At 44.2% G+C, this 71,942-nt stretch overlaps 3 protein-coding genes across 3 annotated transcripts; all 3 read right to left on the reverse strand.

Moving 5' to 3' along the window:
* Positions 1-3,316: 3,316 nt before the first annotated feature.
* LOC119371925 (uncharacterized) lies at positions 3,317-10,178 on the reverse strand. Its single transcript, XM_037642380.2, has 4 exons — positions 9,582-10,178; positions 9,310-9,489; positions 8,899-9,016; positions 3,317-5,852 (listed from the first exon to the last, which is right to left on the reverse strand). Exons 1-4 carry the CDS (start codon positions 9,773-9,775, stop codon positions 5,655-5,657), a joined length of 690 nt encoding a protein of 229 aa, XP_037498308.1. The 5' UTR covers positions 9,776-10,178; the 3' UTR covers positions 3,317-5,654.
* A 1,789-nt stretch (positions 10,179-11,967) lies between these two features.
* Positions 11,968-16,659, reverse strand: LOC119371922 (uncharacterized). Its single transcript, XM_037642378.2, has 4 exons — positions 15,952-16,659; positions 15,671-15,850; positions 14,202-14,328; positions 11,968-12,251 (listed from the first exon to the last, which is right to left on the reverse strand). The coding sequence occupies exons 1-4, from the start codon at positions 16,143-16,145 to the stop codon at positions 12,051-12,053; spliced, it is 702 nt and encodes a 233-aa protein (XP_037498306.1). The 5' UTR covers positions 16,146-16,659; the 3' UTR covers positions 11,968-12,050.
* A 2,752-nt stretch (positions 16,660-19,411) lies between these two features.
* On the reverse strand, positions 19,412-30,044 carry LOC119406401 (zinc finger protein ZFP2-like). Its single transcript, XM_049420079.1, has 2 exons — positions 26,634-30,044; positions 19,412-24,836 (listed from the first exon to the last, which is right to left on the reverse strand). The coding sequence occupies exons 1-2, from the start codon at positions 26,970-26,972 to the stop codon at positions 24,300-24,302; spliced, it is 876 nt and encodes a 291-aa protein (XP_049276036.1). The 5' UTR covers positions 26,973-30,044; the 3' UTR covers positions 19,412-24,299.
* Between the last annotated feature and the right edge of the window lie 41,898 nt (positions 30,045-71,942).

Below are 71,942 nucleotides of genomic sequence, written 5' to 3' on the forward strand. Positions count from 1 at the left end.
TAGGAGGAACTGCAAAGCAGCTGGAAGAGTCAGCAAACTTGTTTAGCATGCAAGCAAGATACGAAAGTTATTTCTGTTGGACTTGCTTCTTTTATGAATCTTCTTCTGCTGGACTCTGAAATAGTTGTGGCATCTGCAAAAGGCAAAAGCATGAAGCACGCAGATTTTAGGAGAATAGAGAATAGTAGTATTGACACAGAATTTTGTGTGGACACGTGCACATCATCGACAAAATATCAACAACAAATATAGCCTGGAAGATATTTAAAATCAATTTATGCCGTGCCAAAATTAGAGCACCTCGTGACAGTGTCATAAGCTTGGATTTAAGGTGAACAACTGCCTGTGTCACACACTGCGCTGGCTGCAATGCTCCTTGCATGTTCTCTCTGCCACACTTGTCAACGTGGCGTGCGAGTCATGGTTTTATGCGGTCATTTGGCCACCTGTGTTTACAATAAAACCTCCCAACCTGCCTTTCTCTGTACTCCCAGAAACTGAAACTGCAACAGGATGCTATAAGAACACTTCTAAATAATTTACCATCACGCGCTCGAGCAAACAAGATTTCTAGTCAAGATAAGTGCGTAATTACCGTATTTACTCGAATCTAAGCCGTTGTTTTTTTAGAAGAAACGACGTCCGAAAGTGAGGGGGTCAGGCTTAGATGCGAGTACAATGAATAGGTTTTTTTATTTTCTGGCCTTGCGAATTTCGGGGGTCAGCTCAGAATCGGGGCCAGCCTAGATTCGAGTAAATACGGTAGCTACTTGTTGCTACAGAAGAAAAAATGATACAAAATTTTTGTGTCAGTACCCCTTTAAAATTCGGTGGCCTATGTGACGTTGGGTATTATAATGCATTTTTTGTTAGCCTCTTAAATTTCCATATCACAAACAGTAGCTATTCTGCTTTGGAAGCACTATTATCAGACTATTTGGTTAGGATTCAGGAACATTTCATAACACAAGAGCTGCAAGAAATCTTGCCTGTAGTTGTTAACCTTTTGTGCTATTCAAAGTTATACCTATTCAGATGCTGAACACAATGCAGTGGTTTGGTACCTGGTGCTGTGTTTTGAGGCAATCACTTTTGGCAGTCACCAGACTTAACCTGCTGCATGAGCTAATGACAGCTTAGGACACATGCGAACAAAGGTCAAACAAAGCAAGAAAGGAGCTCTTGCTGCTCTTTACGGGTTGAGTCTTTGGGAAAGTGATCATATCACCCAAAAGCGATCACCTCTGAATGTGGCCCCAGATGCCGCAACCACATTCTAGAAGAGGCACATGCAAACTGGTCCCATTCCTTTTTCACATAAAAATGCGAGGTAAGCAAGACACTGACCCTTCTGTAAAAGCACCCACGATAGCCATAACGTTACTTTGAAAACAACATCATCAGTTGGTCACGCCTAACTTCCTAATGCTTTCCAAAGGAAACGCCCAAAAATTTCCAAATACACTTCAGACATCATAAAATCTTCATGGAGAATATAAATGGGCCTTGAAAACTGGTTCAAAAGAAAAAACGAAAAAATGAGGCTTTCATAGACAATGCAATTTTTGCATATGACGGTAAAATTAATATGCATGTGGCGTTGAGGTAGAGGGTGCTAATTCAAATGCAAATGCCAATATTAGCTTCCATTTGGCAAAAGAAGAAAAAGGCAATAAAACCTGCAGCCTGAACAAGCAGCACAGACACCTTGTAATACTGGCACTCGCAACACAATAAAGGTTAAGGGGGGATGCAGGGCCAAAGAGCTGACTTTCAATAAAAATATATATGCATTTTCTAATTTTCTTGTTCCAACTCGCCCAGCAGTCCATCCTTCTAATTTGAGTTGTTTTGGTTTGATGGTTCATTAAAGAACATGCTCACCAAGTTTGGTTGTTATCTGTGCAGCAGAAAAGAATAAAACGAATTCTTTGAACAAGGCGGTGATGCGCATTTGCTGTTGAAAGTGACTTTGAAACACCCTTTTCGAGACGCGGCTGCAAAGATGGCAAGACGCCGAATGTAAAGTGAATGCACATGTTAGAATGTTTGTTTTTCACGCCTTTTAGTCGTAGAAGACTTTCTGTCGAGAGCGCACCAGAGGACAAAATAATGAATTAAAAAGGCACATTTTAAGCCACGGTGACAGCAGAGCTGCTAGCAAACCGAAATAGAAGCTTGGATTGGCGGAAACGCATCGCGTCACCATCCACCGCTTGCTTCGCGCTGATTCTGAGTTACTCCTGCTGTGTTTGTGCGCTACTCATCTTGTGTTTTTATCTGTTCTTTGTCCTGCGAGTTCATTGCGATCAGCGGGCGGTCCATGTTATGACCAACATACACAGCTCGAAAGCTGTGAAAATGAGAATACGAATCGATCAAGTGTCATGGAACAGCGTCATGTTTGAGAGGAAGGCCCTGCCTATGCAGCAGGCCACTGTGATTAATTTTTGCACCATGCAAATAAATAGCGTGTTGCGAAATCTTTGAACTCATTTTTCTCAGTCTGCACTTTTGGAAAGAACGAGCCTGTTGAAAAAACGATCACCTCCTAACTGCTTCGCCAATAGCTGCTTACAAGGTGGTTTCTAGACTGAAATTTTGTCAGGAACAAGATAAGGTACTTTTCTGATCTCTAAGTACTTTCTAACACAAAAAATTATCAGATGCCTGACATGCAGTGACAAGCAAAAAAATGAACTTTGTTTTTAGAGTGATGATATTTTTACAGAAACAACATAAAAAAAGGACTGGCCTTATCCTGCACTACAAACCATGTAAAAGGCGTATAACTATAAAGAATCAGTATATTTTCGGAATAATAGTTATCTTAAGTTGGCAAACCTTACTAATCATTACAACAGCTAAGTTGGCAAACCTGACTTATCATCACAACAGCTCTAAGTTCTTTTTGTATTCGTGCTAGGGTGCTGAAATTTATAGTGTTCTAATATCAACGCGATAAGCCATCCCTTAAATTTTCATCAAAATTGTTGGAGCAGTTCAAAAGCTGATTCTTCAGCCTAGCATCCCCCCTTAAGACTTCCGAAATCCAATGGTTAAGCTTTCTGCAAAGCTAACAGCAAGATTCATGAGTGCTCAAGAAGTTTGCCTGGTGGCATACCTATTCTCGGGGACAGCTCATCTTGGCAGTGGAGCGAAGGCTGCAGAGGCAGGGCTTTCACGCATTTGTGTTACTTCACTAGTGGTGCGGCAGCTTGCAGATGATTTTAATTTCAGTTTCGCTTTTGCTTGCTCACAGCATTAATGCATTCAGAAAAACATATACACATAAAATGTGAATGGGAGAGAGACATTTCGACTGCTCAGTGTACATTTCATTGTCACGTTACAAGTACATTTTTCATGGAGAACTAACCGGCGAGTTTGCTGCCGCACATGGACCAACACACGTCAAGGACGATATGTTTACTTTGGAAAAAAGGCGTGCAGAAAACGTGGTGTTGTTCAAGAAATGGAAAGAAAAGGAAGACATTTTTGTAAAGTGAACAATAACTTTATTTTACCTACGACTTCTCGTTACTGCTTCAGTTTCATAATAAAGCAGTATCTATTTGAGCAAGGCAAATGAAAAATTTCTAGGGGTGTGTGAACAGTGAAATTTCATCTCGAACCGAATTCGAATCGAATAGTGCCGAATAGTGGCCAACATATCAAATATTGAATCGAATATTGAATACACACTACTTTATTCAAAATGGAAAGAAAAAACAAAGAAATGAAATCTGCTCATGTCCTCCAGCAGATAACGCGGTGAGTGTCTGCTACCGATAGACTACAAATTGTCATGCAGAAACACAAGCTCTTGCACATGACCTGGCTTCAAGCTCTCTCGCCGTGATGTTGCGGTGTTTCCTGCAGCTCAAAACATGCACTCACTGGGCACCTCAGTAGCAGGGGTGAGAAGTTATCGCAAAGCAATTTTGGCGATACCTGGATAAAGTGCAGCTCCATGCTCTTTCCAGTATTTCAAAGGATCATCCTTTCTGATGATCGTGGGCTCATGGAAGCATTTTTGAAGCGCGAACAAATTTTCACATGTGCAGCGAGGGTTTCGCGGGCCAATGTCAGGAAGTCTTAGAGCGCTTGCGGCATACGCGACCGAACTACGCAAGAAGCCAGTGTCTTCGTTTCGGAAGTGAAGTTGTGAAAGGCTTGACAGTCTTTCCATGTGTTTTTTTTTACGCGCGGAAGTGACGTAATATCCGTTAAAATAAACATGGGCTCGCTTTTGAATCAGGATATATCGGTGAAAGTTTTAACCAATTGCCCACTGTAGCGACGTTAGCGTTAGTTCCAGCCATGCAAAGCTAACCAAGTTGCACCACTGGCCTTTGTAGCGTTTTAGATATTCATCCTGTCGAATTATTCGAAACTTTGAATACTAGCTATTCAAAAGTCAAAAATCTAATTATTCAATGAAGTATTATTCGATTCGAATTGGAAACTCGAATATTCGTGCACCCCTAAAAATTTCTCAATAAAATTAGGTGCTACTTCTTGGCGGGCTAGCGGGCATGCATCTAGGTCCTGTAGCTTCCACAGCGCTGCCAAGAAAAGTTGTCCCCGAGTATAGCATGCCACATCGGGCTGGCATGACGACGAATGAAACTATACAAAATATGTGAGACATACAGAACGTATACACAATGCACCACAACACTTCACAAAATGAAGTACTTTGCAGGTGTCCCTAAGAAAGTTCGGAAGTGCTTTCACAGCCTGAGATTCAGAGTTTGTCCACAGACCAATATCAGTGAATGTCCCGTTGACATTAAGGACGTGGTTGCTAAATTACATAGCCTGCAAGTGCGAAATAGGTAAGATACATCTTCATCTGTGTATTTCACTCACGTCCAGTAAAGAATGCCTGTGCTTTCAACAACATTCACATAATATTGCTTATGTGAGGAATCAGGTCAACAGGAACTCTATTATTCAAGATATTAAAGAATCTTCACATGTTGGATTACTCTAAGTGCATGTGCACTTAAGATATAGCATGTCTCTTGCAATTTGCCATGTGCAAACTGAGCATTACTTCTTTAAAACGGCAGTAATACAACAATCTCTTTCTGGCTTTCTGTGGGTGCTTTGCTAGCACAATAGCACCCGGCTCTATCCTGCTGAGAAATCCAGACTCTAATGTAATGATGTGTAGGCGCTACAGGCATCTGATACAAATATCACAACTCCATTTGGCATAATTCCTAGCAAGAACTTCAATGTATAGCCAACCTTGCAGTGTAAAAACAGCGCCCTTTCTTGTTGCACAGTAGGTGGCTCTTCTGTCCAAATTTTTGTTCACTCCACAAGAAAGTAGGCAGCAAGAATGGTGCAATTCAACATTGGTTGGCATTCACAGCTGAACAACAGAGACGGCTCAGGTATTCACTCTTTCATCACAATCAGCATGTTGTTCAATACAAATGAAAACAGCGACTTACTGCTGAGTGGTGCAAACCAAAAAGCACTCAGGCAATTGAGAATGATATTCCAAGCTTTAGTTCTACCAAGGAAATCGCCAGCTTCTGCGAAATTGGTACATCGACCCACCGAACATTGATGGATGAAACCACAAACATCAGCAATCAGTACAAACACCGCAAAGTTGCCTGAGGGCGTTCCTGCACTCAATGAGAGAGCTGTACCTGAGGGACACACAACTGCACTCTTCTGATCTGGTGCTTGCCGTCATAGTTGGTTGGCACTGCCTGTACAGCTGCATCTATGTTGTTTGAATGGCACACTTGTGTACTTGCTGAGCCTCCCGATGACACAGAAAGGAACACGCTGCAACAACCACTGCCTTGGTCTTCTGTTTGAGTCATCTGAAAATATTAAACAAGTGTTTATTACATTACTAACAAAGGACTGTGGCATGGGCGTAGGCAGGGGGGTGCAAAAGGGGCACTTGCCCCCCTCAAGCCACACTGGCACATCCCCCCACCCAAGCTATGCCAGCTCTCTCTCTCTCTCTCCCCCCCCCCCTCCCCCAGCCGCGATGTAACACGGGTTTGCACCCCCCAAGGCAAAATCCTGCCGACGCCCGTGGACTGTGGTATGAAGTTTTGAGAATAAACATAAGGAGAGAAAACAAGCCAGTTAAGACACCTGTGCAGACACAAAGCTGAAATCATTCTCCTACTGTAAACAGTCACAGTCACCACGTAAGTACAAATGCAGACACTATAATGGCTGCATGAATGTCATTTCATGCCCTGAAAGTATTTAGTGACTTCAAGTGTGCTCCAACTGCGATGAACTGCAAATGTGTGTGATTGTGCTCCAACTGTGTGAAGCTGTAAGCGCTGAACCAGTCTGTACAATGGTTTGAGCAATACAGAGAAGAACCTGAACGCAAGGCAACAAGTTGTTCTGATACCTACAAATTCGTGCCAAGTGGAAGCTTTCAAAGGGAAGGGCCCTGGAACACTTTTTCAGCAGCGTCAGAAAATGCTGCTGATCAGTAGTCGAGGCTCCTGAGAGCACGTGAATGCAAATATTATAGCGAAGCAAGCGGTCTGTAATTTACGATTACTTCTCAAAGTCGGCTAGAAATCGCTCGCCCTTCTCTCGACAAATGATGCCATAAACCCAAATGACCACACGATAAACGGCCGTGGCCACTGGTTCATTTGAGCATCGTGGGCTGCATAGTTACCCGCGGCCACCACAGGATGCCACGACATCCCCATGCTGCGTGCTCGCGATCACGCTGAAAGTAAGGCACGCATTCAAAGAAAAAAAGAAAAAGTGCTCAAGGTCATGACGTGCGCTGACGACCGGACGTAGCTTCCTGCCCCCTTGTCATACCCCTTCCTGCGTAGCTTTCAGCATGCTCGCTAGTACAAAAGGAGACAGAATGCGCTTAAAGCGTGCGACAAATCCCTGTAACTCTGCTCATATTTGAATTATTCTAAAAATTTTTGCGGCAGTCGATTCATGAGGCAATAAGCTCCTTTAATGAATCCATTCGATGATTACTTGGAAAAGTGTTGCAGGGCCCATTTAAAAAAGAAAATTTGTTGTACAGTATGACATTTACCTGAATCTGCTTTTTATGCAGTGAGCATAAACATTCTACATGTAGCAGCCTGTCTAGGAATACAGAACCTCATTCATGTTATTGAAAAAATAAATGCAAGAACATACTATCTTGGAAAGAAGTACAAACCACAGTGACTAAAGCGCCGGACAGCTTCTGTCTTCCCGGCTGTGAACGTTTACACTGGGAAATCATACAAAATAGGGGCGTATCAAAAAGGCTACAATGTATTGAAAAGTGAACTTTTTCAACAGAAACATATGCCTTAAGTTTTCATCATGCATAGACATCCCTGTTTAGTGCATCTTTCAAGAGAACTTGAAGCAATTAAGTTTTTGAGGCTGTTTTCATGCCGACTGTTTTCATGTCACTCATTAGTATCATTGCGTTCTGTAGCTTCTCGTGGATTGGACTTTCTATGTGAAATTGTAAACACAGGCACACTTGTTATTTCTTACTAAATATTGAGCTTAAACCTCACTCTTCTGGTACAGTCAGGTATATTACTTCTGGGTACTGGTCTAGCAAACCTTGTACTTCCTTAACATTCGCACACTTGCTGCATGTGAAGTAATCGTACTAGCCTGGTCAACATGACACAATGGTATAGGGACATGAACTCAACGGCCCAAGACAGTTTTACCCACACTAATTTCTCACATGGGCAGCAGCATTCAATCGGAAATGTGACAGTTTTTCACTCATGTCGTTAAACGGGCACTGACACAAAATTTTGCAGCTGAAATAGTCTGCACGATCAATTCTTGTGAACATGAATATATCTACAAGATCTCAACAGGAAAAAAATTAAGGCAGCTTTGCACTCAGGGTGCCAAGCGTGAAGGAAGTGTGGAGCTGAGTGGCCTTCTTCGTTTCTCTTTATTTTTGTCTTTCTTTCTTCCTCTGTTTCATTATTTTTCTCTCATCTCTCTGTTTTTTTTTTAGTCTTTTTGTCTGTGTTTATTTCTATTTCTTTCTCTCTACGTATATTTTTGTCTTTCTATCTTTTTCTATTTTGTGCTTCATCTTTCTATCCCTTTCTCTCTCTTACTTTCTGCATTTTTTCCTATGGTATGCTTCCTTCTCTGATTCTCCCTCTTTCTGTCTTTCTCTTTTTGCCTTTCTTCTCTTCCTTCCTCTCTATTTCTCTCTTTCATATTCTATGCTACTCTTTACTCCCTCCCCTCCTCCTCACCCTCACTTCCCTTCCCCGCCACCTTGCTATACTATACTATACAAGGCTGTGCTATACTCTGCTAGCGTGCCTGGATAGCCGAATGGTTAGGAAGATCGCCTTCGGGTTGTGGGTAAGCGGGTTCGAATCCCGCCTTGCCAAGAAATTTTTTCGCCATGAATTTCTCTTTCTTTGTTCCTTTCTCTTTCTCCCTCTCTGTAGTCGTTCTCTCACCCATCAGAGTTATTCCACCCTGTGCCAGAGAAATCGGTGCACATGTTTTGGGAGCAAAGCAGAAGATGAATAAGAGGCCAGAGAGGAAGAAGGGTACAAAGAGAGCATGTGCCAATTCATGATGATGATAGTTTTTGTTCGCACTACCTGGCGATTCCTGCCAGTGCCCCTTTAACATAATTCTTGCTACTTGACTCGACAGGTCACTATATTTCATAAGTGTGATTGTTGAAGGTCTAACAGGAACCTGTGACGTGTTATGACATATATTTTGCATACGAATTCATTTATCATGGTTGAAACTCTCACAAGCAAGGCCTTGTGTAGCAGTTCTATAGTTTTACATGCTGCATAAATAATTCGTAAAATAACTGCAATTAAGGTACCCCTGATGTCCATATAAAAAAACCAGGGAACTTACCACAGATGCAAAGGCAATGTGGTTCTTAATGGTACCAAGACGCAACTCCCCATGGGGCAAAGCTTCACCGGATGCTGCAATGCTTATGGGTGGCCCTCCCGCAGATGATGACTCAACTCTAGCATGGTCAAAAATGTTATGAAATGAGTTACTTCAGCGTAAGCGTCCCTGGCACATTCAATTATGCACACAAAGTGAGCTTCCCCACACAGCCCATGCAAGGGTATGTCCAAATGTGGCTGTCGCACATTTTTTCCCCCTTGGTCATTCCTCCCATTTTCATAGAACTAGTGCCACTGTGTGGACGCTTAGCATGATAACGGTGACAATTCGTAATTAAGCAAGCTGGAGAGAAATCTAAGCTAATCATAAATAGAATTATAAATGAAGCCTCAGAACATTCTTACCCACTGCTGAAACCTTTCAGGCTTCCTTGATGGTGTCACACCATCGTTTTTCCCATAGCAAGCAGGAAAAATTGTTGGTATGTAGGCAGGGTGTTTAGCTATCGTGCTCCTCTCGTTTCCGATGAAGTGAGCACTGCATATACGGGTTTGATCTTTCACAGGCAGCCAATGGCGTCCGTGGGGGCTAAAAGAAAGCAAAGTTCATGACAGCGATTAGACAAATTCCATGTTTGCAAAAAAAGAAAAAAAAAAACATGAGCGTGTTGTTTTGTTTACTTCGCCCGTCGCACTGCCAGGATCCAGCGCTCCCGTCGCTCCTTCTCGTAAGGCCTCCCTGGAAATCTATAAAATGTTATCTTTGGGATCTTTCCGGCGGTGTTTCTGTGACTGTTGTTGCAGCCGTACACGCAACAGTACATGGTTCCACTCCTTTTTGACCGCGATTCTGCATCGTTCTTTCGAGGTGCCATGCTTTCGCACGCTCGCGCACATAAGCGACCGGCTTTTTTACGCTCCGCGTCGCAGGTGGCGCCACTTGTTCAGTTCGCGGCTGGTCGACACCACCTCTAGGATCTACGCCGAAGCTGCTTCACATGGACGAGGCGCTGCGCCGTGCTCCCACATGGACGAATATTAGCTTTCACGGAGGAGGATTATGTGCAGGTTCTCGCCGTTTACCTGGTTCATCTAAAGCACATCACCGTCGACGGGCAGCACAAGATTCACATAATCACGTGAAGATATGGGACACGAATAACGATGGACGATGTTCCTCGTAGTGATGCTGTTCTAATGACAGAGAAAACACGTCTTCAAGCGTTCTACATATGTAAAACGAAAACGACTGTCAAAATTCTCGTCCCTGTTACTGTCAATCGCGATGGAGCTTCTCTACGAGTCAGAAAACAAGCATGCGAATAATCTGTACGCCCAAGTTCCTCAAGGCGTTTTCCTGGCGCGCATATGAGAACAGAAATAAATCAAAAATTACGGTAAGAACGTTGAACCTAGCGTATGGCATAATCAAGATCTAAGTCGCCGAACCTATGACGAATAGCGCGGGTGTTTCGAAAACAAACAACCCAGCCATTTCCAAGCCGTGAAAACCATCGGACCCTATCGTCAAGCATTACATTTTCCTTTTTTCCGAGTGTTAGGCAAAGTGTTCACTAAGTGTTTTATATACTCCTTAGCTGGCTTGTGACAGGCGTCTCTCATCGTAAGCTCGTGTTGGCGCCGGCGAAACGACCGGCAGCTTCGTCGCTATCGGTCGGCGTCTCAGGCGCACCACTGCCATGGCCGCTCAACGAACATGACAACGTTGGGACGAGAGTGGCGCCCGCAGACGTGCGCACGGGGTGGGGGTGGGAGGCGCAAAGTTTGCCCCATACTTTGACTTAATAGGGGGCGGGGGGGCCGCTGCGATGAGCCTTCGCCCCCCCCCCCCTCCTGAAGGGAACTGCGCACGCCTATGGCGAGAGGGGAGGGGCGAGTGGCCCCATTTTGCCATTCCCCTGTCGCATTCATATGCTTCCCCTGGAGCTTCCTCATGCTGTGCAAGTGTGGGCATGTAGCCCAATGGTTATGAAACTTATCTTTGGAGCGAGAGGGCCCTGGTTCAAACACCACCTTGCTAAGAAAACTTATTTATAAATCACTGTTTATTCCCCCCCCCCCCTTTCAGTCGCACTGCTTCTCCGCTGTCGATCACGTGGGTTTTAGTGAACACCACAAGGGTCTGCAAAGACTGCTTTGCTCTAATATAATACCCCGAAGTTAACATACCTGCGAAGAGGGTGGAACAAAGGCAGTACTGTGCTATATACAGCTAAATGAATAACTTACATTGCTTAAAGTGTCTGTGTCGCATTCATTTGATGTCCAGTAAGAAAATTCTGAGGGCAGTTGTTCATGCACCCATGTGTGTACCGTGAAACTGGAAAAGCGTCATTTCGCATACTATGGCGGAGCTCCTGTTCCTTGGGTGTTTTCGCAAATCCCTCGAGCTACTGACTGAACTCACGAAGGCAGGCGTCTAGTTTGAAGAAATACCCCAGGTTGAGGCCTTTGCAGAATACAAACGACGCAGCCACCACAGGTACTTCTGCACTGTGGGGAAGACGTACATACTGATATTCACACTGATGCAATGTAGTAGAGGGCCTCAGTGCCGTGTTGGTAAAAAAAAAAAAGAGAGACTGCCTTCAAAAGGCCGCAGGCTATGTGCTATTTACACATATGCTTTGGAGAAACCTTTGCAGCAACACTTCGAGACGCCTGCATGCCAGCCAATCAGCCCAGTTGATGACATTTTTCAAGCATTGATTGTGAAACAGTACAGATGACCACGGCATGCTCGTTTCAGCTGAGCATGTGCTGAAACTGGTCTACGCATACAGATGAGCGGTGGCACTTCTGGCGAATCTTGTCTGTGCATTATTGTTTTCAGAAGGTGACAGGCGTTTTGAGCATCGATTTTTATATTCGTGTTGCTCCTATAGTAATTTGTTTTTTGAGGTTACAGATGCTTGCTGCGCTTACACAGTGCACCTTTGAGAATGCCAACTGAACCATGGTGTTGCCTAGCGAAATTTCTGGCACTAAACCCCTAGTCTATACAAGCAAATGCCCAAAGTTTGACCACTTCTTAACTACAGCGTGCTAGCCAAGAAATGAAGACACAAGCTTTCATGCTTTTGTTCATCAGAATGTTGGGATCCATTAAAACAACCACAGGAGGAGCACTCAGTGAGAGTGTTGTGACCGAGAAACGTGCAACTGCGCTCTTTTGCTCCGGTGCTTGTCGTCGTAAGTGGTTGGCACTGCCTGTACAGATGCATCTACGTTGTCTGAATGGCACACTTGTGTACATGCTGAGCCCCCCGACAACGCAGAAAGGAACACGGTACAACAACCACTGCCTTGGTCTTCTTCTGTTTGCGTCACCTGGAAATATTAAACACGTATTTATTACATTGCTAATATAGGACTGTAGTATAAACTTTCGGAAACAAAAACGATGAAGACAAAGCAAGCCAGTTAAAATGCATGTGCTGACACAAAGCTGAGATGATGCTCCTACTGTAAACAGGCACACTCACCACACAAGTACAAGTACTATAACAGCTGCATGCCTGTCAATTGACACCCTGAAATGTTTTAATTAGGGGTGTGTGAATAATTGAGTTTTGAATTCGAATCGAATAATTCGACAGGACGAATATCTAAAACGTGACAAAGGACGATGGTGCAACTTGGTCAGGGTGGGGTGGCTGAAACTGACACTAACGTCGTTACAGTGGGCCTTTCGTTAAAACTTTCACTGATATCCTGGTTCAAAAGCGAGTGCATGTTTATTTTAAAGGAGACTATGTCATTTCCGAACGTAAAAAAACACGAGAAAACAGTCAGGCCCTTCACAACTTCACTTCCGAAATGAAGGCACGGACTTCTTGCATACACCGTTCGTATATGCCGCAAGCGCCTTGAAACGTCCTTATCTTGGCCCGCGAAACCCTCGGTGATTTGCTTCACTTGTGAAAGCTTGTTCGCGCTGTGCAGTCGCCACTGCCACACCACACCACTCATTCAGACACTCCCATCGTTCCGGTGTGCAGTTAAAACGCTGCTGCAAATGGGCGCCCGAAGATGTTTGGGCCCGGAGCACTTATGATGAAGCACAACATTACTGATGTCAGATGAGCCGTAAACACCGTAACATCAGACGAGAGAGCTTGAAGCCAGGTTATGTGGAACAGCTTGCGTTTCCGCATGACTATTTGTAGTCTTTTGGTAGCAGTTACTCATCGTGTAATGTGCTTGGGGATATGAGAATATTTCATTTCTTTGTTCTTTATTTCAATTTTCAATAACACCTTTTGTATTCGATGTCCTTGGCCACTATTCGGCACTATACGATTCGAATTCGATTCGAGATACAATTTAAATGTTTGCACAACCCTAGTTTTAATGACTTGAGTTGTGCTCCTGATGTAAAGCAGTAAGCAGTGAAGTGGTTAGTAGAGTGGTTAGAGCAATAAAGAAAAAAAAACAGCAAGGCAGGAAGTTGTTTTGATATTTGATTCCTACAATATTTATGCCGAGTGGAAGCTTTCGAGAAAAAAGTTTGTTATACCGAACATTTACCTGAACCTGCTTTTATATTCAGTAAGCAGAAACAGTATGCTTCAAGCAGCCCGTCTACAAAAATTTTAAAGTGATATTTTTTTGACAAAAACATCTGTCTTATGTTTTCACCATGTGTAAGCATTTCTGTTTATTGTGTCCTCGCTTTAAGCAATTCATTTTTTTTTACTGTTAACTACTTTCAAGTTACTCATTAGCATCATCACTTTCTGTAGCTTTCCAGACAAGTGCACTTTGTATGTGAAATTGCAAACATGGGCAGACTTGTTAATAATTCCCGAAAATTGACCTGAAGACCCACACTTGTGGTAGAGTCGGGTCTGCCACTTCTGTGCATTGATGTAGCAAACCTCGTGCTTCCTTACATTTGCACAGTTGGTGCAAGTGTAATAACAGCATTAGCCTGGTTAACATAGCACAATGGTACAAGGATGTGGGCTCAAGGCGAGAGAGTTTTCTCCTCACTAAGCTTTTCACATGGGCAGCAGCATTCGAACGAAAATGTGAGTTTTTCACCGACTTCGTTAACAGGTCAGTGTTTTTTAAGTGTGACTGTTGCAGATTCGGCTGCTATCGGTGTGTGTTATGACTAACATATCTTGCACACACATTTACTTTGGCAGAAAAGCTTCCCGATCAAACCTTGCCTTGTGGTTGTATGGCTCTACGTGCTGTATTAATAAGTTGTAAAATAACTGCAATCAAGAAACCTGCAATGTCCATATTAGAAAAAACAGAATGGGGGCTTACCACAGATGCACAAGCAATGCGCCACTCAGCGATATTAAAACGCAACTCTTCCTGTGGCAAAACTTTACCAGACGTTACGGTGTTGATGGGTGGCCCTCCCACAGCTGCTGACCCACGCCGTTTCACTCTAGCATGGTCAAAATACACATTACGAAATGAGTTACTTCAGTGTCAGCATCCGTGGCACATTCAGCTATGCAAACAAAGTGAGCTTCCCCGCAAAGCCCATGCAGGGTTCTTTTTCTTTTAAAGGGCCCCTCACCAGGTTTGACAATTTTGAGCAAACGAGCGCAATGCATACACTAGGCGTTCACGATCACGTCTGCCAAAATTTGCAACGCTACGCGCCGCGGAAATGGGTCAAATTTCAAGGTGAACGCTGCTTGCCCTTCCTCTCGCAGACACGCGCTTTAGAGAATGAGGGGATGACGTACATGAGGAAATGGCCCTACGTAGATGGTAGTGCTGTGACGTTGCTCCTCTACGTAGACGATTGTGCTCTGATGTCGCCAACGGTAACACGTGACACTGCGATAATTATTTGACACGACATGTGTAGTTTGTGTAATTTGTTGCTTGAATAGATTAATAAAACTTGAGAGAAATAATGAGACACACAAAGGGAATGTGTGTGTCTTTTTCATTTTCTTTTCGTGAATTGCAGCGAGATGCGGGGCTAATGTGCCTCCCTTTCCCATGCGTTCGTGTCCCCGCGTTTAGCGCATCGAGCAGACGCCAGCCCTGGAAACGAAAGTAATGTTCTGGCGCGTTCGAGCACACATTATGCTCATTTATTCTACCGCGTCCAAGTAAACGTTAATGCGGCACTGGCTCATGATACCGCCACTCTTGTGCCCGTACAAATGTCTCAACTTTCATGCCCGTCCCACAGAAACAGGCAGTACACCACAAAGAACGCCGACAAAACGCCCACAGCCGCTACATAAGAAAAAGGTAGCGGCCGTGCAACGCCGCTCGCGTGCTCGGGCTGGCTCGGGCACGTCATGCGCACGTGACCATGCATGCGCATGACGTGTTCATGCGTATGTGTCAAGTGAAGAGGGCAGGGAAGGGATTTGGCTTGCTAACGCTACACGGGGCGAGTGGCAAGGGTTTGAAACTTGCCTCCTCGCATCATGGTTTCATGCCGCTACAAATTGTTTTTCTCAGCTCGTAATGAACCGATTTGAAAAATTCTTGCGGCATACTGCTTTTCGTTCGGCACACAACAACTTCCAGCGTCTAACTAAAATTTGCTATGTGGCCTGGTGAGGGGCCCTTTAACTATACGTCCAAATGTGGCTATCCCGCATTTCTTCCCGCTTGACTATTCTCCCTATTTTTATAGAACCAGTGACGCTGTGTCGGTGCTTAGCATGATAACAGCAACAATTGGTAATGAAGCAAGCGGGAGAAAAAGCTGATTAAAATTAGAATTATAAATTATGCCTCAGAACATTCTTACTCACCGCCGAAACCTTTCCAGCTTCCTTGATGGTGTCACGCGATCGCTTTTCGCATTGCATGCAGGGAAAATTGTCGGAATGTAGGCAGGATCTTTGGCTACCGTGCTTATCTCGTTGCCGACGAAGTGGGCACTGCATATACGGGTTTTACTCTGCACGGGCTTCCAAAGGCCTCCTTGAGGGCTAAAAAAAAGCAAAATTCATGACCGCGATGAGCAAATTTCAGTGATGGCATAAAGGAAAACAAATTAGGTGCGAGTTTTTTTTTTTTTTTTCTTGTTTACTTCGCTTGTCGGACGGCGCGGATCCAGCGCTCTCGTCGCTCCTTCTCGTAAAGCCGCCATGGAAATGCATAAAAGTGTATCTTCGGGACCTTACCGGCGGTGTTTCTAAGGCTGTTGTAGCAGCCATGCACGCAACAGCGCACAGTTCGACGCCTTTTCGTCAGCGTTTCTGCGCCGTTCTTTCCAGGTTCCATGCAAACGACCGGCTTGTTGCGCTCCGCGTCGCAGGCGGCGCCACTTGTTCAGCTCAAATCTGCAGTACAGTTCACTGGAGCGCACGAGCGCCCCCATTAAGAACACGCCTTCTTCTTTGGAGGTCGACTCCGTAAACGCTTCACGAGGATGAATATTAGCATTCACTGCGGAGCGTTACGCGCAAGATCTCGCCGTTTGCCCGATTCAATGAGATGCACGTCAGCCGAGTGAGCTTGGCGTCCTCACCAGCAGCGTCGACGCGCACCACAGAATGCACATAATCACGTGAAGATATGGAACTCGAGTAACGATGAGTAATGTTGCTCGCTGTGTTCATGCTGTAATGAAGAGAAAAGAACACTTCTTCAAACGTTCGGCATCTCTCAAACGGCTGTCATTTCCACTCATTCCTGCTACTGCCAATCACGATGGAGTTTCCATAGATGTTCTCTGGCTTCCCTACATGTCAGAAAGCAAGCATGGAAAATAATCGTTTGCCTGGGGGCCCATATCCCTCCTGAAGGCGGTTTCTGGCGCGCATATGGATACAGAGGAGCAGAAGCAACGCAAAGACCACGTAAAAACACCGAACCCACCGAACGTGGGCACGTGACCACGTGACGTAGGGCGCGGGTGTTTCGAAAACAATAAATAACGCCGAAGTTTGCGAACATGCTCCAAGAAATTACTGCCTGCGAAGACGAAGAGGGCAGATCACCAAAGGCATAAGTAGTTGATGTACCGTTTAAATCTAACTAAATAACATAAACGGGTTAAAGTACGTGCGAGAGCGGTCCTTGTCACGGGGAGTGGGAGTTCCTGTGATGTAACCACGGCGGATCTAACAATGTAGCCGCGTTTCCTGCGCGCCGGGCGCGGCCACTAAAATTTGATGATTAATATCTCAAATTACGAGCAACGTTTCTGGTTTCTGAAATATTAGTATGCCATAAATTATCATGGACTCCAGCTTTTCAGTATAAACAACTGTCCTCTAGTCAATAATTAATGTTCATGGTTAATTAGCAAGTTTTTGTTAATTAGTCACTTCGACGTCGCCTTTAGCTGCGGCAACGCATGTCTGCCTTCATGCGCGAGAACGATAGGAGACTGACTGTCACAAGGCTTTTATAAAAATTTGTACTGTCTAAAAAAAAAAAAAAAAGATATGCCAGGCCTCCACAGAACACGAACAGTTACAGCGAAAGCCGGAGGAGCAGCCTTTCTAGAGCCTGTAGTAAACTCTCTTGGGTCGACTACTGCAAGTGCAGTTGCAAGGCACCCACTATGCCATAAATAATCATAATTTTGTGAAGTAAAGAAGTACCCACTATGCATTCTGCAGAGAAGCAAGGTACCCACTAGACGTCTTAAGGCATTATGTGCACTTTCTTGATGCTGCGGCTGATGATGAAGAATTGTGGCCGAACCCTTCTTGAAAAGATGGGTGGGAAGCTTTAAACCACCTGCTCGTTATGCACTTCACATTCTGTGACGCCTGGTACTATATTGCACTTCTATGATGCTTTATTACATCTGTTAACTTGATTTCTTTCCGAATATGACACCTCTTTTACAGTGGAGCTGTTAGAACCTCGCTAGGTTTCTCATGTCGTGCGCAGCTTTGCCCAGCGGTTATTTGCCACAGAAATTGGGCCAGCCCTACTGCTCATTTCTGGCCCACTAAAAATTAAGAAGCTGTCTAGCCAAGCGCGAGCTCTTTGTCCTATACAACGCACCAAATGCTGGCGTTATGGACACAATGCTTGTGGTTGTCTCGAACCAATAAAGGAAAATGAAATTGAAACTGCACCGGAGATTGAAAACGTGAATGACCCGATGCAGCTTGCCAATGCCAAACAATGGTGTAGTTGTAGGTCTGCGTTTGTGCGAATACCAAACATAGAAGATCTTTAGTTGATGAATCTAGATGAAGATTACACTTTATACCGGGCAAATGTACGCAAGACTTGGGCTGCCGAGTTTGCTATGCTAAAAGAACACCCCCTTGACACGATGACCAATAGGCATCACTAGGCATTTGAGAAGCTGTCCGAAGATGAATTTACAATCAACGTTCTAAACGTTGAATCGTTTGGCAAGCATTGTGCGGACTTGGAACACGATGACGTCTTCCTGCGTCTAACCGAGACACAGTGTGGTTTGGTACAGCTCTACTGGGTTTCCACCAGCTCCGCTGGTCTTTGGTGTTTACGACAGCAGAGCCACGCATAATTTTTTGCGAAGAAGTTTCAAGCATTGGCGTGGCTCTGTGTTACAATACTCGACTGCCACACAGAGTGCCTGGGTTCAAATCCCACTCGAGCACTTTTTTTTTTCTCATTGTGCACGATATTTGTTATGGACTCTGGAAGCGGCGGATAACTATGCCACCAAAATCAGCTGTTGTGATCACACAGCAGCTTTCACCGTAAGCATTTTATATATGTTGTCATTTTTCCTGTTCCAGTAATGCCGATATATTTTTTAGATGTGAAGCATCTTATAGCAGAATTCAAACCGGTGGTGGTGGTGGTGTGCGGCGTGACCACCCTTACTGCGCATGCGCATACCCTCTCCACACACCCCCTCTCCACTTTCTCCCCTCCCTCTCTGAAACGCGGGCTAGACATGCCGAAATTCTCTCCTGCGCAACACCGCGATGAGCGCCAGCGCATGCGCGTCCCCTCCCCCTCTCTCTCCACTCCTACACTGCCCCCCCTCTCGCGCGCCTGTCGAGCGCGTTCCCCGCTCGCCCTGTGAGTATTAAGGGCAAGGCTAGAGGGAAGACACGACGCGCGTAGCGTTCCTCTTTCGCGTTTCACGACGCGAGGTCGGTAGCATGCCCAATGAACACCAACGAAACGCGATCGTGCAAGTGCTCCGGCTTCGCATCACCTCATGGTCCCCTTTAGCGGGAAATGGTGTAATTTTTCCAATTTCAGCCGCAGAACTTTACTGCGGTGAATTTGCTTTATAGTTGATGCATGCTGTGTAGAATCTGTCATTTTCTTTTCCTTTAGCTGTATCTATTTGCCAACACCTTTTTTCTTGCCAGAAATACTCTTTATAGGCTTTTACTGGCCATTATACAGTGACAGCGACTCTGGAAATTCAGTTCAAAAGTAACCAAAGGCCACAGGAAGCCTGAAAAATTGTTGGTATGGTATCAAATGCAAAAAGAAAAAACCATAATGGTCTGGTAAAGAGGCCATATCCACCATGTTCGGCACAGTGCAATTCTGAGCATGATCTGACAACCATATAACAGTGTAAAAGCTGCTTTATTGGCCCACATTTATTACACAGGGAGGGCGGTTAAAATGAACCCATAGCATACAAATAAAAATGCCAAGTTGCATATTGTGACGCTGAACACATTAAGAGCTTAAAAACTAAGAAATATATAGAAAACCATAGCAACAAATGATTGCACTTGCTGATATGTGCTTGTGAAGACAACAGCATAAGACAAAAGCCGATGCAGTCACTAGAAGCTTTAAGAGGAACAAAGCAAGCGCCACTCAGAAAACATGGTTCCACGAAATGCATACACCTTGATAAATATGAGAGACATAATGTAAAATTCAAAACAGTGCACATCTGCATACCTACAAGCAATCCACTGTTAAGACTACTGGTAAATGCAGGATTCAGTTAGTTGTAGAGACTTACACATCAAATATGTCATTGGGCACAAGCAGGAACTGCCTTCTTTTGTGCTAACACTTGCACGTACAAGTTTCACTAGTCTTCCTCCTCTTTGTATACAATATAAGGGGTGCATTGAGAGCGCTTACACTCGTGAATTTAAAATGCTGTAAAGCTAGCTTAGATAGACCCCATTTAGGGAAGTCTCTACCTTAGCAGAAGCATTTCATCGTCCAAAATGTTTAGATTCTGCATAATGAGTGCAACTCATTCAAAGCAAGCTTGTGATATATTTTTCTACAACTTCTGCTCATTTTTCATTCTGTTAGTTAGTGTCAGTCTATCGTACACTAGCCGTGTTGCTCAGTCAAACCACCTAATGCATGGGTGTCAAAAAATGAACGGGTTTGAAAGAAATCAGCTGTTTACAAATCACACGCTCTGGTTCCTACCCTGTATTCAGTTTGAAAGAAGAGAAATAGCTGTGATGCAATAGTGGTAATACCATTTTACAGCCAGCAAACTGAGGTACAAGGAAATCCTGTGAATTTGGACACCTGAAAACTGGCAACCTCGCTCACCTTTTAAAAGAGGTACCAGAGTTTGTGATTGACTGACTGATAAAGGTTCAACATCCTCAAAAATGGGAATATGAGGTTTTACGTGCCGAAACCACGACATAATTACCAGTGGCATGCTGCAGTGGGGAGGACTCCGAATTAATTTCGACCAACCGGGGTTCTTTTAGTGTGTGCCTTCGGTGTTCGTGGGTTCAAGTACATGGGTGTTCCTGAATTTCACCCTTATTAAAATGCACCTGCCGATGGCCAGGAATAAAACTTGTACCCTCGTGATTAGTGGCGCAAAAGCTTAGCACTAACACTAAGATACCAGGGTAGGTAAGACCTAGAAGCTGCACCGGGACTGCTAGAGGCACTGTTGCAATGGGCAACAGTTAAATTCTGATACACTGGAGTCACATGCACCAAAGCTGGATAACCTTTCGTCTTCTGGTACAGTTGTGAAATGCAACCACAACTTCACGCACAGCGTCGTAATGCCGAAGTCTCTGAGCCGTTGCAATCGCTAAAAATTTACAGAACGTTATCTGCAAACACACAGCAAGAATGAAGCTTCACGGTAAAGTTTACGCGACAAAATGTTTAACACGACATGCATTTGCATATTTGGGACGCTAGACTAATCCACAGCAAGCGCATAGTTAACCATAACCAAGATGAGCGTGGGATCATTGTGTAGTATCTGGTAAAATGCATCCACCATATGTCTGGCAAGAATCACAACACACACTATTTTTACACATCATACATATGTCCTGCAACTTGCAGACTTATTGAAAGGTTGCCTTAAGGCCACCCTCCTACAATCCACTTCTCTTAATGCGAACATTTTCTAACCTCAAGCAGTTCATTCGCTAAGTGCCCGATTGGTGTACATAGGGAGGAAATGCTATTCACACAAGAACATAATGAACTGGAAAAGTGAAGAAAAGTAATGTGTGTTCAAGATATATATTGTTAATAGTGCAAGTCTAGTGAGATGAAACAAACATTTGCAAAAGTCATAATGGACTTGTGGTAGTTTATGTAACCAGGACAGAAAGCGTTGTGGAACAGAAGTCGTTGTCCAGGGTCACCCACTTGCATGGCAACAGGAAAAAATTTACACTGCAAAAAAACTTGTTCATTCACACCATTTATGGTTCACAATTTTGTTCATATTCGATTTGAATCTTGTTCATATCCATAAACGATAAATTTATTGTGGCGTACTTGCTAGCATAAAAACCTTAACGGGGAAAGCATGGGAACGGGAGAGGGAACAGGCAGAGTTCATGTCCAGCGCTCCATCTTGTCCCGAGTCTTTCCCATTATATTTTTAGTACTAAAATATGTAAAGTCAGTGTACCAGCACAAACTAGCTTAACTCTTCATAAGTGACTCCAGTGAAATTAATGATGGAGGATTAATGTGGTTTAGCTAAAAGTGCTAACCCACATGGCTGCGACCCTTCTACATTTTGCACGATTCATCACAAAACTACTTAGTTTTGGCCTATTCTGTGATTTACTCTGTTGAAGTGCAGCAGGCTGGTACTACAGGCTTTCCATGTAACCCTTGTACACGCAGATGCTGAGGTAGGCCTTTTGTTCTAACATGGAGTCCACAAGGGCAGCATTAAAGGGATACTGAACAAAGTGTCTGCCACCAAGATTTTCAGCCGAATTGAAAAATTGGGTGCTTGAATCGGTAGAAACAACCATCATTTCAGGCAGAAACTAGTAGAATTTAACAAACTTAATGCGTTTTTTTTAGAAAATGCCTCATCGAGCGGCCCCACCGTGAATTAGAGGAGGTGACATTTAACGTCCCTGGAAATGGGGATGCCGGTCTTGCCAGCCATCACCCGCGTCTGTCAACCCGCTCCGCTCCCACTACGGTTCCCTAAAGCAAGTACAAACGGCACCGGCAGTGAACAATGCTCCCAGGTGGGGTAAAGCCCCTAAAGGATGGGGCACGCCTCAGCACCTTTGTGGAAGGGGGAGTGTGAGATGTAAATGAGAGGCGGAAAGTAGCAGGACAGGAAAATGTGCACCCTGCATCCACCGCAGAGACAATTGACGTCACGGTCATCAACGCACAGCACCGTGCAGACTGGCATGCAGCCACCGTGCACTGACAATCTTGCCAAAATACAGCCAACTGTCCAAAAATATGCTAAATAAGCTTTGTTCATCGGAACAGTCGCATCTTCCGAGTTGAATTTCGATGTTTTCGTCACTTTTCCCTATTTTTGTTCAGTATCCCTTTAAGGTGGAAGAATGCACCACTGGTAGGGTTTAATGTCCTACGAGCATAATTCGCTGTATCCACTCACAAGTACTATCGGCGTCAAATCAAACCCGAACAGTGGCAAACGTTCGCAGTGGTATAGTGCACGCCGTCCAGTCATCACCACTGACAGGCGCGCGCATCCAGTTCGGCAGCACTGCACATATATGCGCGCCTGCCCATGATGATAACTGGATGGCATATACTATACTACTGCAAATGCTTGATGCTGTTCGGGTTTCATTTGACACCGATAGTACGATGACTCGCACTCACTCAACACTGATTTAACAGCTCATTGATAGAGCATTAGTGAGTGATAAGAGTGCGAGTGAATACAAGTTCAAACAGCAGAAAGCTATTTACATCGGTACTCATGAGAGCCAGTGATGGTGATACTACACAGTAGGTGTTAGTATACATACATGAGGTGACTGCTGGCGAGGGAGTGAGTGGGAGTACGTGTGGGATTGAGTGGCTCAGTCAAATTACTGTAGACTTCACTATGAGCATGAGTGGGTGCCGGCAGGTATGAATGGAAGTGACTGAATACTACGAGTGTTTGCATGACTGTGTGCAAGTAAGAATGCGAGCAACTGCCGACCAGTGAGAGACACCATGCTGTGAGACCCCCAGGCCAGTTTCGACATCCAAGCCTTCTCGCATGTGCATTCTACCATCATCAAAATGCAGTCGCCAAAGGCAAGAGCTGGGTACACACTTTCGCACTCCACAAGACAAACATCTACTAAACCACTGTGATATTGATAAAGCTGTGCAAATATCTAGGGTCTATGCGCTGCACGTTTTTAAAGGCTTTTATTTAGGTGGTGTTTTATGCCTTTGCTCACCGGTGGATCCAGAGGCCACCTCCCTACCTCTCCTCGCTTTTATTCTCTCTACGCTATGAAGAAAGACCTTTGTGAATTGTGTTCACCAGCAGATCAAAAAGGCAGATCTTCTGATGTCTCCTTCGCAAGACAAGTGTATACGTTGGTTAGAACTTCATCCTGGCCATGGTAGTCATTTGAACATCATCATTACTGCAGGAACAACCGAACATGTCAATTATAATCTTAAAGACTGACAATAAGGAGGTTCCCAATTATTAGTAATGTGCGATTGCATATTTAATCCTTGCAGCGGGAAGGCAAGAACTGTTTGAGATAATTCTTTGCATATTCTGTTAGTTCACATGAATACCTCAACGATTACATTCCTGTGTAAAGGCAAGCTTTTAAAAGTATGTCGTTTTGTCGTAGGTTCACAAAATATTGGTGGCACTTGTGCGCTGGTAGCTTAGCGAAGCACTCCCATCGCACTTTCATTTCTGTCCACTCACACCCACCAGCATTTGCTCACACCTGGTAACAATCACCATCACTCACTGGCACATTCAAACTTCCACATTCGAGACAACATTCGAGATATGCCTAATAGCCAGTACAAGAGAATTCGTTCAGCTAGCATGACAACATGCTAGTTTTCTATCCAGGACCACTTGAGCGATTCATCAGAGACCTTTCGCTCGATGCCGCAGCCTCAGCCGCAAACCACATACGCATCACCAGACATTCACATTCAAGATATGCCCAACAGCCAGTACAAGTGAGCTCACTTGTTGAGCTAGCGCGACAGCTCATGGGTTTTCTAGCCAGAACCACTTGAGTGGTTCATCAGAGACCCTTCCCTCGATGCCGCATGTGCCGCAGCCTCAGCCGCGGACCACATGTGGGTCACCTCATGCCTCTTCATCTGCATTTTGCGCGCAAACACCATTGGGCAGAAGCGACATTGGAACGGCTTCTCGCCCGTGTGCGTTCGCACGTGGCCCACAAGGCTCGTCTTCTGCGTGAAGGCCATGGAGCAGATGTGGCACCGGAAGGGCTTCTCGCCGGTGTGGATGCGTAGGTGGGCAACCAGGTTGCCCTTCTGCATGAACGCCTTGCCGCAGTAGTCGCACTTGTGCGGGCGCTCGCCCGTATGTATGCGCTGGTGGTTTTGCATGCTTGTGTGGAAAGCCGTGGTATAGCCGCACACGAGGCACCGCCGCAGACGCCTTCCCAACTGAGAGTCCAGGAGAGGTGGTCGGCCGGGGCGGCGACGCACGGCGACAAAGTCTGCGCAAGTCAAGTTTGCCATTCTCAGCAAAGGACAGAGGAATGTCGGAGGCAAAGATGGGAGATGCTAGTGAACTTCGATATGGTGGTTAGTCGGGCTTGTTGGTATGGCACAGAAGGGCAGTCTTTTGGGCTAGTTGGTCTACTGTCATTATAACTATATTTAGAGCAAGATATTTACACAGAAACTAGAAGAAACACAACAGACGAGGACAACCGCTTATCCTCCTATCCGTGCTTCTTGTTGTGCAAATTTTACATGCTAAATTTAGCTATAACGAAAGTAACACACATACTTTTGTAAACAGCATTCAATAAGGAACACGTGACACAGGCGCAACACCTCTGTTAAGTGCTCCTTATCTGTGCAGTTTACAGAAATGTGAGGAGGTTAGGCCAACGTCAGGTGCAGCATGCCAATTGGCAGTGGGATCAGAAGGTGGCAACAGTGAAACACAAGCTGATTGATTCTGAAAAGAATTTGCACATACATGAAAAAAAAAGCACAACCCTAATAAGCTGTTACACAGTCCTCGTGTGAAATAATGCAGTGATATACTTACAGCCCTCTGTGCTGAAAACAGTTAGGACAAGCGTAATCATTTCCATTGGTGCAGACAATCCTAAAGTGTTTAATATTAGTCACATCTCGTATTTAAAGAAAATAGCGAAAGCCACGAAGTATGTTGCTGGAGTTTCTCCTTACAGACAAAGATTTCAAAATGGATATACATTAGCACAGCTCTCCAATTCAGTTAGTCTGTTGACTTGCTGCCCCAAGGCATTTGGTAGCAATCAAGGAATGAAACATTGATCTTGTAAACCTGTCCATATTTTACAACATTTGTGCATGGACAACAAGAAACATGCCTGCTTTCGACACAGAGCAGTGGACTCTGAAAGGAGACACCTAATGAATGTTTAAAGAAAGCAACAATCGAAGCAGCTGTTCCAGCTTGAAACTCACTTGCCAGTACTCATCACGTAGGCCCTTTGTCAAAGCAAGTACCCCGTTGTGCACTTGTGATTTTACGGCAGAAAGATGAGCAGTCTCAAATACAAATCCCTCCTTTCGTACTGCTCTTAGCTGTTCAGTGTCACAACACTAACCTCAGTGACCACTGACGGTAACATCAACACTCTAAAATGTAGCATTGGCGCATGGCACGTTTCCACCTGCCTGAGTGTATGTGTGTGCTTTTTTATTGAATGGCTAAGAGCTCAAGTGTTTACCTGCTCTATGTATACCTTGTGTGCTGTCACGTTCGGAAAGCACACAACAATGTAGCACAGCAGGAAAATTGAGGAAGCTAACTTTTAATGTCATCTCATCAGCAATGCCTTGTTGCAGGGATAGATCAAGAAATGTTCGGCTGTATGTTGTACACACAGAGGCCTTCGACAACTGCAACAGTATTATAACTACTGGTGTGCTTTTATTACAAACTTCATTCAAAGTGAAAAGATGTTATCAAATGACATAAAACACGAAACTGCTATCATGCTTCCATATTCTGCAAAACTGTGGCATTAGCTCTAACATTACTTCTAAGATAAGCTGGAGATAAGCAGAAGAGATTAAAGAAGTGTTCTTCCCCAGCTGCCTTTACAGATTCTGGAAAGTTCCATACAAGCTTCCTCTAGGACTAATCGTGCCCATTCTCCCTAATTTCGAACTGCCGTTCAAGTAGCACCATTTTATTTTATTCCAAACAATATACAAACATTGCTCCTTCTCTTCTAATATGTCTGACAATGTTATAGCAACTGAGGATAGGTAAGGACACCCGTGCTGTGAAGATTTCCTACAGCACTCATCACCAGCAAATGTCACCAAGGTGTCGGAAGCATTTCAAGCAGCTGCGGTCCGTTTCGAGTGCATACGATGCTCGTGATACCTTCGCTGTAACTTGCGCACAAAGGCCATGGGGCAAAAGCGGCACAGGAACGGCCTTTCACCCATGTGTAAGCGCATGTGATCTACAAGATGTACTTTCTGTGTGAAGGCCTGGGGGCACAGGTGACACCAAAACGGTCTCTCGCCGGTGTGAGTGCGGAGGTGAGCGGTCAGGTTAGTACTAACAGTGAAAGACTTGCTGCAATAGCTGCAAACATACGAATAGTTTGTGTGGACTTTTCTAGAGGGGCACACTCCACTCTGATTGGATTCAGTGAGCGAGACACTCTGTCCCACTTGTCTCATGGACGAGTTGTCTACTCGCCGATAAGAAGCTAGCCGTCGTCTGGTGGTGCCTGCAAGAGAGACAAATCGGTTCAGTGCAGAAACTATAATGGATGTAAAGTTAACAGCATCATTTACATTTCTTACATCTTCCAGCTAACTGGTGCTATACTCCGTTTCACACATCAGGTGCAACGCAGTGGAAGCTATGGAAGAAATTCGGCCAGCAAAATATGTAAGTCCACGCATCTTGCACTTGGATTTCGTCATTGTAAACGTGGCCCCAGCAATTGGTTCCGGCTGCGGGGTACCAGAACGAATCACAGAGGCCACGGTACACACTAAGTAGTCCAGAGCAACCTATTGACAACTGTATAAATGATGGGGTTTGCTTATTTTTAAGGCACATGGCATCTTCATTTATTTCCCCATTCTAAAACGAAAAATAATCACATTATGGGTGGTAAAACTTGTAGGACGCTTGAGCTTCGCTTTCAAGAGTAGAAGGCGATAGCGAAATCAAGCCGTGTTAGTATCGCCTTAACAATCGCTAGCCTGGCTTCACTTCTCGGTGGAAGCCTAAACCGTGCCGCAAGGAAAGCAAAAGTGCGGACGCCCTCCGGCTACAATATCCATGCATGTAGCGCGATGAAACACGGCCACATGGCGGGGCAATGCCATTTAAAAGCGCGCCCCATGGACCCTTAGCACCATCTCACGGGTGATAATCAAGCTGCTGAAGAACCTCCAAGATGTGCGTACCACCAACGCTAAATCGTGTATATAAATAGCTCACAATTAGTACGGTAGAGGATGTATGCATGGTGGCCGAGTGGCTAAACGCATCATGCCACGGAGCGAGGGGTCGCAGGTTCGAATCCTCGGTCCCACTCAAACTGACATCAGAATTTCTGCAAAGACGCTCTTTAACACTATCGCATTAAAATCATTGAACTACTTTTTTGTGCAAACACATCTACTGCAAGAAATATTGCTAGCTTCCATAGTGTTGCACCTGATTTATGAAATGGAGTATAATATCAATGAATGCATAAACAATTTGATGAAAGAAAATGCTAGAAAATACAGGACATCGATTCTGCATGGTTTTTTGTCTCTCAACGCTCACTCACTTTGAAATAAATATACAGGTGAGGTGAGACACAAAGAACCATGCACAATTAATGCTGCGTTTTCCAGCCAAGTGCAGGCTGTCGTTCAACATTTTACGAATCTACATAGCATTCAAGCACTTCATCCAGTTCATGTTCTCAAAAACATTGCAACTGACAGCCACTGCAACAAGCAAAAGGGTGCTTTAAAAAATTAGTTGTGCAATGGACTAAAAGACTGGTTTAAATTTCCAATTGATGTCTTCCAATTGAATATGGTGAGTCTTGGAAGTTCTTCATGTCAAGTGCAACTATACTCGACGAAATAGTTTCATCAGTACAATGCCCGAGATTTAAAAGAACAAAGTGGAAGCTTCAGCACCTCGAAAAAAATATGCCACGAGATCATACACCAATATTTAACGTTATTTTTCTCATAGTTGGCTTTGCTCCTATTATGCTTTCTTCTGCTGGCCTACAAGATGGTTCAGGCACCTGCAAGAATGAAAAGTGTGAACAAGAGATTTCAGTCGAAGAAAACCACAACAGAAATGTAGAGTGCATGCGACAACGGCTTTTATAATGCACTTCATGCATTAACATCTGAAGCATATCATTAGAGCGCGTAGCTCTTTTATTTCCCCAACTCCAAAGCTGCCGTGGTAACTTTATGGCTATGGCTCTCGGCTGTTCAGCATCAAGCTGGGGGTTGAATTCCTATCACTGCCAACGTCACACTCCATTTGAGAGTGAAGTATAAAGACGCTTGAGCATATCAGTTTAGATATTAATTCCATGATGTTTAAATGTAATCTACTGCATGCGATACCCCATTATGTGTTAAGCACATTAAACTTCAGTCATAAACTATAACTTTTGCTAAAACAAATGCTGAAAACATAAAATTTGCCAAATTTTGACATACAGTGCCACAAATTAAAAAACTAATTAAACACTGTATAAATGTCCAGATCCTTTTTGTGCGTCTAAGTATTAATGAAAAGTTGTTTTAATGAAAAGCTGAGTCATTAGTACACATGCATGAGTCTTGAATATTAGTCTGAGCATGTGACAAGAAAATAATGTAAAATATGAGTGGTCAGCGATGCCGTGGGCAAACTGCACCGGCTGAAATTAATTGGGGTGGCCTGTATCAGGCAAGCAAAGTATCAGCCTTCAAGTTAAAGTGTGTGTGATGATCACTGTTCATACTGTTACTTTTTTTAACACTACAGCAGTAAACTGACAGCAACAGAGGTCGTTTTGTGGCTCTTCCACAAAATGCCATAAAAAAGTTAGTCACACTCGCTTTTCACAAAGTGTTAAAGGTTCTAGGATGAACATTAGGTTCGGACTTCACAAGTTACCGGAAAGCGGTTTATCATGCATTGGTCACACAGTACGTATGCACACCCGATGACTGCGTCTAATGTGCGTAATAAGGCAGAAAAAAGTGAAAATTTGTGAAACGCAGAGTTTGCAAAGAAGGCTCGTTCCTACGGAGCGCACGTAAGTGCGATGCATGCGCAAGCAACAAAAAGAAGAAAGAAGGGAAGGAACGTGTAAGGACTGCGCGCAACAAACGCTCGATTAGACCACGACACAGGACTACCACGGAACTTGCATTGACCGCAGTAGATCAAGCTCAGTCAACATTTCTTGCAACATTCAGTGAAGTTCACAAGAACTTGTCTGTTTCTCGACAAAAGTTTGAACAAGCTTCGCTGGCTTTAGCAGTTGGCGCCGACCGAGTGCACATCCGCGTTGTGTAGTTGAGAAGCCGTCGTGGAGTCGTCGCTCCTTTTTTTTTTCTTTCCCGTAATATTTGGGTGCACAAACATGAACGAGGCGCTGCATTGGCTGCAGCCACGTTTGTTGGTTTGCGCCGTGAACACCCCAGGACAACAGCAACGACAAAGGTCGCATGATGCTGCCGAAAACAGTCAACACGTAACATTTGTCACAGCAAATAATTGTCAACTCGGCCATGTTGCTGCTAATCACGATGGCGATGGAGCCAATGGAGCTTTTTCAGAGGATATGTCAGAAAACTAGGGGTGTGCGAATATCAAAAGTTTCGAATACGAATCGAATACGAATATCCACCTTCGAATATCGAATCGAATATCGAATATCAAAGGAAAAATGCCTCCACAGTAACAACATTTTATTTAACATGTAGCTATTTGAAAAAAAAAAACACACATTAACAGCCTGACTGGTAACACAACATACACTGCTATCTCCGGAACACAATGTCCAGGCTAGCACAATGCACATCACAACACAAGCAACTATCACGGCACAATGAAAGTAATGACTACATGTTATCATGAAGAAATATGAGTTGCTCCACATGATCAGGCAGCAGGCGCTCCCTTGTAACAGAGACAACTCCCCCCCCCCCCCCCTGCCACTGAAAAGGCACGCTCGCTTGGACTTGGGGCAAAGCTTTGCCAGACTGGGGTATCTGAAGGTGCCTACAGTGCCTACAGTCCGCCACCAGTCACGTGGGTCACTGTCTTTCTTCAGAAGTGGTCCCGCATAGTGAATGAGTGGTAGTGCGGCACGTTACGGCCGCATAATATTGAAAATGCACGGTTACATGATCACCAACAGCGCTGCACGCCGGAGATGCACCAGCAATAAATCATACGTATTGGGGCGCTCGTCGCAGGCAGATATCGTGCCTCCGTGTACTTACGATGTGTATCGCTCCTCTCGGCAACGTTTTTAGCGATACGAACGCAGCAGAAATGTGGAAGACGAGTTATTTTATGCATAATAATCGAATCGCATATTCGAAGTTATCGAATATTCGAAACTTATCGAATACACGATTTTCGAATCGAATACGAATATTTCGAATGTAATATTCGACGAATATTCGAAACTTTCGAATATTCGCACACCCCTACAGAAAACTTCAACTTCAAGTGTGAGAAATAGTCACATTGGTTATCTTATTATCGAACAATCTCCGTGACAGCAATGTTCTGAATGTAGCAATCGGAAGATCACGAATGGCTTCTCTGAGCCTAAAAAAAAGAAAAAGAAAAAGCGAAACTGCTCAGGAAGCTGCATTTTTTTTGTAACGTACAGAGCTCCATTCACTCTTGATTTCTTTAGTTTACGGGAACACGCTTACTCTTGATGTCGGAGCATGTATGAACATACATGAAGCAAAACATCCAGCAGTGTATACCGTTGTCAAGGCATTTTGGCTGCAATCACATGTGTTATAGTAACTTTTTTTTTTGGGGGGGGGGGGGGGGGGGGGAGTACTGGGTGGCCATGCCGTTTGCTATGCGAAGTGGATTTTTTAGATGTGAAGCCGGAGTTCATTCAATCCGGTGGTGGTGTGCGGCGTGACCACCCTTACTGCGCATGCGCACGCGCAAGCCCTCTCCACACACCTCCTCTCCCTCTCCACTTCCCCACTCCCCTTTCTTTCTCCCCTTCTCCACTTCCCCTCTCCCCTTTGCCTCTCTCCACTCCCCCTCTGAAACGCGGGCTCTACATGCCGAAACGCTGCTTCGCATCACGACCTCCTCTATAAACTTTATAGAGGAGGTCGTGCTTCGCATCGCCTCAGGTCCCTTTTAGCGGGAGATGGTGTGATTTTTGTTATTTCTAGACATATATAGTACGTGCAGTGCTGGAATAAACCGTGTACTTGCATATTTTGACCGAACAATTATGGATATATTTTCTGAGCCGCTGCAAATACCACGAAAAGCAGTTTCGCTTCGCAAAATGTGCCCCATACTGCCCCTGCTTTGACTTAGTAGGGCGCTGCGATAGGTTGGCGGGTGAGGAAACCATTCAGGCACCCTACGCTGCGATGAACCTTCGGCCCCCCTGATGAGAAACCCTGCGCACGCCTATGCGTGGGAACAGAGGCGTATATTCCTTCCAAAGGGAATATACGGCTCTGCGTTGGAACAATCGCGAGTTTAATGTTTTGATAAATTTGCGCGCACGATATGCGTGCAGCCAAATTCATTCTTGAACGAGTACGAGCGATAACACTGAAAGTATATACGTATACGCGACGCCGCATGTAATGCCGTGGCGTGTTTCACCCGCAGCCGCGAATCGGATTATCGACGACCGTGCCCGCCACTATCATTTTACTGTGAGTACAACTTATTTGTGTCTTGTTAATGGCATTTCTGCGCACAAATTCTCCCGGCAGAGTTCAATCTTTGCGGTTCAGCCAATTTGCCTTGGTTCAGCTTCAGTTACAGACTGCTGCATTGTTTACCATCACATGGACGTGACAATAGTAGGAACAGAAGGGGAAACAATAATCCCTACCTAGTGCTCGCCGTAGTGTGGGCACCGTCGCACACCATCTTAAGAAGGTAGCATTTCGCTTCCGCTCTTACATATATCAAGTGGACGCAGCTTTAAATCTCCCGCCTAGGCAAAACCGCGCATGCGCAGAGAGCAGTTTCGTTTACTCGCAGCTGCCGCTGAAATGGCGCTTTGTTGCGTAGTTGCGTTTCCTTTTCACCATAGTTACGCTCGTTCGCTAATAATTAAAGTAATTAATTAAGAGACGTTTCACACTTCAGGTTTTAAGGAAAGGTGCATCGTTACTAGCAGAGCCCGTGAGACCGAGCGAATTTGGTGGATTGGCCACTCTTGGACTCTGGTTTGGAATGGAGGGAGTTCGGCAATCGCTTGAAAGACGACATGTGTTGAATGTTTTGCCACCTTGCCTGCGGTCTTTGCTGTTGTTGTTGTCATGGAGAGTTCACTGCGCACACCCTCAGTTGTGGATACAGTCTTCGGTTGTTGTGATGTGTCCAAAGTGTTCGGGAAAGAACGAAGTGGTGGTTCGGCGGCAGCGTAAACACTACACGGATGTGCACACGGCCGTTGACGACAAACCAGTGCTGGCAAGCTTGTTCGAACTTTGACGAGGAGCACGAAAATATTGTGAACCACTCACCGAGTAGGGCAGGAAATGTTCACTGAGTTTGACCTACTGAGGTCAATGCTGATTGAAGTTTTGAAGTTGTCCTGTGTCGTGTTCTCGTAGAACGTTTGTTGACGCACTATCTCTAGCCGTTTTTTGCATGCGTAAAATGAATCTCACTTCAGCGAACTACGTAAAAACCGCCATCTTTACACTACGTTCCATAAATTCGCATTTGTTTCGTTTTATCGCGCAAATCGGATGTTAGGTGTGCACACAGATTGTGACGTGTCAGTATGCGGATTGTTTCCCGGACAAATTTTTGATCAAGGAGGTATATCTGCCTGCTGCATACTGGAACCTGGGCTACAGTCCGGGTATTCCGTATTCCTCAAAAAAAAGCAGTGTTTAGACGCTGCATAAAAATGGGACACCGATATTTTTAACGACCTCCTCATGCACTCTTGTTAGTGTGAATCTTTGAGACGTTTGAGCAAGCAATGTGTCGGGTCACACAGAGCGGTAGATGTCTTTGACGCTGCTTCAGACTGTGCAGAACACTGCATGGTTTATACGACCATGCCGCGCACATGCAGGAGAATTAAAAACGTCTCTCCACATCCAGAGCCGTTTGCAAGCTCCGTATTCACTGCCTGCAACGCTTTGTGGGATGCAGGCGCAACGAACGTTTGCACGACATTTCATATGGAGGAGCCATGAAATTGCTTCGATTGTGAAAGCTTATAACCACAAGCTCGCAAGATGTAAGACTCCTTATGAAGATTAGCGCTCATGTTTCTAGTTGTTTTGACTCTCCTACTAGGTGTCTAAAAAATGCAAAATATAGGGAAAAACTGGCAGCAGGACATTATTCTCAGGAAAAAAAAATCTGACATGCTATAATGCTGCTCACTAGATACGAACGTCATTCAGCTAATATGGCACACTGGTGCGAAAAATGCAGCATAATGTTGTAACATTTTACATCATATGCATTCTTTCTTTAACAGTTGACATTCAGGCATGTTTATATGTCATTGTTCACATCCAAGTGTGGAAAATGCTGGATGGGCATAGGGCACCATTGTGCCCTATGCCCATCCAGCATTTTCGTTCTGATTTGCAACAGTAATAGGCACTCCGCTTATTCGACTGTTGTGTTCTATGCTGTGCAATTAATTATCAACTTTACATTGCTCCGAAAGTAAACGCAGCCTTATATATATATATATATATATATGCATGCTTAATTAGCAATATTCCCTGCTGTCACCTTTGACTGTAATATTCATGGATAGCAGTGAAAGAAGACGCAGCACAAAACTTTATAAGCGCATTGCGGTTGCTGTTTGTAGCTTGTTATTTTAGTTACATATGACTAGGGGTGTGCGAATATTCGAGTTTCGAATTCGTATCGAATAATACCTAATCGAATAATATGATTCGACTTTCGAATAGCCAGTATTCGAATAATTCGAAAGGATGAATATCTAAAACGCGACAAAGGCCAGTGTTGCAACTTGTTTAGAGTGGGGTGGCTAAAACTAACGCTGACATCGTTACAGTAGGCCTTTCATTGAAACTTTCACCAATATCCTGGTTTAAAAGCGAGCGCATGTTTATTTTAAAGACTATTATGTCATTTCCACACGTAAAAAAAACGTGAGAAAACTGTCAAGCCCTTCCCAACTTCTCGTCTAAAACCAAGGCACGGACTTCTTGCGTAGTTCGGTTGCATATGGCGCAAGCACCGTAAAACGTCCCGACTTTGGCCCGCGAAACCCTCAGTGACTGGCTTCACATGTGAAAATTTGTTCATGCTGTGCAGTCGTCACTGCTGCACCACCGAGCATGGAGCTGCACTTTATCCATATATCGTCGAAATCGCTTTGCGATGCCTTCCCATTCCTGCTACTGAGGTGCCCAGTGAGCGCATGTTTTCAACCGCAGGAAACAATGTAACATCATGGCGAGAGAGCCTAAAGACAGGTCATGTGGAACAGCTTGTGTTTCTGCATGACTATTTGTATAGTCTTTCGGTAGTAGTCACTCACCGCATTATGTGCTCGAGTACGTGGTCAGATTTCATTGCTTTGTTTTTTCTTTCAATTCTCAATAAAATCTTTTGTATTCGATATTTCTGGCCACTATTCGGCACTATTCAATTCGATTCGAGATGAAATTTCGCTTTTCGCACACCCCTGCATATGACGCATAAACACATTGATCATGTCTGACACTTACTACAAGTGGATACATGTTGCATGCTGATGTCGGCAAAACGGTTCTGCAGTAACCTGCAAGGGGGATGAAAGGTTATGAAAGAAAAAGCCTTAATCTTTCGACCTGATCTATTCTGATGTTGGAGGGGAAATTCTTACTTTTACTTTGTTATATTTCGTAGTTATACCTGATTGTTGTATTTCTGTTTAACTGTAATTATGCTCGTATAAGGAGCACTTGAGAGGTGAGGTAGTATTGAGGCGAAAGGAAACCAGTGTGTCGGAACGGAACGAAAAACGAAAAAAATTAAAAACGACATTTTTTACCGGAACGAAAACGTGACTGAAACTTTATCTATTATTTCGTTCCGGAGTTAAACCAAAATTTTTTGTCGTTTTTCGGTTGACAGGAAAACTTGGCCACGCGGAACAGCCGAGGTCATGCAACACGAGCAGTAATGCATATCTCAGGGCAGAGTATTAGCGCGTACCTCAGGCAGGAATTACAAAGTGAAGATGTGTTAAAATTGTGCAAAAAACGAAAACAGTGGCAACCAGAGACGTTTATATTAACGCAAGTGGACTTTCGTGTGCCTGTCGCGCAGGCCAACGTGGAGAGGGCATTCTCTGCGTTGAAGTTTGTTTTATGAGAACAGTGGTCTCGCACATCAGAGAATACACTCGATGACGTGCTGCTTCTGAGATCGTGCTCACTCCCTTGACACAAAGCATTGTGCCTGCTCAAAATATTTGTAATTGACTTTTGAGAAAATAATTACTGTGACTTTGAAGAGTACTGGTTTGTGCTAGGAGGTAGGAATTCGTGGTACAGTTGCTTCCGCTCTGAACAACGTGGGAATAACGCGTTTTTACCCCTGTCCCGCTTTCTTAAGAGGATCGCAAGTAACTATACCACAAATCCAGCATTTCTTATCATTACTCTAACTTCAAAATTTTTGCATACAGATAAAAACCGTTATGAACCGTTACGGAACATTTTTTTTCGTTCTGGAACAGAAACGGAATGGAACTTCTTGCGGTGGAACGAAACTAAAACCGAAACGAAAAACATTTCGTTCCGACACCCTGAGGGAAACAATGAATATATTAATCTAGTAGGCCCCACGATAGGCCTCTTCGGTGATACCTGGCCTAAACTGGGGCGCTGACCAAACACTCCAGTGGCTGGGAATAGTGCCTCTGTACTGCAAGTATGAATAGGTTTAACAATTGAGAGCATGTGCCGTGCTAGGAAGCACCAATCATCAATCCTGTATGGTCCCTTGTGTCTGAACTCCCTTCAGTAACCTCCTAACAAGTCAAAGCATTGAGGCAACAAAACATGCAGAACAGTTCCCAGTATTTTCTAACATATTGCATGTGGTAATTGAGTTGTTTACACACTCGCCAATGCTAGCTCTTGTTGGCTGCCAGACGTAAGAAGTTCAGGTCGTGCCCTTGAACTTTGTGCACGGTATTAGTTCCCTCTCTGAATCGATTTGTCTCTTTTGCAGGCACCACAAGATGGCGGCACATTTCTTGTCAGCCAATAGACGACTCGTCCGCAAGACCAGTGGGATAACATTTCTAACTCAATGTCGATAGCAAAAAATGTGCTTCCGAAAGACTATGCATGTCATTGAGTCCTACATTTCTGCCACCTGCATAAGGTCTTTCATAAAGCTTGAACATCCACAACTGCATTCACACCACAAAATACCGTATAATGCACCTTGTGAATTGCACTTGTCAGTTAAAAGTGCTTCAGTGCAAGTTTTGCTCTGTGGCCATTGCGTACATGTTGCAGCAGATTTAGGATGAGCACCACAAGCACTTGCAGTGTGCCGCTGCTCTTTGAAGGGCTAGCTGACCAATGCAAAAAGTAACAGCACATGGGCAAAATATAGTGTGCTTCCTAGTTATACTTTGTGAGCTAATGCGTTCTTGAACAGGTAATGGTCCTTGACAGTGGCTGTCACAGTGGGAAGGCATTCCATTCTTCAGAAGAAATGGATATAAATGAGTGAAAAAAATTTTAGTTTTCGGCAACTGTTGCACAACTGTGTACCTTATATCAAACGGTCGACATGGGCACTGCCACAGGTTTATTTAAATTCACCAAGTCTCACAAAACAAATGCAGTGGTGTCCACTGACTGAAGATAAGAGTCGGCTGTCTGCATATTGCCCCCTATGGCCTTTTCCATACTGGGCAGATTTCAGTCGAATGTTCATTTTTCTAGACCAGCAGTTATTTGCAAATACTATTACCTCTCAGTTCTATGTTTTTATTTCCCTCTAGGTCATGCAGCAGCCATGCATTTTTGTAAATCGCTATGTATGTACAGCAAATGAGTGCCATATTCCTTACTTGCAGCTGAATGCCTTGGGGCAGCATGCCAAGACTCTCAGTGACAGGCACGTGCTCCGTGTGTTTCACTTCCTTGCAAATCAGTTCTGCGGAAACCCGCAAGGTGGCGGAAGGGTTAAGAAAGGGAAAATAGACAACCACCCGATTGTAGCACAAAGCCACAAGGAAATCCATACGGATTTCTCAGAAATAAAGCCTCTTAGTTGCCGAAAAATTCGTCCTGGTCCGGGGATCGAACCCGGGACCAACGCCTATCCGACCGCCCCGAGCGACCGCCCCGGATAGGCGTTGGTCCCGGGTTCGATCCCCGGACCAGGACGAATTTTTCGGCAACTAAGAGGCTTTATTTCTGAGAAATCCGTATGGATTTCCTTGTGGCTTTGTGCTACAATCGGGTGGTTGTCTATTTTTCCCTTTCTGTTTCACTTCCGACAACTTTTGTTCTAAATAGAAACTCTGGTATCATCCTTGCAGCTGACCTTGATGTATTGTACAAAGATGCGATGTTAATCAGGCTAGACGTTTTAGAATCTGCATCATGGGCTAAAAGTGTTGCGCAGTTTCTCATGTTTTTGTGCAATTCCTTAATCCCATTCCTCATCATGTTTTATTAAGTAGGGTGAAACATTGCCCCACTCCACAGTGTAGGGTATATACTCTTTAGGTGAGGACACTCGTGAGACTCAATCAACCAGATGAAGTAATAGTGCCAAGCACCCATTGGTCCGATGACGCCAGCGTATACCTATAGGCAAGACGACGCAATGTCATGACATAATGGCATTGCCGTAGCAAAACGGGGCTTCGCGGAAAATCTGAATTTCCCAGTCAGCAAGCACGACTATGGCGCACTAGCAACTATAGATGGAAATGCGACATGCAGTGAACGTCGGTGTTACCGCTGACCACATCGGTTGCTATAGCAACAGTACCTAAACACTTTCTGTCAAGGTTGCGTTGCCCCACCAATAGATATTCGTTGCCATCACCAGACGAATGGATGTGTGCCGTTGTTACTCTATCTGGTCGAACGTGCCTCGCGAGAAGCAGAGAAGTGTCTCCACCTAGAGTACATATGTTTCACCGTGCCCCATTCTAATGTAGCAGATGGCGCCTTACACTGGCTAGCCACCCTGTCTCTCTTTCTCTAGTTTTACTCTCATTTGCGGAGAATGCTCCATTTTCCGTGACGCAGGCTTGGCCGGGGTGGGTCGCCGCCGTGGTTGGCCACCCCTTTCTAACTCGTACAGAGGGAGGCGTCTGCTGCGGTGCCCAATGTGCCAGTATACCACACCTTACTCCGCAGTCCATGCAGCATCACCAGAGAAAGCACACGGGAGAGCGCCCATTCAAGTGCGACCACTGTGGCAAGGCCTTCACGCTTAAGTGGAACATGGTCGTCCACCAACGCATCCACACCGGCGAGAGAGCTTACCAGTGCCACCTTTGCCCCAAGAATTTTGCGCAGCAGAGCAGCCTTTTGCGCCATTTGAAAACTCACTGAGGCAGGAAGTGTTTGCCTGATGCTGTTTCTGTGTACTGTTGCAGAAGGGTCTGAGGAGACGCATTAGATGTGCTGGTAATTCTGTGGTATCAGCATCGGGGCTGTAAGGGCTAAGGCTGGGACTAGCTTTTTCATGCCTCAGCAAAATGTATCACTGAGGCATTAGCATAAACCAGGGGTCGGCAACCTGCGGCCCGCTGGGGAGTATTATGTGGCGTCAGAACCCCCCCCCCCCCGTCACTTCCTATCCTAAGGCCTACATGGCAGTTTCGACCTCAAATGGGGTTAGATAGGAACAAATAAATATCGCTTCCAGTTGGCATTGTCACCCATCTTTACACTTAGCAAGATAACGTCTTCACTTCCTTTCTTTGCACAGGTACAAAAAAGGGGGAAAAAGGAGCCTTTGTGGAAATACTAGGTCAGGGAAGGACCTTCATCCAATGAAAAGGGGAACTCGTGTCTGGCATGCTTGCCGTTGTTAAGGCTTTTGAGCTTAAACTCAACCCTTCAATCAGCAGGCTAGTGAGTGTAATCTTTATCACGTCTCTTGCTGCAAAAAGATTTGTGTGAGATACAAGCACACCGCTTTCCACAGAATAGCTCTGTCGAATATTATGGGGTTTAAAGAGGGAGTTCGAAGTTAGCTTCTATGATTTCCAAAAACATTCGAGTAGCACCCGGTTTTTTCAGAATCCTTTTAAGGTGGGAATATTTACCAGTTGAAACTGGTTGATCTGCAGACAGATGATGAGCTCAAAGATGCATTTAATGTGAAAGATGCTGTGAAGTTTTACGCTGGTCTGACAGACCCCAAGTTTTTGAGTTTGAAGAAACCAGCAGTAGCCATGATAACAGTGTTCGGCAGAACATAGGTCTGTGAGCAGACTTTCTCGAGAATGAAGTTGATCACATCAAACTTGTGTTCGCGACTAATTGATGAACACCTCCACGAACTTCTGCGTCTGTCTGTGAGCAACCTTGATGTAGATATTTGCGAGTTGGCTAAGAATGTTCAGCACCAAAAGTCGCATTGAAATAGTTTTTTTGTTTCTATGTTTTTGAATCGCCACCTTGTGACATGCGTGCTAAATATAGTTGTAATTTCTATTCCAGTTTTGTACATGATTGTCAATTCGCGGAATTTTTTTTCTTCGCCTGCAAAGAGCCCCCGTCCCCCGTGTTTCCGTGCCTCCCCCCCGTGTTGGCTTCATGCAACTCGGCCCTCCGACTCAAAAGGTTGCCAACCCCTGGCATAAACAATGAAGAAGACGCTCATGTCACCCGAAGAATCGCATGCTGCAATAGAAGCTTTTTGGTGTTTATAACTAATTTCAACACCTGCGCTTACTATACTTGTGCATTTCACCAGGTGTGTGCTATGTGGGAACACAATTGCACATGCTAGTTCCGATGTTTGTGCATATCCCAAAGTTGTATTCAGCGACGTGTTTTGTAAGGCGCTGATTTGCTGAAGTTCGGGATTGTCTCAGTTTGGAACTTTGGGAAGAAAACACCTTATATTTTGCTTCAAAGGGCAATGCTTGTCATCCCTCACATACACATTTTCTGTGTGCATCACCGACTTTGTGATTTCATGTGTGACGGAAAGCCCTCTGCTTTTCTCTGATCTATTGCATGTAGCAACGAGCTGTGTTGTGGTGTGATTCAAGAGTCTGTGCATATTCTTAAAGCAGTTTCGTTCTGTGTGGTTGAGTGCCTTGCGACAGGCTTTGATGTCCAATGCCATGCTTCTTTGTGTTCCACGATGAGGATGCACCTTGGTACCGCCTTTACTAGAGCATGTCAACACTCCTGTTGTTAATGCACCAATTGCTAGTATCCATGCTGCACACACACTCTCTCTCTAAGCGTATCACAAGCATGAAGACGTACCAACTAGCCCCTCTTGCCGCCTTATTAGCATGTCTATCTATATCGGTATTGAAGTGATGCTTCGTAGGTAAAGTAGAGCAGCATTGTTTCAGAGAAGACTAGTAGAGCAGCCTTGCCTCAAAGAAGGAAACACCATAAAAAGAAATGGAAGGAATACTGCATAAAAAGAGCAAGGCCGGGAATTACAGGCATATCCTAACCACATGTGTATGTACCCTTATGTACCTGCCATGTGGTTGAATAAACTCAACGAACTTCGGATCTCAGTGTCCTAATGTACAAGTCCACTGACTACGATCAAACCAATTTGTCATTTGGCCCTTTGTGTAACACTATCATTAGGTCACACTACAAAGAGGTTTCAACTTAAATTAGGACGACGCAGCGAGCGATGGAAAGGAAAATGATAGGTGTAACCTTTAGGGACAGGAAGAGAGCAGAGTAGGTCAGGGAACAAAAGGGGGTTAAGGATATGTTAGTCGAAATCAAGAAGAAGAAATGGACATGGGCAGGGCATGTAGCAAGTAGGTAAAATAACCGCTGGTCATTAAGAATAACAGACTGGATTCCAAGAGAAGGCAAACGTGCAAGGTGGATACAGAAAGTTAGATAGGCAGATGAGATTAAGAAGTTTACGGGTATAACATGGCCGCAGCAAGCACAGGACCGGGTTGATTGGCGGGACATGGGAGAGGCCTTTGCTCCGCAGTGGGCACAGTGAGGCTGATGATGATGATGCTCATCATCATTAGGTCATCAACAACAGTAAGCAATAACATGAGATGCGACGTTGTCAGCATGAAAGTGATGAATGGTTCGCACAATATAAGGTCCTCAACATCTGAGCAAGACTTTGGGTTCCTTGCTGCACATATAGGCATTGTAATATCTGAACAGAAGTTCATCTCTGCATACTACTAGCTAGTCAACTTAATTTACTGCTTTCAAACGATGCCATGGAGTCCTTTAAGAAAAAGTCTAGTCGGTAAGATGAAGTGACATTGTACCTTTAAACTTGGAGCGTTCATGTTTAGTCCATGTGGCATGAATGCACAGGTGTATGTGTGATTGTTGAGAGTCTGCGAAGGAAAAGTAATGGAGTAGCCAAACTTCACTGATGAAAACTTGCCTCTGCGTCACTGTTATTTTCTAAGAACTCATTCTTGCTTTGATGTTTACAATATCCACAGAAAACAGTGGAAGTACGTTTTTGTAATACTGGTGTAGGTGTTTGGTGTATGCAGTTATGTCTTATTTTATTAAAAACACCCTTTGTGAGAAACTACCTTCCGATACTCATTATAAGCCTACATGCGTTGCAGGCTGATGTTGTCTGATCAGTTCTGCTGTGGCCTGCAACTTGTGGATAGAAAAAGGGAATCTTTCCAACATCTTCATACTTCTGTGTAATAGATTCCAGTTTCTTTTGTGCTAATCCTGAGAAAATTTTTGCCTTCACTTTGTTACATCTCTTAATGTTTTATGTCAGTATTCATTATGTTGCCATTCAGCGGCAGCTCCTGAACTTCCAGCCTAGTGTGGTTCCTGCACTGAATTGATTTGTCTCTTTGCAGGCACCACCAAGCAGCAGCACATTGCTTATCAGCATGTAGACAACTCATGTGGCAGATAAGAAGGACCAGTTTTGTCACTGGCAAAATCTAGGCTGAGCAACACGTGCCGATCTGAAAAATGTCCACTTGAATGACTTGTGTGTCTGTTGCAGTTGTAGAAGTGCTTGGCAGTTTGTAATAACCTGGCTGCTTACCTTTACCTTCACACCGTTGAGAAACACTTTCATTGCCGCTCGTGCCCACGGGTGTTCACGGAGAAATTGCACTTGTGGATCATGCAATTGCACACTGGTGAAAGTGTTCCAATGTTGTTTTTGTTCCATGGCCTACATCTGCAGTTTGCAGCAGAACTGCCACTAGGTCCATAAACACTTGACATAGGCCGCTGCTCTTTGAAGGGCTTGGCACATGTTGGTGATAGTCATGTTAAATAACAGATAGCATGATAAAACGATGCTTTTATTCGATATGATTATGTAACTGCTTATCTCTAGAATTGAAGTTTCAAGAGGATCTCCAGAAGAAATGTCAAATGGGAAAGTGTGTCTGTAGGTCCAAATGTCGCAGGATTGTGATTACAGCTTTTCACGCTGGCTCAGTGTTATGTAGTAGGAGTAACGCTAGTGGTTTTTCTGATCTACAGTCGCCACTTGTCCAGCGTGGAAAAGGTGGATTACATTTGATGATTCTGCAATATGTTCACATGTGTCTGTTTTTGAGCGTTGTTGATGGGATGGTGTTAAAGAGCTGTCTTTGTGCTCACAAGTACTGTTGCTCTGTTGTGCTGTCCTGTGCTGATTCATCTTCTGAACAAAGCATAGGCGAGTAAGAAACAGGGAAGCACTCGCATTTTTATCAACCATTAACCGAAGAAATTACATAACTGTACAGTCAGGCAGTTGGAATCGTGATGCACCAGTACTACATTTCTCTGTCTGATGTTGATACTACAAAATTGTGCACTCACATGTCACTGACATCAGCCATTCAGATTACCTGTTAAAAGTATCATGCTGACCAGTAAGAAACAGTATCAAAGAAGAAGAATAGGATTTTCATTCAAGATTGCCTGTTACTGTTCCTGTTCCAGCATTATTGACACATGTAAGAGCACTTGCTTTGACACCAGAGCTGCATGACAAGAGTCGGCAAGGGAGGCTATCGGTTGCCAATCTGCTACTGATCTGTACTACTTGTCTGTTCTGTATTTGACTTCCATCCACGTTACAGAGCAGGTATGGCTTTTGTGGATCACCAAGCAACAGGGATAGGTTTAGGAGACGAGTCCATTCTTTCATGTTCACACTCAAATGCCCTGTAGCAGCAAAGTGTGGATATGTTGGATGAACAGAAACGCGTGCCTCAGGCAGGCTGTCCGACGTTTCAGTAGGGACCTATTTTTGTCACCGGCACCTTGTCATTGTTGGCATGTTAATTTCAAAGGGGATCTGCGGTGTCACTGCAAACACTGTGATTGACTTGTGAACTATATTGTAAGAGCATCATTTTGTCATCTTTGGCTGCAACGAGAAACAAAGGACAAATTAATTATGGCTCCTCTTTCAATAGCATGCAAAGGTGCAATGATAATCGAGCTGAGAATATTAGAATTGAGCCCATCAGTGGAAAAAAAGTTCAGTACACTTGCCCAGACTGAAAAGCAGAGAGGCCTTTAAATGCATCACTGCTGTTCTTCCTTGCATGTGCACTGCGTCGCAGCTTTTAAGCATTGTGTACTCTCTCCTGCCTTTGTGACAGCTCTTTTAATAATTCCATTTGTCATGTTTCACTGCATAGAACAAAACATCTCCCCAGTCCAAACTAGCAAAACTTCACCTTGAACTAGCCAGTCTCCCCATCTTTCAACTTCGCTCTGTGCTTAGAATGTTCCACTTTCTGTTGTGCAGACTTGGTCACTGAGTATCGCAGCCCTGGCCAACTGTATCAGACGGGCTCTCACGAGGGAAGGCGTCTGCACCGGTGTCGTATGTGCGGATATACCACGCCCCACGCCTGTAGCATGAAGTATCACCAAAGAATGCACGCGGGAGTGCGCCCATACAAGTGCAACTACTGTGGCAAGGACTTTATGCAGAAGTGTCACCTAGTCCCACACCTACGCATCCACACCGGCGAGAAACCTTTCCAGTGCCACTTTTGCCCCATGAATTTTGCGCAGCATAACAACCTTACACGCCACTTGAAAACTCACGAAAGCAGGAAGCCCTTGCCTGATGGTGTCAATGTGTAAACTACAACAGAAGCGGCTTAGAAGATATGTGGCAAGTGCTACTGATTCTGTGACTTCAATGCTAGGCTAGAGGGCCATAGTGAAGTGGGTGACACAGAGCCACTAAAATCAAACCACAGAAAGAATATGCATGACACTGGGACAAGTGAAAACAAGTCTCTTGGGGGCCCGGGCCCTATCAAAAAATCTCATATGACACATAGGTCACATACCAATTAATCTCGTATGAACACATATGAATCATACGTGTTCTCGTATGGTCATACGAGATTGGATATGTGTCATATGAGATTTTTCCACATTTATAACTAATATTAAGACCTATGCCCATTTGGCTAAATCTGTGGTATGTGCAAGCGAACACGTATTCTCATCCACATGTTTATGCATATTCCAAAGCAGTACTGAATGAGTAATTCGTGAAGTACTGTGTCACTGATGTGCAAGATTTGCCTCGGTTCAGCGCTTTGAGAACAAGCCACTTTTTGTTTTGCTTCAACAACCGTTGTTGCATACTGTTCTTCATTTGTGCCTTCCCTGTCTGTGTGACTGGGTTTATGGTTTTGTTTGAAACAGATGCCCTTTGCTTTTCTCTGATCTGTTCCCTGTAGCAGCTAGCTGCGTAGTGGCTTGCTTGAAGAGTTATGTATGTTCTTCAGTTACCCTCTGTTTTTCTGTGTGATTGAGTAGCGTCCATGATGTTTCTGTTCCTCAATAAGAATGCACCTTGTTCACATCTTTTCTAGGCTGCTATCAAAGCACATTTTATGTAAAAACTGAGAGGATGTATTTCATGATGTGTAGATACAGTACACCAGTTGCTATTGGCCACGTCATCCACAGCCTAGCTGTACATTATGATTGAAGCACAGCTTGTTTTTACTGAGTTTAGTATAGACAACCTTCTTTTTTACCCTTAACGAAGCTCTTGAGGTGAGAGGCAAAGCCACCTTTGAATGTTGCATTAGTTTCGTAACATATTAGGATGATCATGTGTGTATTAGACAAACGGAACTGTACTCTACAGGCTGGATACCCATTGCTGTAATAACGTTCTCGTAGCATTTATTTTTTCATCCCACATTCTGTTGGGAACAGATGTGCTTGCAAGCCGAGTACAGAAGGTGCTGTAGAAAAGCCAATCCACATACCATTAATGTTGACACAACATGCCTTGCTTATGTTTTCGCACTCTTTATACACCTTTTTATCATTGTCAGGCATCTGGTTCATTTAACTATTTGGTGATAGACTCGCCTCGTCACAATGAACCCTAAACTAGTAGGCATAGAAGCCTCGTTGTATAATCATTTACAGGTACAGTGCAAAAGTAATTCTGTTTCATTTTCTAGTCATTAATAACACTACAGCCATGATGGCACACAGTGCAAGGGCTCTAGAAGTATACGTCTTGAATGGAAAGGGTTGTAGCCGGGGTTCACACTGGGGATACAGATGGTTATTTGCCATTCCCCAACCATGGCCTAATTTGATATAGTAGTAGAGTGGCTTGTGGTGGGGGACCTCTTCAGATTTTTTAACTGTGCAGAACAGATTCTTGTTGCCTAACACCCTGACAGATAAGGCATGAAGAAGTGCAAATAAAGTAAACAAGACCGGTTTAGGAGTGCTCTGATTCGGGCAGTTTGATGCAAGATCTTGCGAAGCTCAGCACTGGTCCTGCGTGCGCATGTTTTCTCGTCTTCGTCTTTTGTGCTGCCTAACATTGCAAAAAACAAGATTGGCTCTGTTATTTATGTTTTGCTCTTTTGTCTGTTGGTTTGAAAAATGGTTGTTCAGGTACTATTAGTAAGAAGCTTAACGCGACTTCAACACCTGTCATAAAGATGCAGCAACATGCATCTTAATTTAGACAAGGCTTAATGGAGCGGTCATTTAACAGTTTTTTTTGTAATGGACACTCGAAGCAAAAGATTCGCCATCGCTGTGATGTTCCATACAAGTTCATATGCGATAAGATCCCATCACACCCCTCATACAGTACACTGCAGGAGTGATAGAGAGTGCGTGAGGTGACTGACGTGCGTGCGGTGACTGACAGTCTCCAGCACTGGGCAGTGTGAGATATAGGACTGATGTGAGTGCATCGTAGATGTAGAGTCAGAATAGCACTTGTGGGCAAGGTGGTAGTGAAGAAAGTTGTGTGCACTGTAGCAGAGGGGTTGTGTAGTTGAGGTGTTAGCCTCCTGTTCTCATCTCGTGCTTCTAATTTGGGATTGCTGCGTGTGTTTCAAAGACTGCTACATGCTGAAATGTTTGGTTAGAGGTTATGCTCCCAGGCTATATAGGAACTTTCTTGTAAATCTTGTGTCTCAAGCTTTTGTTGTTGGATGTATGTTGATTTATGACTTTGTCGCTACAACTGACACAATTCCTAAAACTGTTTGGATTCATGCATTTACTGATTTTTCGCTGTGTATGAAATACTAGCTGTTTAGCATATTGAACTCGGTACATGAGGGAAGGGTTGGGTTCATAATGCCAGAAAATTTATTCATGTCTTGTGATTTCAAACACGTTACTTTCCTGTTTAAGTCTGATTGTTTTTCTTTTACCAAGTTGCTGTAGTGTTCCTGCATTGCTAGTTCAGTGTCCGTTTACCAGATGGCACCACTCCTGTATTGCAGCTGTCATGAAACAGTTGTCGTCTTAGTGCTGCCTTAGTCTGCAATTCCTTATTTTTATGAAGGCAAATGTTACTTCTTGTTGCGTTAGTTTCAATATGTTGCTTGCATGTGTGTTTTCAATGCAACAAAATGTGTTTCAGGCCCTTCGAACTTTATTATGTCAAAGTTCACACGTATCTATATGTTTGTACAGTCAGCCGCAAGATAATACAGACCGCGCGAGCGCGTGCTTTCAAAAGAAAAAGAATACATACCCTGCGCTCGGGCTTCCGTGGTCCATGTTATTTTGCGACCGACTGTACAAGAAAGCAGTATCATCTTTTATTCCGGTGCACACATTTATATTTACAGCTGCCCTGCATATCAAGTGAACAGAGGGACTGGTCAAGCAGTTTTCACTGGTGTACTTTAATAGCCACCATTTTTAGGGACTGAGTTAACAAATTCTAAAACGTGAAACAGCAATTGTTGCATTAGTGTGCACAACAAAGTCAGTATGACCAGCAAATTCTGGTGGCATGCCCATTTTATGCAGAAGGCTAATCTTTCTCAGTACTGCAGTGTTTAGTGCATAATCTGTGAACAAGTATTGGCATATATGACTACATTTCTCACTCTTCAGGGAATAGTGTTGGGGAGAAGAACTCGCTCCACCACTCCACCTGACCAATGTCTAACCCTATTGAGACGCTTTGCACATTGTACACAACTTTTGTTTGCTAGTTGTGTTGACTAGTGGCTAAGAAAGAGGAAGATACATTGAGATCTGGATGAATTGAAACTCCTGCGTAATAAATGTGTCTTCGCTTAACTTCATTTCGCAGAGTACTGTTGCATATGATCGCATTGCTGAAGGCACTATCATATTTGAGTCATTCGACGTGCCGCTTTCTGCGAGCTACGTCAAAAGTGTAACTTTTCTTTGCTTGAAGTGAACATAACTGAAAACGAAATTGCACTACATTTCTAGCCTGAGATTTGATTCTATTTACTCAAAAGCAGTAGATTAATGACTAAAAAAAGATACTTAATTATAATTTAATTAAAATTAATTTCATTAAAACACATAAATCAACGTATTATGGCACTATTTTTGTTGCCACAGAATATCGAGTGCCTTGACCTTATGTTGTGTAAATTTGATGCATTTACAAACAGTTCTTAACAGGTCACGCTTGAAAGGGCTAATCAAGTGCTTACACTTAACGTATGACGACTGATCAGTAGACCAGCAATATTCTTCAGTATCAAGCACATTCCGGCAGTGCACAATCAAACAAAAGGGCCTGAGCAACATAGAAATGAGGAGGAATGTAAAACTTGTCGCTTTAAGCTCGGTAACCCCACACTTGAATACAAAACCGAAAGGTCTGTTTTGAAAGGGACGCAGGAAAAAGATATAGGCACAGTTATACTAGCTACCTCTCACTCTCCCATTTTCTTCACATTCCTGTTTGCTGAAGTTGTGCCTCTTTGCACTGCACAGATTCTCTCGCCATACATTGCTCCCGTGGCCGACCGTCGCTTAGGAGCTCTCGCAGTGGAGAACGCCTGTGGCAATGTCCCGTGTGCGACTACACCACGCCTTACGCCTATGCCATAAAGAACCACCAGAGAACGCATACAGGCGAGCGTCCGTACAAGTGTGACCACTGCGACAAGGCCTTCAGGCACAAGCACCACCTCGTCGAGCATGTCCGCGCCCATACCGGCGTGAAGCCCTTCCATTGCCCCCATTGCCCCATGAAGTTTGTGCGGAATGGCAGCCTCAAGGTCCATATGCAAACTCACCGGAAGTAAGAATCTTTTGACTGATGGTGTTCCAAGTGAACTGTAACCGAACTACATCTCTTCTGCGTTCTTCTTTCGTGATGTAGCATCTTTTGAGCCTTCAGAAATGAAATCTTCATTTCTCTCTTCACAAAATGCCGAAAGAGAATGGACGTAAGGGCAAAAGCCAAATGCAGAGGCTTGAGAAAACCCTATTGTGCCCCACATTAGAGTGTGGTGAAAAAAACAGCTTAGCTTTGACAGTGCACAGAAACATAGAAACACATTTTAAATATTTCATATGTACGGTGTAAAAATACATATAGGGATCAGTACAAATTGAGAACCAAATGTACAAAGCAAAGAGAAATCTGAGTGCATTTCTTAACAATTGTAACTTAACGTATTGGGATTCAACATAAACAATCACAAAACATAAACAGAATGAAGCACCATCCATTAGTGCAGTAGTGCTAAAACACTAACTTACTTTTTATATTTCTTCTAGTGAGTTGTCATTCTGTGCAGGTATGTTAGAGTAACAGGGAAGGTTATAGGCGCTTGATTACATTCGGTATACAGTACAAAACGGTGTAGACCAAGCTGACCAAGAGTTAGAGGATCAGTACCAACTACCCCGATCTCAGTGCTTGCTATGTAAAAGAAACGGCTGAGGGACACATGATGTGTGCTGCCTATCCTATGCCACCAAGTATGGGGCCAATGTACTTAGCATACTGTAATGAAGTGTGCTCCTGAACCATTAAAATGAATGAGTGAAATGACGGGCATGGCACGTGGACAAGTGCAAGCAGGGTGCCTTGCCTCTTGAAGTTTCTAATGAATGTAGAAACCTATGCCTGCAATGCATTGCGCTAAGTGTGTATCGTGTGGGTACAATGGCTGGTGCTTATACCCATGTTGTTTATACAGATCCCAAAGTTGTATTGAATAAAATGCTCCACAAAATACTGATTCACTGACATGTCTGATTGCCACATTACAGCCCTCTAAGAACGAGTCTGTTTTTGTTTGCTGCTTTAAAAGCCGATACATGTTGTTCTTGAGTTGTACTTCCTCAGTGGGAATAAGGCTTTTTTTTTTATTTACTCCAGTGCTGAGGCTCTGTGTTCCCTGTTCCATTTGCTGTAGCGATGAGGTTATTTAAAAGTTTCCATTAAGAGACTGCACGCACACACGTTCTTTCCCTACTTCTGCACAATTGCCTGCAGCATATTGTATTTATTTAGTATTATTTACACAACATATACTACAGACATGAAGTCTATGCAGGGTGTATAAAATATAACAGGTCACAAAAAGCGAGACAGTGCAACTTTAAACACACAACTGTAAAACTACAACTTACATTATTAAACTAGAGTCTGGTTAAACATGCAAGACTCTGATACACTGCCACGGAGAAGGCCTAGGTTCGATTCCAGCTCGAACCCGGGCCTTCTTCATGGCAGTCAGTGCCATGCCAGTGTTTTAAATTGTTTCTGAAAAAAAAGAAACCCTTACAGGTGTCATGCAGTGCAAGGAGTTGCTTTAACTCATTTAATATTGCGTGGTAGAAGTGTAGAATCGCACCACATGTTACACCATGTGAATTGCGCAACGAGTGGGTGGTTTAAAGGACCACTCATTACAAAACGTTGGGGCCTAATTAAAACAGCATCAACAAAGTGTGCAGCTGCGTAGGTGTGCGTATTCCCTTGCAGATGTATAGTGGGTATGTTGCTAATTTGCAAAATGTTGAATTATAACATTGTGGGCACTTCACAACTGTACCTGCAGTAGGCAGCAATGCATTCGGGAGAGTTTGAAACAACCAGTGTTATACATACACATATGTTCCCTTGATCGCACCATGGTAGAGGGGTCCACCAGGAAGCGAAGTCTGGCAAGGGAATGAGAAGGCATTGCAAACGGGACCTGGTAATGCTATCATGTTCTACTCTTGAAGAAACACTCAAGCTGCGTGCCCTTTTATTGATGTCAGTTCCGTGACGGAAATGATGTGTCAGTTGGTGGACCCCGGCATAATACACTTCCGGGTTGAAATTTGAGTTTGGCACGCACAGGTCGCTGTCCTGTCACAAAGGGGACGCACACAGCATCCATGCATTCATCTGGGAAAAGGAAAGGCCACAATGTCATCTTGGTCAACGTTCTACTCTGACGCTACTTTCCCCAGTGGCAAGTGTCCTCCTCCTTGGGCGCTCACTCCCACTTGGCGCACTCCTTGCGGAAACACACGCCATTGTCAATTTCACAGGCTGGGCACGTGCGCCTATCTGTGAAAAAAAATTAAGGCAGCTTCGAACTAGCGGTGACAAGCCAGTAACAGCGGAGCTGGGCAGCCTTCCTTCCTTGTCTTTATTCTCCTCTTTCTTCCTCTGTTCTTTCTATCTCTTTTTGACTCTGTTTCTATTTCTTTCGTTCTCTCTCTTTCTATCTTGTTTCTCTTCCTTTCTATCTCTCTTTTTCATGTTTTCCTTCTATCTCTTTCACTCCCTGTCTTTCTATATTTTTTCTCTTTCTTTCCTCCTCTCCCCCTGAGTCGTTCTCTCGCCTATCCGAGTTATTACATCCCACGCCGGACAAATCGGTGCAGCGGGAGAGCGCGCGCAGGGCGCACGTGTTAGGGGAACGAAGAAGAGAATGGGAAGAGCGCGCAGGAGTTCGTGATGATGATAGATTTCTGTACGACCCACGCGAACTGTAAAATCTCGAGCGATTGAAGGTAAGCTACACGTCTTGTCATATGTGCCACGTCATTCATGCGTCCCGTGCTCAAGCGCACGACGTTCGTTTGACGAGTTTTCGCTGTTGACTCCAAGTTTCAAAGGTCTTGTGTTATTCCTTTTTAGACTCGCAGCCATGGTGGCCACTGAAGTAAAGGCTGTTTTATTGTTTTCTTCTGAACATTACGACGTTACTTTCATGCCACGCTGTCACCAAGATAAAAACCAGCGAAAACAAATTTTCCCACTTCGATGTTTTCCTGACATGCATTCAAGAAAGCTCCATCGTTATTAACAGCAGCAAACAGCAAACTTGGCATTGTTTTAAAAACAACGCATAAACAGAAAAGTACAGTGTTGAATGTGCCAGGAAACAGCACCGGCAGCACACTGCAGTCAGAGAACATCTACAACATGCAGTCTTTCGTGTTGTTCTTGTGTTCACGACGTATCCGGCCTTCTCTGTGTGTACAAGTGTTACGGGGATAAATGAAAGTGCTGACTCGCCGACATGTCCACTCGTACGAAGACCAATAATCCTGGTATTCGTGCTTTTGTTGGGAGGACAGTGTCATTTTGAAGAACGAAAATGTATACTGAGATTGGTCTACTGCGGCCAGCGATATTCGTCCCTGAGTGATTGTGCTTTTGAGGTGGTTCTGCGTCGTGGTCTGCTAGGGTGGCGTTCGTTGCTGTCAGTAGCCGTTTTCGCATGCCGAACAAGTCAAATGCTCCGCACTCATTTGCGATACGTAATACCTCGCTTTCGTTGTGACTGCAGCGTTTCGTAAGTTTGCATTTAATTACGTCTTATCGCGTAAATCGTACGCACCCATCAGGTATGCATACGGACTGCGGTGTGTGCCGAAGTGTGGATTTCTTTTCTTGGGGCCCGACAAATTGTTCGTCACAAATTTCGATTCGTCAGAATCGGGAAAGCAGTGTCTCGAGTTACAAAAAAAAAGAAAAAAAAAACCTTATCTGCCTTTGATGTTGCTTCAGACGTTGCTCATTTGTATGCCCGCCACACATATGCATGAGACCGCAACTGCCTCCCCCCGCCCTATTAGGTTATCTTGCAAAATGAAAAGCTGCTTCTCAATTGAGAATTTTTACCACTTTGTGAAAAGCAACTGCAGCCATCTTTACCAAGTCATTTTATGGAGGAATCGTGAAATGGCTCGGGTAATGTTGTAACACGCTGTAACATTTTATGAGCTGATAAAGAACAAGTGCCAAAAAATAGGAGTAGAGCTTATATTTCAGATTGCGTATTTGTTTGTGCTTTGCTCAAGGAATGCATTCCAAGCTAGGTTAATTTCAGCATCTATTTGCAGTTGATTTAGGCCCCACTAATCTTTGATTACTGTTGTTTTGCATTTATTTTATTTTCTTGTACACAGAAACCTTGGAAATATGTATGTTACAGATGGTTAGTATAAAGCGTTTTACAGAACTAGCTTTTTCAGTAGTTCTGGAAAATGAGAAAGAGAAATCTTGTTTATTGTGTATCGAAAGAATGTGCACTAGATGATTCAGACAAAGAAACATGACACACAACACACTTGCTGTGTCCTATACACAGTCTTTGTCTACGTCGTCTAGTGGAAATTTCTCTGCGCATTACCAACTCTCACAAATTTCCAGTTTGACTGTCTTCAATTAGAGGCACGATACATAAAAATCTTACCTATCAGGCCCATTTATTTGTAAAGACCTATCGATTGTCTCTCTTGTTTAGAGGAGCCCTGCAGCAGTCTTTGAACATGGTCAGAAAATGCTGCTGATCGGTAGTCGAGGCATCTTCGAGCATGAGAGCCAAACATAATAGCGCAGCACGCATCATGGAATTTTCAATTAAGTTTCAAAGTTAGCTAGAAATCGCTCGCTCTGTTCTTGACAAATGGTGCCATGAGCACAATTTGGCTTACAGCCATTGGCTGATTTGAGCATCACGAGCTGCATAGTTACCGCGGCAACCACGGGGGGCCGTGATGTGCCCCCTGCTGCGCTGTATAATGTTAGAATTACATAGGATATAGAATTACCCCAGCGTGCTCGTGATCCCTCTGAAAATGAGCCGCGCGTTCAAAGAAACAAAAATTGGCCGCGTATCTGCGTGCTATGCTGCAAATCCCGCCGAAAGACGATAGACGAGCAGCTGCGTGAGATATGAGCAGCCATCTGGCATACGTCGGGAAACATGAGCTTGTGCAGAGGGTTTCCTTCTTCCGCGGCAGAGGGCGTTCGTCGTCGTCATAGCGTTGCATTTTCAACGCAGCCGCAATTTCAGCGCAGCTTAATTAAGAAACTAGAGTCTTTAGACTTACGTATCTATGTATTTTCTCGTAAAGGAACACACCACCTAATACTTACATAGTGATGTTGCGCCTCAGATATGCGTAATGTTTGCTTTTTGATCGACAATGTACACAAGTATGAACCTACACACCAGTTCAAGATGGCTGGCCTTTGGGCAAGTGGTTCAACTTTGGCCGGGTGGCTGAATCGGGTGACAGACAGACAAACAGAAAGACAGACAGACCAAAATTTCTGCGTTTAAGTTCCCCAAGAAAGACTAAGTGCTCAGAGTCCTGACAAGCGCTGCCATACGAATGTAGCTTCTTGCCCTCTTGTCATCCCACCCCTCGCATAGCTTTCAGCGTGCTCGCTGGGACTAAAGAAGAGAGAAAGTGCTTGAAATGTGCAACAAATCCCTGTAACTTCCGCTTGTACTTGAGGCACTCGAAAAATTTTTGCAGAAGTCGCTTCGTGAGGCAATAAACTTCAGTAGTGAGGCCATTCGATGATTGCTTGGAAAAGTGTTGCAATTGCCCCTTTAATGTGAATCACTGCGGGATATCGAAGCATCACAGAAGTTCAGGGGAAGACGGAGATTTGAATTCAGATGAGAGATAGTTTAACTGGGAATGTGGCCAGGAGCGAATGTTTCAACAAAAGGACTTGTCTGTGTCACAATATTCTAAAGATGTACCAGAACTGAATCGCACAAGTGCCTTTGCATTTTCAGCCCATCGTGCTGTGAATCATGAGCAGCTGAAATGCGTAGCCATTAAGCCACCATGGCAGGTTCAGCAGTTGGGAGAGAGGCAGAGATTCAAGCTACAACGATATGTTTAACATGTTGATACATGAAGTAAATTATAAGATCGATTGTTGCGTGTGCTTTTAATTTTCGTTGCAATTTGCTTTGGTTTAAATTACTTTCAGCTTCGTGCTCTCATTATTTGCAGATGACTCCACTATTGCACAGGCCAGCAAAAGGAAGACAGCATGAAAGCAACAAAACCAACAATTGCAGAAAGACATCTTGGACCTTGGCGTTTTAATAAACAACACTACAGATTGCAAAGCACTGCAACTTCTATGGGCTCCTTTAAATGTTTGCTCAGGTTATGAAATTAGCGCCTTGAATTGGTCTCTGAAGCATATTTTGGTGGTAAAGAAAATGTTAAATATACTTTGCAGTGTAGGCAGGAAGAACCTCAAGACAGAAAATTGCCATATTGCAACTTTCTACAAACCTTCTCATAGTTGCAATGGTTATGGCCCACTGGTAGGTCATATCAGGACTTTGAAGAAGAGTGATTACGTTAAAATTGTGAAACGTGAAATTGGTTCGCTTCATCAAGGTGCTATCCTGTTGCTATGTTCACAAGACGAATGAATAGCTGTTAAATTCGTTTGGTGTATAAAGTATAGCATAATATTGTAACACTTTGTGTTGTATTCATTTTTTCCTTTTTCTTGAAGGTCGACATTTATGTCATTGTTGTGGCACAAAATACAAGCAGATATAGCAGATGTCTCTGTCGCCTCTCTGCTCATTTGAATATTGTGTTTCATGCTTTATAGTGCTTTGTTAACTTTCAAGTGCATCTGAAGTGGTGAGAGCTTTTTTTTAAAATCTTTTTCAATCAAGTACAAGGACAAAACTGAATAGGCACACCTCGTAGAGCCAGCAACTGTTGAGCAACATTTGTTTATCCTTACTACGCGTGGTGTGCCTTGTCCAGTTTTTTCCTATGAACAGTGTGCCTAGCCAAACATGTTTAAAAAAACAGGTTGTTACGTTTTGTTGCTTGTAAGGCAAATGTATTTTTCCTATTGTTTAAAGATGATTCAGGCAAAAAGTACTGGGAACAGTACAACCAAGTCTGCTGCAATTACTAATATAATTTAAATCAACTGTTTGTTCTATATTTGGCTTCCCTCCAGGTGTCAAAAATGTTATTGTCAATCACATTTTTGACCAGGCTAGGTTTGTACCACGGAGTAAGGTAAGAGAGGAGCGCCGACTCTGCCGCCGTTCAACGCATTCACTCGGCACAAATTGTGCAACGCGGACGCAGGCGTCTAGTACATACCTTTCCTGTCTCCCTCCGCTCCTCTTCAGGCTTTCGCACATTCTTTCTCCTTCCCTTGTGCTACCAGTTGACTAATGACAATGTGTAGCGCCATTTGTCCAAGCGCATGGAAATCATTCAACAACCTGCTCTCATGAGCGCATGCGCTGACTGGCAGAGGCTGGCGGTGATGGCAGTGGGAGCGGTATGCGCAGAGCAAACGACAAAACGGGTAGGCAAGCTGACGCAGGAATGCAGCAAAGCATGACCATGCGCCGTTGCTATAGCAACGACAGAGAGACCCCCTGCCCATGGCCCTGCTTGAGGACGGAACCTCTCCCCCACCGCTTTTCTTAACTCACTAGCACCATCTGGCAAACATGCTGTGAAGCAAGATATGGCGTCGCAAAACGTGTTGCTCCTTGACAAGCAGAGTCTGCGCTTCTGTCTGATCTTATTCCGTGGTTTGGACATATATAGCGTGGATATATTTGGCTGAAAACATGAACTATGCCAACGTCCTTCGCGGTTGTCTTTGCTATAGTGTTAGTCGCGCTTAAGTTCACGTTTAGAATTGCACCCATTGATGGAAATCATTCTTGCACACCTGTGCAGATGTGTAACCGACGAGGCCTTTAAACTCATCACCACTGTTCTTTCTTGCATGTGCACAGCATCACAGCTCATAAGCATTGTGCACTTTTTTTTTCTATAGGCAGAAGTTTCTTTAATAATCCTATCCCTCTCCATGTCTCACTACGTAGAGTAGCAAGCTGCACCTTGCACTAGCATCACATCTTTCCCTTCAGTTTTACTCAGTCTTTCACTGAGAGTGTGGCAACTTTACTTATGCAGAGTTGGCTGCTGTGCATTGCCATGGCCAACCACATCCTCCGGACCCTGACAAGGGATTGCATCTCAGCGTTGTCTCGTGTGTGGCTACACCACACCTCACAAGCAGCACATGCAGTGTCACCAGAGGATACATACGGGCGAGCGCCCGCACAAGTGCCGCTACTGCAACAAGGCCTTCAAGCAGGCAGGCCACCTGATCGAGCACGTCCGCATCCACACTGGCGAGAGACCTTTCCAATGCCACCTTTGTCCCACGAATTTTACTCAGCACAACATCCTTATGCGCCACTTGACATCTCACAGACGCAGGACGCTTTTGCCCGATGATGCTCACACCTCTACCGAACCTAACACACCATAACCTCACTGTAGCAAAGTCACATCTGACACGAACGTAACTTCGTTACATACGAAAATTGGTTGTAAACGTGCATTCATAACACTATCTGTGACAAGACATATGTTTTGTTTACTTCGTTATAGCCGCTAATTCGTTATATCGAGGTTTGAGTGTAGCAATGCCTGAGAAGACGAGTGATGTGTGTATCTCACTTTGTCGCATGAGATAACAGGCTGTAGTCAGTTACAATTAAGAAAAAGTCACAGCTCCGCCCACAGCCATCGCTGTCCCTCCCACAGAGAATTTGCATAAATGCTTCATCCAATAGCGTTTGCTCACATTTTCGTGACGTCAAGCACCTCTCAAGAGTTTCAAGACTTTCCCATACAGACTCATGTTTCTGTCACTGGTTTTAGGTTGGAAACTTGAATGTGCCCTGGTAAATTTCGTCAGTGATTCTGACATCGCATCTCAGCAACACGTGTTTTAGGTAGTAGCGACGAACCTTTAACTCTTCATATGCATAGTTAGCCGAGAAAAAGTGCTTATGGTTCAAGCAGAAACCAGCTAGCGCGACTAATTCACAGGAGAAAGGCAGCCGCACTATGATTCTGTGGGCAGAGCTCTCATATTTTTCTTAGGTTTTAACCGAGTATAGAGGGGCTAATGTTGGGACAGTAGTCGGGTACAACTTTCGAAGGCAGTGGCATTTTCCACCTCAAAGGCTGATGCACGCAAGCAGGAACCAATGAGCATGTCCTCTAGACTGACGTCATAACGGTCGGTCACCCTGCCATCGAAGAATCTCGCTGAGTGCGTGAGCAGGACTATTTGAAGTCATGGAAGCAATTGGCTGCTGTGTTTTGGTCATGTGGGTGAGGCCTTCCCTGCATTCCCAAATCTCCAAAAGCACAGTGCGAATAAAACAGGACAGGAACAAGAAACACACTAACAACTGTTATTAGTTAGTGCTTGCGATGTCATTGTGTGTTTCTTCTTCATGCCCTGTTTTATTCATACTGCGCTTTTGAAGAACTATGAACCAACTTGCCCAAATCAAAGCCTTACTGCCTTCTTCATTTGTATCCAACTATGGACAGTTGCAGATGCTTTAACGAGACGTGCCGCTGAGTCACTAAAACAAACAACAGAGGGGAAAAATGTGCTACCAGGAAAATGGAAAAAAAAAGGATGCAAAGCTTTTCGCAAAGGATGCAAAGAACAGCCTTATGCACCACTTGACAACTCACAGTATCCGAACACTTTTGCCTGCGGGTGTGTGCACCAGTACTGAACGTGTTAGCAATGTCTGAGAAGGCAACTGATGTTTGTATCTCAATTTGTGGCATGGGGAGGCAGGTTAGAGGGGCTACTTTTGTAACTAGATGGTTGCACGTGCTGTAGTGAAATATACCACTGAGCCACTGAGACAAGTACCAGTAGTGGACACACGTGCTACACGGGTATGTAAAAACGGGAAGTTAAGCTTCAAGGTTATTTTAAAGACTGTTAAGACTGTATGGTTATGTGCGCATATGACTTAGCATGTAGTATGTGCCAGCACTCGTGTGTTCTTATGCCAATGCTGTATTGAATGAAGTAATTTGTGAAGTACTGTTTCACTGATGAGTAGGATCACCTCACTAAAGTCGCCTAAGAACAGGCTACCTTATGCTTCACTCTAAAAGCTGATTCATATTGTTATTCATGTATACCTTCTTCCTTTTTGATTAGTTGCTTTTATGATGTAATCTGAGAATTCTCGCCTACTTCTTTGACAGCGTAAGGTGTTATGAGCTCATAACAGCAGCTCATTTTGGTGGTGATGTTGTCCACTGTTGCTGCCGTCAATGTCCTTCGCAGCTATCACGCACAATGGGGAAAAAAGGGGAGGGGGAGGGGGGTTCGAGCCGGAATCGAATGCAGGCAGTCTGCATGACGATCAGGTATTCTACCACAAAGCCATGTCATTGCTTGAAGCTGCTTCAGATAAACACTAGATAGGCATCAAGTCGGGTGAGGAATCACGTTAACAGATGTAATATTACGTGGCAGAAGAGTAAGATCGTACCAGGCGTGATATTGCATGGCAGATGAGTAAAATTTTACCAGGCATCACACCATGTGAACTGCATAACGAGTGGGTAGTTTTAAGCTTCCCAACCTTTAAAAAAAGGTCTCAGCCATAACTCCTCATCATCATCAGCCATAGAATCAACAAAGTGTGCAGTGATGTTAGTGCACATATTGCCTTTCAGACACAGTGGATAGTTTGACAATATTGAAAATTAGTAATTATGGCGTAGTGCACCCTGAGAGAGTTTACAATGACCTCTATGAAGGCCACATCTCCAGATTACACTGTGAATGAGCTTTGTGTTCCACGCAGGCCTGGAATTTCTTGTGTCTCTTTCCTGGAGTAATGAGTTTAGCTGTGAGGATCAGGATGTGCTCACTGACTGAGTCAAGGTGAAAACACACAGATGTTTCGGGACCCATGCAGGTTCTTGATCACACTTGATTTACATGGTGTGATCAAGGAACCTGTACAGGTCCCAAAACGTCCCTGTGTTTTCACCTTGACGTGGTCAGTGACCGCATCTTCATCCTCATGATATTACCTGACCAGACAAACTTTCATCGCACTGTTCATACTGTTTAGTTGTGGTTTACTTCAAGAGTTGGCACATGTTATTCTTTAGTAACCCTTTTTTTTTTGTGTAGTCAAATAGCAGAGGTGAGACAGCTGCGCATATTGCGCATTTTTGATACGATTCCGTTTTCCTGCGCCAAGCTGCTCCAAAAGCATAAAAATTGCAAAAATTGCGCCGAACTGCGCCGAAACGGCCCCACAATAAAGAATTTTCAAGCCCGCGTCACTTTCAGCGTGGGAAAACGTAACTTTAGAAGCAGCGCCAGGGATACGTTCGCAGAACACGTTAACGCGCCCAAGCGTGTCCTTCTACGCGCCTTTGTAATAGAGGCTTCCATAGTGCTGTGATAATCGCCTCTGAGCGGTTGTAAATATGTGTAGTGTCCGAGCGGTAACGACGTAGTGACCGAGGGGTAAGGTTTCTCGGCGCTCGCGACGCATTTTTTAAGGCGGTCCCTCACGAGGTGGCAGCGAACGGTGGCGCAGCGCGCTTTTGTTATCACCTATTAAAAGCGTGCGGTACACTTGACGCTACGCCACCCGCGCAGCCGAGCAGATAGCTGAAGGCGCTTTATTTTAGGGTTCGCCATTCAGGGAGGGCAAATATTAATCGCAGCGCCCCTCCTTCCGATTAAGTCAAAGTATGGGCGGTATCGACTTTGCCCCCCCCCCCCCCCCCCCCCCCCCTCGTGCGCACGCGGTCATACTGGTGCGTTCGTCGGTGGCCATACCGCTTTTGTTCTTTCCTGATGTTACGTGCGAGGGCGTCGCCGCAATCGCGTGCTAGTCGGAATCATTCATTGACCGTTCAAAGACGTACTGCTATGTGACTATACAATTCTTGTGCAATCAGTTTTTATTGCGATAGCAATTATATGGACAGTCTCGAGGGGCTCTTGCCGTCGCCATCATGTCCTTCCGGTATGAAGCCCAAATTGATAAGATATCCCCCAGCGAATTGTATGTTCTACAGCGGGTAAAAGCACGCGAGCAGAGGCGACGTACGCGGCCGAAGCAAACGAGCTGGCCCATTGCCGTCGCTCGGAGGCTGCATGCGATAACATCACCCCGCTCGGAAGGCCTACCGTCGAAGCAGACAGGAAACGCCCCGCCCGTTTTTAACAAGCCTTAAAAGACACGAAGACTTGGGGGGGGGGGGGGGGGGGGGGGGGGAGGAGGAGTGTCGCGCGAGGAGCAACTTTGAACTTTGCGCGGTCGCGATCACTGGCGCGCGTGCTATCTCGAAAGCCATCACAGCGGGGCGGGCGGCTCGTATACGCTTCTACGTGCTGCGCTCTCAAAGCGAAGTGACTATGCGGAGAACATGGCTCCCTGGAGCGGCCGTATTTTCTTACACCATCGTTTTATAGTTAACGCGAGATCGGATACAAAACAGTTAGCTGCCAGCCTTACTTCGTGTAACACTACAATTGCAATTTTGTTGCTATCGCATTCATTGCTTCGCCCTTGCGGTGAAATTGTGACTTTTTTTTATTATTTGAGAAGTGTGATGTTTTTTCTTTTCTTATTTTCAAATGTAAAGTGAACCTACTTGGAAAAACTTTTTTTTATCTATTTCATATGTTGTTACCAGGGTTATATAAATTGCGTGGTTTGTAAAAAGGTAGTGTAGTTCATACCTGGCAATAATCTGTTAAAAAAAGCTTTCTCCAAAGGCTCTTTGAATGTTATGTGTATTCTAAGCCGATTAAAATATGTGCTTGTTCCTCCAAGTTACTACAAATTTGTTTTTTCAAGCTCCAAAAACGACATAATAAATGCCGCTAACTGCTCCCAAACAAGGTTCTCCTGCTCCTAAATTGAAATTTTGCTGCTCCCCAAACTGCTCCCAAATCGATTTCAGCCGTCTCACCCCTGAAATAGGCATTTCAACGTTATAATGCCGTGCCTTTTTTGGGTCCTCACTAAAAGTGTGTCTTGGTGACATCATAAGACTTGTTCAGAACGCATGCTGTTATACTGAAACTTAGAGTACGTATTGCATGTGCAAGTGTATTACGTCAATTGCTATTTTTCTGGCCAAGCCTAGTCCATCTCTATGTTATGATTGAAGCACAGCTGAATTTTATTGCATATAATATGTGTAGCTTCATTTCATACCCTTAAGATTTGAGGGAGAGCTCACTTTGAGTTATGCAGCAAGTTGGTTCTCGATGTGTTGTTACCATGATCATGTGTTAGGTTGACATTACTGTATTTTTGATGTTGCGTATATGTTGCAGTAAAGTTATTTTGGTACAAATAGATGTTCCATTGCATTATTCTATTGAGAACGGGTCAATAGAGGATGCCAGTACAGAAATGAGTTCACCAGTGCTTAATACCGTGTACTGTGCTGTCTTGCTGGCATTCTTCTATTTTTCTCTCAATCGCCGTTATGTATCAGCTCCATCTGTCTGCATGGCAAGCAACACATATAGTACTTGCATTATAGTACTATATCTAGAAAATGTACATTGTGTTGTATCAAATTAGAACCTACCTCGATCGTATTTGTTTATAGCAGAGCTCCTAAAGAGAACCCCAAAGGCAAATATTAAGACAACGTGGGTTGTTGAAGTAGCGCTCCAGAAACCCTGTAGTGCAGGTTTCGTGCCAAGGAAATGCTTAGTTTGAGAGAAAATTACTTTTTAGTGGTCCGCGCACCATTGGCACACTTCTAACTGCCCATCAAAGACCTTGTGACATAGCGTTTGCCTTGCCTGTACTTTACTGGCGGACAGCCTGGCGCTGTGGTTTCTTGCGCAATAAACAAACTACCACCAAGATGCGACTGCGCCAGCGGTGTCATCCTAGCGAAAATGAACTTTTGGTCCACCCGCGTCATTCTCCGTGGTAATGCCGAGAAGTTCTTTTTTTTCATTAACCAAACAGAAATGCGCGAGCTGCATTTTATTCAGTCTTGTAATTCCCCGCAATGTTCTTTTTTATCGTGGGCAGTTTGAGCACTACTGATTCATTGCACTGAGGATGTTCTAAGTCATCGGGCTCTTGTTCCCGAATGTCCCACTAGTGGCGCACATCGTGTCCTATATTTACCGTAATTTCTCGATTAGTAAAGCAATGCTGTGCAGAATATTAACGTTTTAGACATTCTAAAGCGTGCACTTTTCAGAAATAGTTTTCAGCATCATCCCTCGACATAACACGGCACAGCAAAAGATGAAAGCGAAGGCAGAGCGTGGAGATTAAAAGGGTGAGAAAGAAAGCAGATTGCCGCATGAGACTATAGTTGGATACAACTTTTAAAAAGTCCGCAGAGGCACCCTGCCCCGGTGACCGAAGCATGGCAGCCGATCGTCTCCACGAATAAAGAAATAGTCCCGCTCAAGCACTCGGCAATGTTCACCGAAGGTGGAGTCACCGGACGTACTGTGCATGATGTCAGTCTGGAGTGCGTGCCCATTGGTGCAGGCCTGTGCGCATCCTCCTTTGAGGAGGAAATGCCGCAGGCTTCTCAAGTTGTATACGACTACAGAAGATTGCGCTATAGTATTTGTAATCTGATTGTGTGTGCATCACAAATTATGTAGTACTTTCTGGAAGCCACGCAATTACTCTGGAACCTTGAACGAGTCGTGCATAAAAGCCAATGTGCTGGACCCACATATCAGAGTTTCACCAGTTCTTTTTGAACAGTGAGCAATGCATCAGGTGGAAGCACTTCATCTGCTGCAGCTGCTAAACGAACTGCCCAAGCAGGGGCTCAGTGGTGCCGGCATCATAATCCAGAGGTGCCTGCCACTGAAGCACAAGCTAGGCGCCATTGCCGAGGAGAAATACAATGTGTTTAAAAAAAAAGTAGACTCTTATTAAACAGAACCTGAAGGGGCCGGCAAACTATGTTCTAACAGGAATGCCGTTTACTGAGAGATGAAGAGAGGTGTCGAATTTCAGTACAAAACCAATCACATTAGAGTAGTTGTTTCAATTAAGCAGCAGTTCCATTGAAAAGATTTCCGTTTACTGAGAGCCTACTGTAAATAGTTGTTTTTAACTGTACATACATAAATGTCTCAAATTCTTTGCCTCGATATATGAAAAAATTAAAAACAAACGTAGAGCTGCTCTTAAGTCGGTATTATTTTTGTGACTGATAGATCGCTTTGAGAAGCAAATGTGGAGATCTAGATGTCTCGGTTGAAGGGAATCTCTAACCAAAATGCCGTAATGAAACTTGTGGCACGTGCTCACACAATAGGGCTCCCAGAGTCAGAATTTTCAGGCCTTATCTGATTGAGGCATTGCCAGCCACGAAGTGTCGTCTTCCGCATAGGAGCGCTGTGCACTCACACCTGGTTCTCCACAACATGTGGCAGGCAAAAAATATTCATGTTCGTTGGCTGCTGCTTCCTTTATTTCAGTGCCACTGCAGCTGGAGCGCCATACAAATGCACAGATAACCATTAAAGGGTACTGACACCTTTTTTCGAAGGCCAGTTTACTCTGCCATACAAACTCTGTATACAGAGACGGCTCTGAGCAAGTGTGAAGCTCAGCATATGCTGATAAGATATTTTAATTTGATATTAAAGTCAATGTTTTCATGGTGCACCTACTGACATCGACACTAGCTTGACGTCAGGCTACAGTACAAATTCTGGTGACTTCATGCAGCAGTCTGGCTAGTTGTGATGACGTTAGGTACCAAAACTTCCAAGATGTGCCGCTTGTGCCTCACCAAAACTTCCAAAATGGCTGCTTGTGTGTCACCAATGGAGCCACAGTGCGGAGTGGCCGTGGAAATGTCACTACACATTGTGTGAGCACATGACTAGAAGCTTATACCATGTTGTGACATCAGGGTACAGTAGGAACCGCAACTAGCTTTTAAAAACGTATTGTAATTACTTTTTAAGGGTGCACTTGCGCTTAGCACTACATTTTCTAGGCTCTTGAGGGCTTGACCTTTGATTTGACACAAAAAAAACGACAACTGAAAATATTCGTGTCAGTACTCCTTTAATTGAATTGTAAATGCATGCTTGACATCATCTGGTACCTTCAGCGGTGGTCATTCGACACTCACTAGTTTGTCGCAGTGGTGGATTGCTAGCCCACAAATTAAAAATGTGAGAACAGTTCAAGACTTGTGTAACAACTTATGGTTTGAAAGAACAAGTATTAAAAAAAATCGCTCGTATCCTAGGCTTCAGGCTTTTTTGCTTTCCTCTCAGGACACGAACCATGCTCCACTAATTGAACAGCTGCACTTGATTTAGGCCTCATGATGCCTTCCCCCTTGATCATGCCCATTTCAGGCTGCCTTCCTTTCTGTGCGCTCAGAAAGTCGAGACCAGCATATGTGTGTTATGTATGGCTGGTCTTTCTGTTATGTATGAGTCTGGTCTTTCTGTTAAAAGTCCATGGGACAGAGGACTTAAGAGAAACTTAACAAAACCATTCGGGGAAATAGGGGCAAGCAAAGCTTGGCGTGGCTGTGCCTGACACACTGATTTTCACTCTTTGATTATAGATAGTGGCCGTCCCCGGAACGCTGTTTTCGGGTGGAATCGGCGTGGCGTCTTTCATGTTCTTTCGAGCGTTCGTCGGCCTGTGGAGCAGCCCAACGGAAAGACCATCACGCGATCGTATAAACGCGGTTTAGGAATTCAGTTTTCTCGAAGTCGGAATTTTCCTGAAATGTGCGATTTATGATAGCGACCTTACGCTTTGTACAGGAGAACGCTTTTAGTCGGCCAACACGAAGTATTGCAACGAAGTGCCCACAGCAAGTGTACTGCTTCCCAATCGTATTTTGCATCGTCGGTAGAACGCATTCATGTGTTCAGTTCACTTTGCACAGGCATGTGCATGTGGCCTAGTGTTCAAGGCACTAGCTTTAGGACCGGGGAGACCCGGGTTCTGACTCCAGCCCCGGAAAGAACATTTATTTTGTAGGGATGGGCGAATAGTGAATTTCAGGTTCGAAGCGAATCCGAAGCGAATAGTGATTTGGTCGAATAATTTCGAATCGAATAGTTCGAATAGCATTTACCGCATATTTTAAGAAAAATAAGCATTTTTGTCATGACCCATGCACAATAGTTTTTAAGGATTGGAACTAGGTATGAGTGAATGTCACTTTTTTGGTTTGAAATGATGCAGCCTTGAATAGTATCAAGATTTAAACAGCAGTAGGGTGCAAGTTATAAGTGGACGTTACAATTTAAAAATTACTATACTTAGCGCATATAAGCCCATATAAACGCTTTTAAACTTTAAAAAATATGTACATTTAACCTTAAAGTGTGGCTTCGCAGCAGTGCAGATTTTCCTTGGATGGGTTGTTTCACAGCACAGCAACCAGACGCTGCAGTGAAACAATCTTTACAGGGGGTTATGTGCAGTCAAATGTATACATATATTCGTTCATTTCGAATACTTCGAAATTTTGAATAATCTAAATTCGTATCGAAGCGAATTCGAATACTGTAATATTCGTTCGAATATTCGAAATGCCCGAATATTCGCCCATCCCTATTATTTTGTTTTATTTATTATTTTTTGGTGCACGTGTTCCAGCTGTGGGTGAGGAGGGTTTTTTTTAAAACACCACCAGCTACACAGGTCAGTCAATACAAGCTGCACTTCGACAAGCTTTCTTGTTACTTCAAGGCAGTAAGAATGGGAAATGCCTGCTGTGTATAGAAAAAATGTGCTCTGGACAATGCGGATAAAAGAGGACGGTACACTTAATTCGTTCTGCACCTAGTCTTTCTATGTCCGTGTCAAGTGGTGCAAATTTTCTGTATGCATAACAAACTCTCCAAAATAGCCGCTTTGACTGTGTACATTATGTTTTAATAATAATATCTGGGCTTTAACGTCCCAAAAGCACGATATGATTATGAGGGACGCCGTAGTGGATGGCTCCGGAAATTTCAACCACCTGGGGTTCTTTAACGTGCACCTAAATCTAAGTACACGGGCCTCAAACATTTTTGCCTCTATTGAAAATGCAGCCGCCACTGCCAAGATTCAATCCCGCGACCTTCGAGTCAGCAGTCGAGCGCCATAACCACTAGACCACCGTGGCGGGGCTACATTATGTTTTACCAATTACAGTTGCTATATATTAGAATTTGCAGATTGCAGCTATTTCTTTTGTAAAAGCTATAGGTTGCTGTTTAATATGAATCACTGGGATATGGAAGGCACTACAGTAATAGTATTACAAACTTGGGATTTTCTCAAGATGTCTCTGAATAGAATTGCACAAGCGTCTTCGTATTTACAGCCCGTTAAAATGCGACTCATGAACAGCGGAAATCCGCAGCCATCAACCCACCTCATCAGGTTTGGCAGTCTGAGAGATTGGCAGAGATTAGAAGCTCGAATGATATGCTTAACGTGTTAATGCATTTAGTACATTATAAGATCTGTTGTTTCATGTGCTCTGCATTTCTCTTGCAGTTTTCATTGGCGTACCTCCCTGTTTAAGCTTCACACTCTCGTTTTTTGCAGATGGCTCATCAATTACACAGGCCAACAGAAGAAAGACTACATGAATGGAGTGAAGCCAACTACTACAGCAAAACACCTTACACCTTGGTGTTTTGAGGAACAACACTACTGACTGTAAAGAAGTGAAAATTTTTCTATGGACTCGTTTTTTTTTTTTTTCATTTTTGCTGAGGGTTTGGAATTGACATTTTGAACTGACCTGTGAACTGCGGTCATCGTGGTGGTGACAAAAAAATAGTCACATGGATCCTTATGCATTGCCCTAAGATGACCTGCAGGCGAAAGCCATCTTCTTCTTTTTCTTCTCAGTTGACTATATTGATCAGGTGCAACGCATCAGGTGCAACGCTGTTGAAGCTATGCGCGAAGTTCGTCCACCGATATGTATGACTCCGTGTGTCTCGTGGTCGGCTTTCATGTTTGTAGATGCTTGTGCGAAGCCGAGGTGCAAGCCTAAGCATGAGCCTCTGCATGAGGCGTCACAACCAGCTGCAAACAAATTATCAGAAACAGGAAAGCAACGAAATGCTAAGTGCTGTGGAACAATGTACTGACAGCACTATAACGGAGTTTGTTTCTAAGGCAGAAAACATATTCGTGTATTACTCAGCATAAAAAAGAAAAAGATGTCACATTCTGAGCAGTAAAAACATTGAACTATTTGTTGGTGCAAACAGAAATCTCACTAGCCTCTACAGTGTTGCACTTGATGTATGAAATGGAGTATAGGCATGTATAAGAGGTAACCGATGAAATTGAGTAGTTGCAGAAATGGTATTCTGTGTATGGTAGCTTTGTTTGTGCTGAAAAGACACGTGTCTTGTTAACTCTCGGTGATGTAAGCAAATTTCTGCAGCACTCTTCAATGTGATTAAGGTCAGACTTGAGCACTTGAATGTCGTTGTGGATCGGCCTGGGTGTTTATTCAAGCATGTATAAACAAGTGGCTTTACTAGCAGGTCTACTTATTACGTCTACTTTTATGAACACAGCTTTTTACATTTTGACGCTTCAGATGCAAATTTATTAGTTTTTATAATTGTTTAAAAAATGATTCAGACAGCAAGAACTTGATGGATGTATCTAATACAACTATTCACTGAGCATCCATCAGCTCTCCATTTTATTTTTGTCTTCCGTCTCGGTCACAGAGCCGGCATACATTGTGTCAATCACATGTACAACTCAGCTAAGTTTGTCTGCAAAGATAAACTCTATCAATTTCCTTCATGGCTGCCTTTGCTGAAGTATTAGTCATGCTGAATTTCACCTTTAGAATTGCCCCCATTAATGGAAATCATCCTAGCACACTTGCGCAGAATGTACCGTATTTTCTCGCATATAACCTGCACTAAAAAAAAAAATCTGCTTAAAGAGTGGGGGTGATAGTGCAAGGGCGGGTTATATGCAAGAAAATGTGGCATATGCTAAGTTAAGTGCATTACCACTGTTATTTCTTGCATGTGGACAGCTTTACAGGTCATAAGCATTGTGCACTTTCCCGTGTCTGTGTGTTTCATAAGCCTATCCCTCCACATGTTTCTCTGCGTCGAGTAGCCAACTGCACCTTGTACTAGCTTCGTGCCCTTCCCTTCAGTTTCACTCAGGTCTTTCGCTGAGAACGTTGGAACTTCACTCACGCAGAGTTGCTTCCTGTCTCTCGCCGCCATGGCCAGTTACATCCTTGGGTCCTTCGCAAGGAAAAGTATCTGAAGCGGTGTCTCGTGTGCGGCTACACCACGCCTTACAACCAGCGCATGCAGTATCACCAGAGGACGCACACGGACGAGCGTCCGTACAAGTGCAACCAGTGCAACAAGGCCTTCAGGCAGCTGGGCCACCTGAACGACCACGTCCGCATCCACACCGGCGAGAGACCTTTCCGGTGCCACCTCTGTCCCATGGACTTTAACAGAAAGACCAGACTCATGAACCACCTTTCAACTCACAGCAGCAAGACGATTGGTCATGAACCACCTGGCAAGTCGCAGTAGCAAGACAGTTGATTTTCCTGATGGTGTTTGCCCCTGTGTTGAACGAAATAGCAAAGTCTGCGAAGGTGAGTGACGTGTGCAACTCAATGTATCACAAGGCAACGGGCTAGAGAGGCTGACGTTCAGACTGGACCGTTTCGCATGCTGTAGCGAACTGTGCCACCGAACCACTAAAACTGACAGCAGAAAGGACGAATCTACTACTAGAAAATGTACAAAAAGGATGCAAATATTCGTGAAGCTTATAATAAAGACCCTTAAAACAAACGAAATTGTGAGGCATTCCGCTCTGTGAAGACTGACAACCAGCGAAGCTGTTCAGCATGTGACACAGAATTTCATTCCATAGCCGATCTCACACCCTGCAACTAAATCGGAAATGTCTGTCCAGAAGTTCCTGTTGAATTTAACGTATGCTGCTTTTAAAGTTTTTTGTTTGAGCAGCGTGGTGCTAGCGACTTTTTGCCGCATGATCCAATTTGCGGCATGTTGTCTTGTCTGGCTTGCTGCATGCACTTTGCGTTTCGTGCACAATCTTAATTGATGTTTGCTGCCCGTGTGTTCCTTTCTTCATTTCGGGTGCACCGGTGTGGAATGTTGGGGTTTGCCCACTTCGTGTGGCGCATGTGGTTGACACACAGGAAAGATACTCGTGACCCTAACCATATGCAGCTTCGCTGTAATATGGCCATGTATGCATATGGCTCAACGTGTGGTACGTGCAACCGTTTATGTATTCTTGTGCCGAAATTTTCTTGAATGAAAGTAATTCCTGAAGCACTGTTTTACTGAGGTGTAGGATTGCTGCACTATAGCCCCTTGAAGTGCCTCTAAACCACCCAGAGGTCGAAATTTAGTTGGGGTGATGCAGTTGTGCACAGGTCTACAATGAACACGTAGGCGTGAGAATGTTTCAGAACAGTGCTGTAATAGTGGAGTTACACACGTTTGATGATCCAAAAGAGGCCCTCGCTAGTTTCGCTCTTTCCTTGTCTATGCTCCGTCCGTCGGCTCGTCTCTCCTGCCCAAGTGCTCCTCCTCCCGTGCGAGGAGGAAGAGAGGCGAGCACACATACCTGCGAGCGGACAAACAGGTATCGTGGATGACGAGCAGACAAAATGTTGGCGTCACTGCAATCACTGAGGGGCTGAACACTGCCGAAAGACCCGCAGAGGAGAAGGGATTGTTTCTTGGAATTTGTGGGGTGCTCGTGGCTCTTAGCGCTGCCGCGTTTGGCATTGTTGATCGTGACGGCATTCTGAACTCGATGCACGTGTTTACTTGAAATGTTAAAAAATTATCGGAGGTGGTTTAGGGGCCCTTTAAGAAGCCACATCATGTTTTGCTTTAAAACCTGTTTTATATCGTTCTTTATGTATACCGTCTTCTTGGGAATTACTAGCTTGACAGCTTCATTCGAGAGACCATGCCTACTTGTTTTCCTGCGATACCTTCCCTGAAGCAGGGAAATTAGTTTAGTTATGGTTTGCACATATCATTCTTTAGTTGTCATTACACGGTTGTCAGTACAATGTTGATACGTACGTACATGTATCCACCTTTACATACCATATATACTCGAATCTAAGCGCAGAGCTGATGACTCGCAGAGCAGATGACTTATCCAGCTTTCCCCGGTGCACATGGGTGCTCTAAGGTCCGAAGCCAGAAAAAAAAAAAAGTTACCTCGAAGGTAGTCCAAGCAGAAAAATAAAGTCTACAGAATTCACAGATCTCTCCCAGAATTTAATATTGAACCAGCATATATTGAGCCACAATGGGGATTCTGAGATAATTCGATAATACAAAATATAACAATATGCCTCACTGAAAGTATTTGCGCACGTCAATGTCTCTTGCTCAAGCAAGACTTTAATTCCCTGATTTGTTTCTTAAAGGGGCCCTGCTACGCTTTTCCAAGTAATCGTTGAATGGCTTCATTAAAATAGCTTATTGCCTCATGAATCGACTGCCGCAAAAATTTTTAGAATTCATCAAGTACGAGCGGATTTACAAGGCTTTGTCACACGCTTCAAGCGCTTTCTCTCCTCTTTCATACTAGTGAGCGTGCTGAAAGCTACGCAGAGAGGGGGATGACAAGGGGGCAAGAAGATGCGTCCCTTCGTCAGCACGCATCATGACCTTGAGTGCTTTCAACTTGTGGTAATGGCCATGGACATTGGGCTTATGGCGCAGTCGTTTGGGTTTATGGCATCATTTGTCGAGAGAAGAGGGAATGATTTCTAGCTGACTTTGAGAATTAATTGTAA

The sequence above is a fragment of the Rhipicephalus sanguineus genome, chromosome 10 (assembly GCF_013339695.2).
Source record: "Rhipicephalus sanguineus isolate Rsan-2018 chromosome 10, BIME_Rsan_1.4, whole genome shotgun sequence".
NCBI classification, from domain to species: domain Eukaryota; kingdom Metazoa; phylum Arthropoda; class Arachnida; order Ixodida; family Ixodidae; genus Rhipicephalus; species Rhipicephalus sanguineus.

What these genes read in the sequence shown, in the direction of transcription:
- LOC119371922 (XM_037642378.2), bottom strand. Translation starts at nt 16,145, where the DNA reads ATGGAACCTGGAAAGAACGGCGCAGAAACGCTGACGAAAAGGCGTCGA. An exon ending in CGCGCCGTCCGACAAGCGAA is followed by an intron (nt 15,851 to 15,951) that starts GTAAACAAGAAA and finishes GCTTTTTTTTAG; the next exon opens with CCCTCAAGGAGGCCTTTGGA. An exon ending in AAGCTGGAAAGGTTTCGGCG is followed by an intron (nt 14,329 to 15,670) that starts GTGAGTAAGAAT and finishes TGACCATGCTAG; the next exon opens with AGTGAAACGGCGTGGGTCAG.
- LOC119406401 (XM_049420079.1), bottom strand. Translation starts at nt 26,972, where the DNA reads ATGAGACAAGTGGGACAGAGTGTCTCGCTCACTGAATCCAATCAGAGT. An exon ending in GTATGCACTCGAAACGGACC is followed by an intron (nt 24,837 to 26,633) that starts GCAGCTGCTTGA and finishes GAAGTTCACTAG; the next exon opens with CATCTCCCATCTTTGCCTCC.
- LOC119371925 (XM_037642380.2), bottom strand. Translation starts at nt 9,775, where the DNA reads ATGGCACCTCGAAAGAACGATGCAGAATCGCGGTCAAAAAGGAGTGGA. An exon ending in AAGCCTGAAAGGTTTCAGCA is followed by an intron (nt 9,017 to 9,309) that starts GTGGGTAAGAAT and finishes TGACCATGCTAG; the next exon opens with AGTTGAGTCATCATCTGCGG. An exon ending in ACATTGCCTTTGCATCTGTG is followed by an intron (nt 5,853 to 8,898) that starts GTAAGTTCCCTG and finishes TAATATTTTCAG; the next exon opens with ATGACTCAAACAGAAGACCA.